Below are 72,089 nucleotides of genomic sequence, written 5' to 3'. Positions count from 1 at the left end.
CATCAAAGTACTTCAGAAGCGTAGTCACAATTGTAACGTTAGCAAGCACAGAGGCCAATAATGAGATAGGTGATGACAATCTATTTTAGTGATGATGGTTAAGGGATTAACATTGGCGAAGACACTGGGAGAACCTAGGAAAGGAGCAGGGATGTACTCTTAGCGATTGCTGAGGTAAAACAAATACCATCAAGTCACTACAGAAGCACAGAGAGCTAGACATTGACATGGGTAATGGGGGAGTGGGATGTTGTGAAGGTGAAGATGCTGGCTGTAGTATCCTGAATGAATTTTAACTTTGGAGAGTAGAGGCCAAATATTAGTGAAATTAAGTCTCAAAATGATAATGAACTGAGGTGCTCGTAGTGATGGGGAAAAGATGGGCGGGGTTCCAGAGGCAGAAGAAAATTGTTGGGTAACAGGGAGGATTGAGGGGTGGATAAAGCCTCACTCAGGGAATCGTGTAGCATACCTTCATTTCAAGCCTTAAGAAACAACGGGAATGGCGAAAGAGTGAAGGCCAGAGGCAGTCAGGTGCTTAAAGTGATGATTTTGATTTTGTCAAAAATGTGAAAAAAAATTCAGGTCATCCAAATCTTAATGTTGAACAGGTAGTTGTGTAGCAAACATTGCAGGACAGATGGAGTTCAGGAGAAGTCATGTACGTGGAAGCTCCATGCTTCCAGATGGTATTACCTGGGGTAGCTTATAAATCATCCAGGAGTGTTCACGATGTAATCAGACAAGATGAACGTAATGAAAGTTGGAAAGTTGGCACAGAAACTATTGAAAATAGAGTGGGTAGAGGCTCTATTACAAGGAGGGCAGAAGGCAGAACTGGAAGCTCGCAGGGAGAAAAGAAAAACAGTGCAGCAGTAGAAACGGTGGACATACTGGAAAAATAGGAACAGGAGGAAGCCATTTGGCCCCTTGATCCTGTTCCATCATTCAATCAGATCATGACTGATCTGAGACCTAACATCCTCCTTTGCCCCACATCCCTTAATACCTCCAGTTAACAAAAATCTATCAGTCTTAGTTTTAAAGTTTCAAACTGAGCTAGTAGAAGGAGAAACAGAGGCATGAGGGGGACACAAGAACAAGACAAAGCCATTCTGGCCGTTGAACCTATTCTGTCATTCAATTAGATCATGGCTGACGTATATTTTAATTCCAACTATCCTTCCTGGTTCTGTCACTCTTCGCACCCTTGTCTGACACAAACTGGGCAGGAGGGTTCCAGGTTTCCACGACCCTGTGTGTGAAGAACTGCTTCCCGAACTCGTCCCTGAACAGCCTAGTTCTAGTTTTAAGGTTAGGCCCCCTTGATCTGCACTCCTCTTCTCCCCTCCCCTCCCTTGACCATAGAACACTACAGCACAGAAAACAGGCCATTTGGCCCTTCTAGTCTGTGCCGAAATATTATTCCGCTAATCCCATTGACCTGCACCCAGTCCATAACCCGCCAGACCTCTCCCATCCATGTATCTATCCAATTTATTCTTAAAACTTAAGAGTGAGCCCGCATTTACCACATCAGATGGCAGCTCGTTCCACACTCTCACCACTCTCTGAGTGAAGAAGTTCCCCCTAATGTTCCCTCTAAACCTTTCCCCTTTCACCCTAAAGCCATGTCCTCTCGTGTTTATAAAATAGTTTCTAAAATAAAAATCCTTTAATCATCTTAAACAGCTCAAGCAGTTTAAATGTTTTCAGTGGAGGTTTGCACGACTGAGCTCAAACAGATTGGCTACAGCCAAGGAACAAAGAAAGTCTTGCATTTCACAACCTCAGGATGTCCCAAAGCACTTAATAGCCAATAAAGCTATTTTTGAAGTATAGTCAATTGTGCAATGTAGAAAATGCAGACACAAATTTGCATACAACAAGCTCCCACAAAGAACAATGTGATAATGAGCAGATAAACTGTTTCTCCGATGTTGATTGAGGGGTAAATATTGGTCAGAACACTGGGGAGAACTCCCCTGCTCTTCTTTGAAATAGTATCGTGAGATGTTTCACGTTCACCTGAGTTGCCAGACTGGGGTTCGGTTTAACATCTCATCTGAAAGACTGCGCCTCTGACAGTGCAGCATCCCCTCAGTACTGCACTGGCAGTGCCAGTCTGGGTTGCTCCGGGACGACAACCCACAACCTTGTCATAGAGTCTTACAGTGCAAAAGGAGGCTATTTGGCCCAATGAGTCCATGCCAGCTCTCCGTGGAGCAATCCTGTCAGTCCCATCCCTCCACTCTATCTCCATAACCCTGCATGTTTATGCCCAAGTGCCCATCTAATTTACTTTTGCAATCATTGATCATCTCCGCTTCACCAGCCTTGTAGGCAGCGAATTCCAGGTCATTACCATTCAGTGTAAATAAATTCTTCCTCACGTTCCTCCCGTATCTTTTGCTCGAAACTGTAAATCAGAGTTGTGACTCAGAAACGAGAGAGCTACCCATTGAACTGTGGCTGACACTAGAAGAATAAAAATAACCGACTGAACTGTTGTACCTGATGTTCATTTTGTGGGTTTGAAAACCCAGGTAAGGATCCAGCACCAGGCTTGTTGCAAGGTCATCATATTCACATAGATCTCTAGCTGTCACACGTATGGATTCCATGGCCTGCAATCACCATACTGTTGTGTACTGCATTTGGAAAGAATACGTCAGAATAAACAACCACAAAGTAAGGATAACATGCCTTATAATTAAAGTTGGAATGAAATCAAAATCTCCAAAGCTGTCACCAGGCCTGGAAACTCAAAAACACTCAGCTCCAAAGCTCTAACAGCTCTTAAAACAAACTAACTCCTCATCACAAACAAACTGCTGTCAACAGTTAATTCCTCAGTTAAGGAGATGGTACTCTTGAGTCATGCAGAAAGCAAGGTCCCAGGTTCACTTCTCATTGTGTGTGGAGTTAATGGATCTCAGCCAAGAAAGCATGTAGGAGCACTACTTAACACACACAACTTAAATGTTCCTGGGTCAAGGGGTGTGGGTCAGTGGTTGCTATGTGACCTGTCCTGCTTATTTATTCTTGCATGGGATGTGGGTGTCGCTGGTAAGGCCAGCACTTGTTGCCCATCCGTAATTGTTCCTGAACTCAATTGCTTGCTCGGCCATTTCAGAGGGCAGTCAAGAGTCATCAACATCTACTGTGGATACAGAGCCACAAGTAGGCCAGACCACACAAGATTTCCTTTGTTAAAGGGGATTAGTGAACCAGGTAGCTTTCAATTCCAGATTTTTTATGAATTGAATTTAAATTCAATGTGAACCCATGTCCCCAGAGCATTAGCCTGGGCCTCTGGATTACTGGTCCAGTGACATTACCCCTACCCCACTGTCTCCCCATTATTAAAGTTGGATAAGATTAGGCTTACTTGTGATGCCCCCAGTGGTCAAACAGCCTGTCAAAATTACTGAAGCTGAGGCAAGAACAATTCACAACAGCCAATTAGGTGACATTTTTACTTCCGAGGCCAATACTTTGAGCACCTCGTAGGTGAGCCAGACACAAGTTTTAACCAACTGAAGCTGATTGGCTGATAAATACCGGTGCGTGCCCACAACCTAAAGGAGCATCACAGCCACTTCTCGTATACATGTCTTGATATTGAGTACTGTCAGATTATTGTCCATGAGGGCAATACAGCAGAGCTGAATCATATCTGTACTTGATGCTACCGGTGACTGGACGGGAGTGCAAACGCTGGATTATTTTTTTCTCCCTCCCCAGTGCAATTATAACATCTGTACCAACTAAATACTAGCTAGGTACAGAGCAGTGATCAAACTGATCTGAACTGTTTCACAGCTCACACCCACCAAGCTCTTAGGGCAAGTTTGTGACTTCCTTCATAACACTGTTTTTCTTCAAAGTTACTTTGTCCATAGAAAGTCAGTGAGGCGACCACAGAAGCACCAAAAAGGGGCTTGGGTTAGGGAGCGGAAAACTGGTCAGACCTCCCACTTTTGAGGCTATCTAACAACAATAATTTGCAATTATATGGCGCCTTTAATGTAGAAAAGCATCTCAAGTGCTGCAGAGTCATGTGGAAAATGGCAGCGAACTAAAGGAACAAAGATTAGGCGGAGTAGCCACAGCTTGGGCCGGGGTATGGGGACGCTGAGGTGGGTGGAGTAGTGACCACCAGCGGTTTGGGGAAGAATACATAGAGACTGTAGTCCAAGGAATGGAGAACTGTGTAGTGGAGGAGGGGATAGAAAAGCTGGAAGACATTACTGAGGAGGATGATTGAAGGACAAGAAACCAGCGTGTAGAGAGGGAGGAGTAACGGGCGTGGGGTTTGCTGCAGGGTCAGGCACAGGCAGCAACATTTGGGACCAGCTACAGTTTATGGTAGGTGGGGGACAGAAGGCTGGCCAGGGAATGATCAAGTCTGGAGATGAGAAAGGTGCAGATGCACTGAATTACAGGAAATTTACTGGCTGGAAACAGGCATTCAGCACAACTGGTCTATATCAATGCTTATGCTCCACATGAGCCTCCTCCTGCTCTACTTCATCTCACTCTATCCACATAATCTTCTATTCATTTGTCTTCCATGTGTATAGCTAGCTTTCCCTCAAGCGCGTATCTATGCTACTCACCTGAACCACTCCCTGTGGTAGCAAGCTCCACATTCCAATCGCAAAACAGAAAGAGTCACCCAGGAACTAGATTTCGGTGACAGTTGAGCAAGATAAATGCGGGTTTGAGGGAGATGGTGTTAGGCTTTTCTGCAGCATTTCCCTTACAACTGATTAGCTCAGTGACATTCATTGCTTTCCTCTTAATCATACAGCCTCTACGGTGAGCAGCTTCTCATCCTTAGCAATTGCCACTTTCATCTCAATTCATCATGCTCTCTCTCGTGTGTTCACTGCCTTCCATCATTCCTTAATATTTCTATATATATATTTTTGCAATGTATCAATCATCTTGGTTACTTCTTTGTATCTCTCACCACTCACATCTCCCTTCTCCATGACAATGCCAGTTTCTTCTATGTCTGCCCCTGGGGCCAGGTTGGGGGGGGGTGGTGGTGCGGGACTCTCCCTCAAATCACTTACAACAGTACTACCAATGACCATCTAGCTAGCCTTTGATCCTCCATCCACTATGATATCTCTGCAGCTACCAAAGTCACACCACCAAATATATCTTCCCTTCACACCCCCCCCCCCCCCCCCAACCCCTCCAAACGCAGACCAGGTGACCGCTTTGCAGAACACCTTCAGTCTGTCCGCAAGCATTACCCAGACCTCCCTGTCGCTGGCCATTTTAACACTCCACCCTGCTCTCATGCCCACATGTCTGTCCTTGGCCTGCTGCATTGTTCCAGTGAAACCCAACGCAAACTGGAGGAACAGCACCTCATCTTCCGACTAGGCACTTTACAGCTCAATACTGAATATTGAGTTCAACAATTTTAGATCTTGAACTCCCTCCTTCATCCCCACCCCCTTTCTGTTTCTTCCCCCTCCTTTTTGTTTTTTCCAATAATTTATATAGATTTTTCTTTTCCTACTTTTTTCCATTATTTTAAATTGTATTTCCACCCATCGTTTATCTATACCTTTTATGCCCTTTTACTCTTATTTCACCCCACCCCCACTAGAGCTATCTGTAACTCTTTCGAGTACAAACACATTTCCATCTGTTTCAGATGAAGTTACATTGTAGAGCTATCTGTACCTTGCTTGTCCTGCTCTCCACCCTTAATTAGCATATTCCTTTAGATAATATCGCCACCTTCAACACCTCTTTGTTCTTTTGTCTGTGACATCTTTTGGTTATCTCCACCTATCACTGGCCCTCTATCCGGCTCTTCTTGTCCGTTCTCCCCGCCCCCCCACCCCCCCCAACCTAATCCAACTTATATTTCACCTCTTTCCAATTTTACTTAGTTCTGTTGAAGGGTCATGAGGACTCGAAACGTCAACTGTGCTCTTCTCCGCTGATGCTGCCAGACCTGATGAGTTTTTCATTCAGAGTATTTCTGTTTCTGTTTTTGTTAAAGCCTCACTTCCACCTATGGTGCACTTGTCCACATTAAACTGTTAATGATCACCCTGGTCATTACTCCTGGTATGGCCCTCAACTCCAAGGAACGCAGACTTGATCATTTTACAGTAGACAACCAGTTCAGCCATTCATCACCAGGTATGGACGGAGCTCCTTACAGTTTCAGGGCCATGTTGAAATGCAAAGAGATCCCTGGTCTCCACTCCACTACAATCTGTCTTCTCAAACTCCCTTCCTTTGCTCTCTCTACCTCCAACAAAGACTGAAGAAAAACTCTCCACCTGCCAGGAGGAGTGAAGCTCCAACAACACGCAAGATGCTCGACACAATCCAGGGCAAAGCAGCCCGCTTGACTGGCGCACCATCCATCATGTTAAACATTCACTGCCAGCGCAGTGGTTGCAGTTTGTAGCAGCAACAAGATGCACTGCAATAGCCTGTCACGGCTTCTTCAACAGCACCTCAGGATAAGGGCAGCAGGCACATAGGAACATCTTCTCAAGTCGCCCTCCCGGTCACACACCATCCTGACATGGAAATATATCACTGGTCCTGTATCATCACTGGGTCAAAATCATGGGAATTAGGGATGGGCAATAAATGCTGGCCTTGCCAGCAACTCCCACATCCAACAAATCAATCGTAAAAATTGCTGCTAAACCCACTAACATGCTTTTCTTTTGTCCAGACTTGATTATTCCAATACTCTCCTGGCCAACCTCCCACTTTATATCCTCCATTAACTTGAGCTCATCCAAAGCTCTGCTGCCTGTATCCTACCATAGAAAAGTCAAGCATTTACAGCACAGGAGGCAGCCACTTGGCCCATCCTACCTGTGCTAGCAGAAAGAATTACCCAGCCGAATCAGACTTTCTATCTCTTCATCCATAGTCCTGAATTTATCGCATTCAAATGCGTCCAAATGCTTTTTAAATACATTGAGGGTTTCTAGCACCCTTTCAGGCAGTAAGTTCCACACCCTCACCATCCTCTGAATGAAAAAAAATTGTATATAACTCCTCTCTAATACTTATTAATTGCATCAACTCCACTTTACCCATCACCCCTGTGCTTACTCGACCCTAAGCTCTAGAATTACTTTCTTAAATCTCTCTCTGGATGTCTCTCTCTCTTCCTTTAAAACCTACATCTTTAACAAAGCTTTTGGTCAGCTGTGCTAATCGTATCATTGCATGGTTCCAGCACAGGAAGCAATTCAGCCCAACATGTCTGTGCCCACTCTGCTGGACTCCCACTCTCCTGCCTCTTCCCCTTAGCCCTGCAAATGTTCTCTTCAGATAATTATCCAATTCTCTCGTGAAAGCCTCGACTGAATTTGCCTCAACCACATTCTCAGGCCATGCATTCAAGATCCTAACCATTCGCTGCATATAAAAGTTTTTCCCCCTGTTGCCGCTTCATTACCTTTAACCGGTGCCCTCTGGTTCTTGACTCTGCCGCCAGTGGAAACAGGTTCTCCCTATCTATTCTGCAAAAGCCACTTATGATTTTGAAATACATGGCTCGGTGTCAAATTTTTGTTCGATAACGCTCCTGCGAAACACCTTGGGATGCTTTTACTATGTTAAACGTGCTATATAAGTGCAAGTTGCTGTTTGTCCTGGCTCATGGGAAATGGCCATTCACCTGGGATATGACCACTCACCTGGGGAGGGAGGACAGGTATCTGGGCGTGGAGGGGGGTTGCCCAGCACGCCTGATATCGCACCCAGCAGTGAACAGTACCCACCTGGGTGAAAACTAGTACAGAGGGAAGAAATATATTAGCAAAGTGAGCTGCTGCAATAACTCAAGAAGGACAATTAGTGTAAAAAGGGCTGAAACTGCTGGACATTTACAATGTATTTGTAAACAAAGAGCAAATAGCTTAGGTTTCCATTTCCAGGTATTGAAATCATTTTTAAATGTCCAAACCATCCCCAAGCCCTAATTTACACTTTGCAATTTTTTGGGCATTTTATTAAAAAAAAAAATTACTGATGCTACAAGCTTACCTTTAAACCAGAGACAATCCCGAGGTGCCTCCGCACGCCACCCAAACCTGATGCCGGGCCGGTCCCGCCTCCTCCGCCCGGTGATTGGTCGGTCTCCGGGTATTACATCACCATGCTGCCTTCTGGTTGCTCGGCGTGCCGCCAGTCAGTCCCCGCTTCCGCCTGCCAGCAGGTTCGGGTGTACCGGAAGTACAGGCCGCCCTGAAGCCTACCTTGCGTTGCTAAGCGACTTTTCTCCCAACCCATTCTTTGTATCTAAAAAAAAAAATATATTTTAGGAAAATAGGTGGAAACGATGAGGCCAAATTCAAGTTCTGATGCAATTGCCAGTCATTCGCATGGCGAATCCTGAGTTTTATTGGAAAATAATTATTTACCTTTATGCCCTGGTTACAATTACCTTTCACTCTTAAATCAGTCTCTGACAGCAGCTTCAGCAGCCAAATGGCGGTCAGGATTGTGATAGGAGCTAGAAGCGTCTAGTTTTATTTGTCCTACCACAGAGAAAACACACTGGGACAAGGCAGAATGGCCGAGAGACAACAGCCACTGTTAATCAATGGACTTTGCATACACCTCACAAACAGTTATGGAATGGCGACAGCATGGAAGGAGGCCGCTCAGCCCGTCATGTCCCTGCCAGCTCTGTAGGAGCTGCTCGGCCAGTCGCGTTCCTTGTAGGCCTGCGACTTCCTTTGTCTCCTAGGATGAAACAGGATCGAGGACACGGTTGGGGGGGTGGGGGCCGTGTTTTTAAAGTAATTAGTAAAAGAAGTTAAAAGTGATGCGAGGAGATATTTTTCTCGCACAGCGGGTGTTAGGGTCTGGAATGCAACGCCTGCGAGCGTGGTGGAGGCAGGTTCAGCGGAAGCCTTCAAAAGGGAATTTATCGGTTATTTGAAAAGAATGTGCAGGGTTACGGGGAGTAGGCAAGGAAATGGAACTCAGTGAGTTGCTCAAATGGAAAACAGGTGCAGACATAATAGGCCCATTAAATGGCATCCCTCTGCGTTGTAACAATTCTATGATTCTGTGATAATTATCCTATTCCCTTTTGAAAGCTACTATTGAAGCTGCCTGCTCCACTCTCTGAGGCAGTTTGGGGAGGCAATGGTGCTGGATTAATAATCTGGAGATCCAGGGTAATGTTCTGGGGACCTTGGTTCAAATTCCACCATGGCGGTGGCAGATGGTGGAATTTGAATTCAATAAGAATCTGGAATTAAAAGTCTAATGATGACCATGAAGCAATTGTCAATTGTCATAAAAACCCATCTGGTTCACTAATGTCCTTTAGGAAAGGAATCTGCCATCCTTACCTGGTCTGGCCTACATGTGACTACAGATGTGACTCTAGACCCACAGCAATGTGGTTGACTCTTAAATGCCCTCTAAACTAGGGATGGGTAATAAATGCTGGCCTGGCCAGTGACGCCCAGATCCCATGAATGAATAAAAAAATATCCTAACCACTCACTGTGCAAAAAAGGAATTCCCTCACGTCATTTTTTGTCAATCAACTTAAATTGGTGTTCTGAGGCTCCTGACCCTTCTGCCAACAGCACCAGTTTCTTTCTATCTACTCTGATTTTTATCTCGTGATTTTGAATACCTCCATTAAATCTCTTAACCTTTGACTCAGCTTTGCCAATGTAATTCAATTCTTGATACATCACAAAACTAAAGGATCTAGGTAAATATTTTTTAATTGGAGTTTCATTTGTAATCTGTGCCATTCCTGCTAATCTTAGATTACCACTCCTAACTATATGGTGGCCAAGTTGTTATCTGAAAATGGCACCAAACAAACTTCCCAACTCCTCAACCCTCACAGTGCTGGACATGCAACAAAAACTACTTGTATTTATATAGCACCTTTAGCACAGTAAAACATCCCAAGGTGCTTCACAGGTGCATTACCAACATCATTTATCATCAAGTCACATGAGGAGATATTAGGATATCTTGACCAAAAGTTCATTTGTTGGTAGATTTTATGGAGCATTTTTAAAAAGAAAAAAAGGAGATGGAAACACAGGTTTTAGGGAGGGCATTTCAGAGATTAGGGCTCAAACAGCTGAAGGCCCGGTTGACAATGGTGGAGCGATAAAAAACAGGGATGTGCAAGAATCCAGAATTGCAGGAGCGCAGAGTTCTTGGAGGATTGCAAATATAGAGGGGTGAGGTCGTGGAGGAATTTGCAGAAGGGTCAACAGCCAGAGGACACCAATACAAGTTGGTTGGCAAAAGACGACATGAGGAAAAACATTTTTTTACTGAGCGGGTGATTTTAAAATTGAGGTCTTGCCATACTGGAAAGTCAATATATGTCAGCGAGCCTTGAGTGATGGGTGAACATGCAAATGTGTCAGTATACCTCAGTGCAATCCCCATGCAATCACAAAGTCCAATAGCTTTACAAAATGTACAGTTAAATAAAAATGAAAGCTGCCGGAAATCTGAAAGAAAACAGGAAATACTGAAAATACACAGGACATCAACCAGCATCTGTAAAAGAAGACAGGCTTTGGCATTTTTCTTGTGTACTTTTTGTTAGACCCGAAACATAAATAGACATTCTAGTAAAGTGGAGTAAAAGAGGGACAGAGGGGAAGGGACAGAATTGACAGATAAGCCGATCACACAGGGAGACGTAGGTTGATGCTTGGAATAGAGAGTCTCTGTCAGGAAACTTGGTAGGAGTGTTTACTCCTTTGGCATCAACCTACTTTGTCTTAGGTTTTTGGATCCTGGCCTCTTTAAGTTATCTGATGTTTCCAAATGAGACCTGACCATTTCAGCTACTCAAAAAGGCATTGTCTGTCTCATGTTTGTATTCAGTATGTTTCCAACTTACCGTCTTCCGTTTTTCTTGTAAGCACATTACCAATCTTCTGACCATATTTCCTCTTTTTGTTTTCCTCCCCACGTTAACCTCCCCTCTTTTCTGATTATTTAACATGGTTCATTTTGTTCAAAAAGAAAAAAGATGAGCCGTAGTTACATAGAGTGCTTTTCACGACAACTGGACATGTCAAAGCACTTTACAGGTAATGAAGCACTTTAGAAGCGTAATCACTGTTGTAATGTAGGAAATGCTACAGCCAATTTGCACACAGCAAGCTCCCACAATCAATAATGTGATAATGGCCAGATAACATGTTTTAGTGACGTTGGTTGAGGGATAAATACTGGCCAGGACACCGGGGATAACTCCCCTGCTCTTCTTCAAAATGTGGGATCTTTTACATCCACCTGACCAGGCAGCCTGAACCTTGATTTAACATCTCATCTGAAAGATGGCATGCCTCCAACAGTGCAGCTCACCCTCAGTACAAAAGAGCTACCAGGGCAGTATCGTAGATACTTGTGCCTCGTTATCTCTGAAGAGACCACGACGACCCCCTGTAGGCTGCAGAGACCAAATTCAAAGGGAACTATACAGAGGCCATCTACAATTCATAAGACAGACCTGGCCAACCGGAGCCGATTCATCTGCAAGGATAAAAGGCCCTGCATCCTCCCTTTATGACTTAATGGTTGAAACATTAACAATTTCAAGGATCCAGAAAAAGGAATATACTCCATTTGTCACTCCATTTGTCAAAGCCAAAGTGGAAAGGCGGGAGCTGGTGGAACCAGTAACATTGCTTTGTGGAGCTGCAAAGCTCAGTTTGTCATTTTTCCATTTACCTAGCAGCAGCATGGAAAAGGGGCCCTGTCCAAGTTTAAATGCCTGGCCCCATCTACATTGGTGTGACTGGAACTCCTGTAACATCGCCTACAAGACTGATTTATCTCTGCGAGTCTATCTCATCGAGGAAGTCAACTTTACCGGTGAAGTGAATTATCCAGCATCAGTTCAGCCTGCCGACCTCTGTGTAGAAATTCGCCATTGGACTTTGATGCTGGACTATGGACTCGCATGAATCAATAATCCTTTTTTCTGGTCTTCTTGCTGTAAATCTTTCTTTCTCTATCCCTCTTTTATTGTATGAATGCACAGGGGACTACGTTTTGACCCTACCTCCCCCCACCCAACCACATTTGAGTGTATGCAAAATAAACTACCCATCTGAGTTTATCCTATCTCGAGTTTGATGTGGGGTTGATAGTAGCAAATTGGACCACACCAAAACTGAGGGTTTGGGAACCATGCCACCGCTTATAAAGGAGGAAGCAAATCAAAACACTTTTCTGTTTATGGATGGGTGGTGAGAGGAGAAATCAGGGCTGTTTAAATTAACTCCCCTCCTGTCCGTAACATAAGCGACATCCACATTCCACGAAGGAGAAAAAAAAACCTCTGTCAAAGAGCTGGCAGAGGCACTATGGGACGAATGGACTTCTTCTATGTTGTAAAGTAAATTGCTCTGAGGTGGTGGAGCAAAATGAGGCTGCCCAGCTACTACACAGCACCTGGTATTTAATTCCACTGACTGCAGTGGAACAAAGGAACCTCCTCACAGATTACTACATTTATTTGATTCAATTCCACAGCATGCTAGGATGACCTCTGCAATACTTACCTAGTACAATAACCGCCAGGTTATACCTTGGACTGGTATCATGGGTACATACAGTAGATTTTGATTCCATTGAGAGAGAAAGAAATATGTGGATCGGATTTTACAATTTAGCACAACAAATCAACGATGAGCACATTTTAAAAAAGATAGGTAGCATTGTAAGCAGTGTAGATGGAAGCATAAAATTACAGAGGAATATTAATAGATTCAGTGAATGGGCAAAAGTGTGGATTTCAGTGCAGGCAACTGCGAGGTCTTGTAATTTGGACCAAAAAGGGATTAGACAGGGCACTTTCTAAAGAGAAATATCCAGAAAGGACAGCAGAGGGAGTGGTGAGTCAACATAAAGATGGGCAAAGTGTGCATAATCTGGTTTACAGTGAGCACTTAGAATAATTGTCACGGCTGGAAAACGTATGTAAATAAGGCTACGTTTAAGAAATATTCTGCGTCCAAGTCTTTTTCTAGAAGAATCCACAATGCATGACAAATAAATGTGATCTGATATGTTTTGGATCAACTTAAACCTCAATTATTTTTACTTTCCTTTGTACTTCAGGTTAATCTCACAAGACTTTGTATCCTTGCCTTGGGGACCCAAGAAGCTTTCAGAATATGCTCACCAGGGAGATGAACGGCAACAATAATAATAAAAACAGAAAACAGCAGGTCAGGCTGCAGCTGGAGAGATGAACGGAGTTAACATTTCAGGTTGCTGACCATCAGGATGTACAGTAACTCCTGTTTACTAATTACTTCTGGCTATTGGAGTGCCTCCTTCGTACTTAATCTGTAGGAGTGGTTGGGTTGTTAGGTCTCAGTCAGAAGATTACACATTCAGTTTCAGAGGCTTGAGCATAAAGTTCAGGCCAACACTCCTCGTGGAGCACTGAGAGGGTGCTGCACTGTCAGAGTGCTGCCTTTTAGATGAGATGTTAAACTGAGGCCCCATCTGCCCTCTCAGGTTTACTTTCTTCATACTTGGGATGTAGGGCTTCGCTGGCAGGGACAGCATTTATTGCCCATCCCTAACTGCCCTGGAGAAGGTGGTGGTGAGCTGTCTTCTTGAACCTCTGCAGCCCCTGCGGTGTAGGTACACCCACAGTGCTGTTAGGGATGATTTTGACCCAGTGGCAGTGAAGGAATGGTGATATAGTTCCAAGTCAAGATAAAGTGTGTGTCTTGGAGGGGAACTCCCAGATGGTGGTGTTCCCATCTAGCTGCTGCCCTTGTCCTTCTAGATGATGGTGGTTGTGGGTTTGGAAGGTGCTCTTGAGGTGGCTTGGTGAGTTTCTGCAGTGCACACAAAGATCCCATGGCACTATTTTAAAGAATGGTAGGCGCGCGTCTTCCCAGGTACATGCCTTGGCCAATATTTACCCTTCAAGCAAAAAGACTAAAACAGGTTATCAACTCATTATCACATTACAATTTGCAAGATGGCTGCTGCATTTCCTACATTGCAACAGTGACTACAATCTCAAAAGTACTTAATTGGCTGTAAAGTTCATCGGGGCATTTACGTTTTGAAGGCACTAACTATGAAGTTGGGGGGCAGTGGGTGGGGGAAAGACGGTGGTGTAGTGGTAACGTAGTGAACTAATAATTCAGTAGGCCTAGGCTAATACCTAGGGCCTATGGATTCAAATGACACCACAGCAGCTGGTGGGGATTCAATTAATAAAATCTGGAATGTAAAGCTAGTTTCAGTAATGAAACTATCATTGATTGTTGTAAAACCCATTTGGTTCACTCATGCCCTTTAGGGGAGGGAATCTGCCATCCTTACCTGTTCTGACCTACACGTGACTCCAGATCCACAGCAATGTGGTTGACTCTTAACTGCCCACTTAGTTCAAGGGCAATTAGGGATGGGCAACAAATGCTGGCCTTGGCAGCAATGTCCACATCCCATTAAAGAATCAAAAAAATCCCCAAATGTTTTATAAATGCTTTCTTGTAGAATTTTTAGTGGAACTCCTTAAATGGGAAATAACACGTCTCAGCTTATGTCATTAGTTTATTATGTTATTATTTTATAGCCGCCTTCTGTAAACACAGTCTTTTGCTCTCTTATAATCTTTCTGACTACAGGAACTAACTGGTCCACAGTATATTTTTCTTGTGAAGTCTCCAACTACTTACTCCCAGCCACTAGGTGTTTGCTGATGATGGGCCCACGGTTTACTGCCCTCTTCAATTCTTTGATATTAGATATTCTGGAACACATTGAAGTCAGTTCTGAATAGTGTGTGTGTGGTGGGGAGAGGTTGGACGGGGTAGTCTGGTTGTAATTTTGCTGGACCAGTAATCCAGAGGCCTTAGGGAGCAGAATCATAGACCCATCATGTCCTTGCCGGCTCTGCAAGGGCAACTCAGTTAGTCGCGCTCCCCCGCCCACCCCAGTTGCCCTGCAATTCTTTTCTCTTCAGATAATTATTCAATTCCCTTTTGAAAGCCACAATTGAATCTGCCTCCACCACATGCTCAGGCAGTGCATTCCAGATCCTAACCACTCGCTGCGTAAAAAAATAGATTTTCCTCATGTCATCTCTTGCCCTTTTGCCAATCACCTTAAATCGGTGCCCTCTGGCTCTCAATCCTCTGCCAATGGGAACAGTTTCTCCCTATCGGTTCGGTCCAGACCTGTCATGATTTTTGAACACATCTACCAAATCTCTCCTCAACCTTCTATGGTGTAAAGGGTTAATGTTAAATATGTAAATATATAGTCTACATAATCAGTGATGTAAGATCACATGACAACAGAGTATGATGAGATATAGCTCTGTGTGAAGCCTCATGCTAAGTCTGTACTGTATATAGTATAATGTTCAATAAAAGGTGATGTTTACCAGGGCCTAACCTCTAGCAGAAACTATCAATCCTGACCAAGGACTGTGGTATAAAGGGTTAACAGATGGGAAATGCCAATGTATGACATAGATGATGATGTAGTACTGACACTAGTCAGTCATGAGTTAGACTCTCTCACAAGAGAGAGGGTGGAATCATGTCTAAGAGCTACATGCCTACTATGTAACCTGCTTAGAAGTAATCCCAATAAACAAGTGTTAAGTAGATACCAGAATATGTCTACAGTCCGTCTAAGAACCAAGTCCCACATATAGAGTTTAAGACAAAAGGGCTTAATCTCAGAACATGGTGGCAGCGGTGGAGACATCAATGTAAAAAGAGACATTGATGTTATCAAAGGAACCACAGAGTGGAGAAACCTTTGAAAGCAGCTCGAGGAATTTTGGCAGTAGAAGGAGTCACATAGGAGAGAGGTAACGATGATCATACCTGGTGAGCAGTCCCTGCTCTTGCTTCGCCTCGAGGGCCCACAGAAAAGCCAACAGCGGGAGTTGTGGAAACGCCATTTTCTCCAGTACCAAGCAGCATCAGGTCTTCATGAGAAAGAGCAAAAGCTTCAAGTTAGTTCCTTTCTTTATGCAGTACGTCCGGTAGCAGATAACGTTCTCCTAAGGCAGGATGTGCTGGAGTTTACTGCAGATTTTGATTCCATTATTAAAGCCTTTGACACCTATTTTAGCCTGAAGCAACATTTAGTAATTGAACGAGCATATTTTAACCAGCGCTCACTATGACCTGGGTAATCGAATGAATTATTCCTAACTGACCTATATCGCCTAGCTAGTTCTTGCATATACGACGGGGGGAGGGGGTTGGCAAGGACAAGCTAACCTGTGATCGCATAGTCGTGGGTGTCCAGGATGAAAAACTCTTCAACTTTCTGCAGACCAAAGGTGATCTTACATTGGATCAAGTTGTCCAGTGTCGACGCAGGCCAAGCTTCGAGCATTTAATCAGGCTATAATTTGTGGCAACTCCAAGGCCTCACATGACTCCATAGAGTGGGGAGGCCCATGGGCAGCGGCGCCACCCATAAGGAATCCCGCCTAACCAAGCGAAAGGGCGGGAAAATCCACGCCGGCAGCCATTTTGAGATGCTTGTGTTGTGCGAAAACCCAGCATAGATGCCCAGACTGCCCAGCAGGGAGCGTGGAAAGCTTCCAGTGTGGCAAAACTCAACATTTTTCAAGTGTTTCTTCAAATCCAGCATTTTAATCAAAGTCGCAGACCAGCAAGTATTTATGAAACACATTCCTTCCAAGAAATGGAAAGTCCACAAAATGATGTCCTGACAGAATTCCTAGGGGAAGTAGATAGTCTTAATCCAGACTACTGGTCAGTTACAGTCCCAGTTCAAGGCACCTCGACTAACTTCAGAAGATTACCCTTTATCCATCAGATATCAGGTTACAAGTTCCAGGCAGCATAGACCTTCCAATCAGAGGCAGGATTATTGCTCCTCTTAGCTACAAGGGGTGACAGATCGTCAATTCTATGTTCTTCACAATCACCGTACATCCCTATTGAGTGGTGATGTCGATATATATCTAGGAATCCTGGAAAAACCAGATGATGCTCATCATTTGAACAACTCACTGCCTTCCCTGAAATAATCTTCAACCTTTTATTTCGGAGCAGTGGAAATTCAGCCCTTAGAAGCTGGGGAAGTTTATACACTCAACAGCAAGCTCCTTTCTTTCACAGAGATATCATCCACTAGACCCAAGGAAGCTGTGAATCCCTCAGCTCTTCATGAAGTAAGGCCAGAGGTGGTGGATACAGAAGGCATTGCAGTAGATGGTGACGATCCCCATGAAGACCTGCTGGACCTGAATTGTCACTTCCTAGAGAGTAATGAGGGGGAATCCCTTGCAGTACTTGAGTGATCCCTTGGAGGTTGAGATCCTAGAAAATGATTCATAGGGCTGAATTTTCCGTTCGTCGGGCGGGCAGAGCTGACCCAATTGCACGCCGCCATTTTGCTCAGGTGGGCCGTTTAAGGCCCGCCCAGCGTGACGTCTGCAGGGAAGCGCTATGCTAAAATCGAGAGTGCGCTCTTTCGCGCACTCATCTCCCTGAGGCTAAGTGCTGCCTCAGGGAGATCGGCTCTATCAACAGTATTAAAAATAGAGAAAAAACATTCCCTTACATGTCCCCTCGTGACAATGTCACATGAGTTGGGACATGTTCATAGTTTCCATAACAACGTTATTAAAATTTAAAAAACCCTACATAAAACCTCATCCCGCCAGTGGATGAGGTTTCTTGTTTTCTCTAGTTGCCGCTGGGGCTCCTGGCCTGCCTGACAACCTTAAAGTCGGACGGGCAGGTTCTTTAATTGCTGAACTGATCCTGTCAATGGCCTCAATTGGCCATTGACAGGTTAGCGGGCCCGCATCTGATTTTGCTGCACCCCTGCCTTCCTGAAAATTTAAATGGGGCGGGGTGATGTCGGGGGTTCCGCCCAACATCATCCCGTGTCACTTTACGCGTCGGCGAGTAGGCCCCGCCCCCACTTGCCAACGGTAAAATCCTGCCCATAGTTCCTGTTTATGGATGCACATTATGAAGTCTCTGTTGTCTTTTTAGAAAAATCAGATGTTGCTTTAAGTGGTTGAGCAGTATTTAGATCTTAGCTCCATTGAATCTACTGATGTATTGCCTAGATTGTCTCCTGTTGCTTATGAGGAGTCTTCCACAGAATCACACTGCTCAAGAGTTGGTACCTTCCCAGGGTGAAAGTCAATTGCCCCCCAATACTTCAGTCTCAGCTGAATGCCTTCTCTTCAGAGTTGGAGGTCAGCACAGAAGCTGTGGTAGAGTTTTCAGCACTTCTGAAGCTGCAGAATCCTGTACAGCAATCTCGTCCCCGAGTTGATTGTCTACATGAAATTATGGAAGATGAGGCAGCCTTGTCTCCATATTGTCAGCAGTTCTCCCCATTCCCCAGGGTAGAGCAACCTCACACAGAGAGAAGTGTGGCTCTCTTACCACTGCCAACAGAAATTAAACGGTCCTCCTGAAAAATTGGGCGATCATCCCTTCTTCTTTCCCTGACAGGGTTACAGGAATTGGGTCATTTTTCCCTTTGCCGTATAAAGTTCATCGAAATCTCACATGTTCAATACCTTTTCAGTCACAGCATTTGATGTTGCAGCTGTGGTAGCCTTCCCAAAATCTGAAGATCTCTCCTCTTCTGAAACTTCTTCCCAGAGTCCTTCGTGGGATCCACAAATCCCTCTGGGAGTCCTGAGTTCTTCTCTTCTCGTCACAGAAGGTCCAAAGGTCCATTCTTCTCAGTCTTCTCTTTTGGATCAGTCTTTTGTTGCAAAGTCTCCGTTGTTCTTGTAGTTCAGTAAGTCTGCTACTGACACTTTGCTTCCCAGTAATGCTGGCAACAATGATGCTAAGGTGCTGTTCTATTCTGCAGATGGTGATGTCCTAGCAAATGCAGAAGGGAACTCTCATGTCCCTAAGACTTCTTCTCTAAGGGCCGAGAAAATTGAGGGAAATTGTAGAGTCTGTAGTTGTAAAGCAAGTTACAGAAATGTAATGTAAATAGGTAAAGACATAGTTTCATGTTGTTAGAAAGTAGGAAAGCATACTTGGGGGCAGATGTAATATAAAGGGTTAACAGGTGGGATACGCTAAGGTATGACATAGATGATGATGCATCACTGGCACTAGTTAGTCATGTGAAACAGGGCCTTGGTTAAACATCTCATCCAAAAAATGGCACCTCTGACTTTTCAGCATTCCCTCAGTACTGCACTGGCAGTGCCAGTGTAGATTATGTGCTCAAGTCTCTGTCGCAGGACTTGAACCCATGACCTTCTAACACAGAGTGAGCCACGCCTGACACTTTACAATACAAAGTGGAAATAGTGATCTCTATATTCAGAAGCTAAAGGAGCTGCCATGCATTTTTGACATTTTTTGTGCTGTGTTGAGATATGTACCACGGAAGATATTCCGTCCTCAATAAGCCAAGGTACAGCGTCGCAGTAGATTAAGGAATTTCATGAAGCCTGTTTAGATTAGACAATTCAATTTTTAACCAAATTATATAGTTATTTATGTGTGTGTAAAAGCAACTAACATTCACCCATCTATGTGTAATAGACATTCAGTGCAGATCTACAACAATAGGATTCTTTTTTACAACATTTACACACTGAAGCCCCCCCAGAACTTTAAGATAAAAGCAAAATACTGTGAATGCTGGAAATCTGGAACAAAAACAGAAATAAACTGGATAAATTCAGCAGGTCTAACAGCATCTGTGGAGAGAATGACAGAGCTAACGTTTCGAGGCCACGCGGACTCTGTCTTTCTCTCCACAGATGCTGTTAGACCTGCTGAGTTTTTCCAGCACTTTCTGTTTTTGTTCCCTCAGAACTTTATTTTAATTTTAGATTTTCAGCATTCACAGCTTTCTCCTTTCAATCTCTTGAGAGTTATTAATGATTCACAGCTAGAATATCTTAGCAAATTCAAAACTTTAATAAAATGTCAAAGGAGCTAAATTAATCCTGGAAATGTGTGAACATTCTGTAACCCCTTGCACCTAGGCTTATCAAACAGTGCCTTAACAGTGAGTGCTTTTTATGTTCAACATGTCCTTGGCATTAACCTCGGTTTGCTTTGGGGCCAAGCAGGATGTTGGTGTTTATTTATCTACAGAAAGAGTGCTCAAAAGCTTCTTTATCACAGGGCCAATCGCAGACTGAAGAGGCTTCTTCCAGTACTATCAGGGCAGCTTGTCCCTTCACAGCCGACTTCCACAGGTATGCAGGAGTTCATTTTCTTTTAAATATTGATTTATCCCCACCTTTTCCACTCACGCCTTTTTCCTTCCACAACGCTTCCCTCTACATTTAAGGTTCAACACCACCAATGCTGACTCGACAAGTTGGCTGCGCTCAACACGCAGACTGGCCTGAGGTTGGGGAAGAGTGAGTCAAACAGTTTTTACCCTCCCCCCACTACCTTTCCATCTCGTAGGAACATAGGAATGGGAGTAGGCCATTCAGCCTGTCAAGCCTGCTCTGCGATTCAGTTAGTTCATGGCTGATCATCTACCCCAATCCCACTTTCCCTCATCTGCTTCAGTGCCACTTTCCTGCACCACCTCCATATCCCTCGATGTCATCAGCCTCCATCTATCAATTTCTGTCCTGAACATGCTCAACGACTGGTCTTCCTCAGCCCTCTGGGCTAGCGAATTCCAAAGATCCACCACCCTCTGAGAGAAGAAACCCCTCCTCATCTCAGCTCTTATTCTGAGGCTATGTCTCCTGGTTCTGGATTCATCAGCCCAGGGGATCTCCAGTTCAAACATCACAATCCAGGATCTCCCTGCCTCTCCAAGCCCAGCCAATTGCAAACAGAACACAGCAGAACAGGCTGGAGGGGGTTAAAACAAAAAGCACTTCTGCCTTGGGGCAGTCACCGGAAGCTCTGCAAGTGACCAACCGGTCAGCCAGCTTCTGCAGCTTCTACAGCCAAGCTAATGGTTCAAATGTGGATCCTTCTCCATAACTGGAAAAAAATAAAAGGAAGATAGGGCAGATAAAGAAGAGAAGGTTATATATAATAGAAGGCCAGAGAGGAGTCATGAGAAAGAAAAAAAATTTTCATTTATATAGCGCCTTTCACAACCACCAAATGTCTCAAAGCGCTTTACAGCCAATGAAGTGCTTTTTGAAATGTTGTCACTATTGTAATGTAGGAAACGTGGCAACCAATGTGTGCACAGCAAGCTCCCACAAACAGCAATGTGATAACCACTAGATAAGCCTGATATCGATTGAGGTGTAAATATTGGCCAGGACACCAGGGTGAACTCCCCCACCTCTTCTTCAAAACAGTGCCATAAATTGAGATTTAATTCTAGTGACAGGGGTCTCCCCCCCTCTTCCCCCCTACTCCCTGCTCCCACCGCAGCCCCCCTCCACCAGTTGGAAAATCAGTGGGAGCCCCCAGTCACTTCTCTGGGAGAGGCCACGCTGCTTAAGTGCTCTCATGCACTTAACAGGTCAGCGCCGAGTCTTCCCCACAATCAAGCATGCCAGTGGGGGTGGTGGTGGGGGGTGTGAGTGAGTTGGTGGGGTGAGATAGAGGCAGACCCTCGAGAGCTGCAGGTCAATTAGGGGCCGGCGGGAAGGGTGGTTTCTTTGGGTAATGCCCCCAGGCCCAGCCCGAGGATAAGCGCCACATCACTGGACACAGCGAATGGTTAGGGATGAGGAGGTGGTTGCCAGAGAGAGCAACGGAGGGGAAAACTCGATAGGGTTTGCCGGGTGGCTATCAGGAGTCACAGGAGAGCCGTGCGAGTTCCGTTTAATCCCTGAGCCACCACTCAATTCCAGTCGGCTCAGGGATAATTGCTGTCAAGCAGCTCATTAATGAGCGCAACTGACATCCTGCTACTGGCGGGCAGGATTCCTGCATTGGGCCCTTTCCAACCCCAACTTAAGTCGGGGCAGTTTGCCCAATGCTGGCAATCTGATGCGGGTACTCTTGCTCGATTGTCCCAGTTTCCCCACCATAACGGGAGGAGGGGTTTAATTGAATTCCGTCTGTTGTACTGTTATAATATTCATAAAGAGTTAGGAACTGATTGTTATGTGCACGTATACCCAGAGCGTCACATGCATTGTCGCGTTGCAGTCAGGTGCTGAGCAACAATATATTAGTCCGCAGCACATGTGGAGATCTGTTCAACACACTTGATGAAAAGCTTCTGTAGTTGTGTCCTAAAATTGTGATTATTTCACACTTCTGGGAACCACAAAACATAACATGGTGGCAGCAGGTGTCTATGACAAGCAATAAAATGCAAATATTTTAAATGGGTTCAATGTTGAATTATATTGAGAAAAATCAACCCAAATTAGTGCCAGTGAGAGAGGAAAAAAAGCTGAGCGAATCATGCAAAAATGAGATGGCCACTGACGCAACAATGAATGCACAGTTCGAGCTCAGGATGAATTGGGAGGATAATGTTGCTTTAGAGGCATTTGAAACTTTTAATCAAAAGTGCAGATTGATATTCAGTAGCTTTCTAAAAGGCACTAGTGAAGAGGAAAGGGTCATCTACATCCATTTGTGAGCAGGAGGGAAAGGGTTGCATTTGTATTAGCTGCGAGATGAGTGAGGACAACAATAAAAAAACAAAGACGTAGAATTTTGAAAAATTCAACACATATCTCCAGCCAAAGTCAAATCATCAGATTCACCAATATGAATGGCTGAGGCAGGATCCAGGTGAGCCTGTTGACATTTCTTAACAAGATTGAAAAGTGCAGCCGGGAAAGGTAAATTCAAGGAAACAGAAGAAAGACTGGTAGATCAGCTCCTTTGGTGCTCTGCACAGATTTTTCTTGTAGATCTACTCTAGTGGATGATGATACTTTCCACTATGAATTTTCTCCCAGGGAGATATATGTACGAACACACGAATTGGGAGCAGGAGTAGGCCACTTGGCCCCTCGAGCCATTCAATAAGATTATGGCTGATTTAACTTGAACCTCAACTTCACATTCCTGCCTACCCCAATAACCTTTCACACCTTTGCTTATCAAGAATCTATCTACCTCTGCCTAAAATATATTTAAGGACTCTGCCTCAATGACCTTTTGAGGAAGAGAATTCCAAAGTCTCACAGTTTTCTGAGAGAAACTATTTTTCCTCATCTCTGTTCTAAATGGGCGGTACCTTATTTTTAAACAGTGACCCCTAGTTCTAGATTCTCCCACAAGAGGAAACATCCTTTCCACATCAACCCTGTCAAGTCCACTTGGAATCTTATGTTTCAATCAAGTTGCTTCTTACTCTTATAAATTCCAGCCGATTCAAGCCTAGACCTTTTCATATTCATTTATAGAATGTGGGCGTCACTGGCTGGGCCAGCATTTATTGCCCATCTCTAATTGCCCTTGAGTAGGTGGTGGTGAGCTGCCTTCTTGAACTGCTGCAGTCCGTGTGCTGTGGGTACACCCACAGTGCTGTTAGGGAGGGAGTTCCAGGATTTTGATCCAGTGACAGTGAAGGAACGGCGATATATTCCCAAGTCAGGATGGTGAGTGTCTTGGAGGAGAACTTACAGGCAGTGGTGTTCCCATGTGTCTGCTGCCCTTGTCCTTCTAGATGGTAGTGGTCCTGGGTTTGGAAGGTGCTGCCTAAGGAACCTGGGTGAGTTCCTGCAGTGCATCTTGTAGATGGTACACACTGCTGCTACTGTGCGTCGGTCGGTGGTGGAGGGAGTGAATGTTTGTGGAAGGGGTGCCAATCAAGCCTGGATAATGCCGAGCTTCTTGAGTGTTGTTGGAGCTGCACTCATCCAGGCAAGCGGGGAGGATTCCATCACACTCCTGAATTGTGCCTTGTGGATGGGGACAGGCTTTGGGGAGTCAGGAGGTGAGTTACTCAACACAGGATTCCTAGCGTCTGACCTGCTCTATCCAGCCTTTCCTCATAAGACAACCCACCCATTCAGATATAAATTTAGTAAACCATCTCTGAACTGCTTCTAACGCATTTACATCTTTCCTTAAATAAGAAGACCAATGCTGTACGCAGTACTCATTAATGCCCTGTATCACTGAATATGTGTGGAATTTGTCACATCCAAGCATGAATAAAAAGGCCTGACTGGAAATGATAAGCTCACAATATCGCAGTTGTTGACACTACCAGAGCACATGGAATCTTGAGTCGACAAATGAAGATGCTGACCACCCAAACGGCTAGCCTTCAGTTAGGTTAAAGTAGAGGCAGTGGGGTTGATGCTGTGAAGCGGCTATGAAAGAATGCACACCAGACGGAGAGAAAGATGAAAAAACAAAAACAGAATTACCTGAAAAAACTCAGCAGGTCTGGCAGCATCGGCGGAGAAGAAAAGAGTTGACGTTTCGAGTCCTCATGACCCTTCAACAGAACTGTGGAAGGGTCATGAGGACTCGAAACGTCAACTCTTTTCTTCTCCGCCGATGCTGCCAGACCTGCTGAGTTTTTCCAGGTAATTCTGTTTTTGTTTTGGATTTCCAGCATCCGCAGTTTTTTGATTTTATCAGAGAGAAAGATGTGCTGGTGCTACAGATGAACACAAGTTCACAAGAGGGAAGGAAATGTCCCACACATGGATCAAACTGCAGGGCTTGTGGAAAGCCCAATCACTGGGAAAAGATGTTTGCAGAACAAAGATAGAAGATGGTAAATGAGTCATCAGGGACAGGGAAACAGGGCGAATGAGAGGGAAAAGAAACCAAAACATCCATATCCTGGAAGGTGACAATGAGTTTGAGAACACAATAGGCACAGGAACGATACAACTGCATGAAATGGCTGAATATGACAGTTCTCAGAGAAAAGAAATTCGCACATCCATTCAAATTAGGAAAAGGGTGACAAATAAATCCACAACCATAATTCTGAAGCTGGAGCGCAGAGTAATATTATCCTGCTCGGACTATACCAGATATTCCCTGAAAATTTGAAAGAAAATGTGCACCCAAGGAAGGAAGATTTGCAACCAAGAAAGGTCATGCTAACGGCATACAGGGAAACTGAGACGCGACAGCTAGGAACAACCCAAATCAGGGGTGAGGCACAAAGGAAAAAATTTTAACTGTATGTTCTGCATCACTGAGACAGATAGTCCTGCTATCCTGGGGTGGAGCAGTTGCAAAGAGCTGCAGCTTATCTGAGGTGAAGGAGGCGACACTAAAGGTATCACACATTGAAAAGGGGTCTCTGATCAAAAGCAAGGAAGATCTGATACAAATGTATCAGTGAGTTTGATGAGATGGTTGGATGCTTTGAATATTGAGTATCACATCACAATTGATCCAGCAAAGAACCCAGTGATCCATCTCCCACGTAAAGTACCAATGGAATGAAAAGGAAAGCCTGAAAGAGCGCATCAAGAGATGGAAGAAAAGAATGTGATCACCAGAGTCACAGAGCCTACAGACTGGGTAAATCCCATTCTGGTGAGAGGTTATTGAGTGCCAATGGTCAGAGTCACACGAGAAATTCTACAGCAGAAAGAAAACTGTCACTCTCAAAGTAGATGCTTCTTCAAAAGGCCTGTGAGTGGCCCTGGTACAAGATGGAAAACTGATAGCATTCACATCCAAAGTCCTAGCATCAGCTGAGACCAGATATGCCAACATAGAAAGAAAGCGTTTTGCGGTCGTGTATGGGTGTGAGAAGTTCCTTACATATCTCTAAGGAGAGAAAGATCATAGCGGAGAGTGATCATCACCCGCTGGAGCAGATCTACAAGAAAAATCTGTGAAGAGCACCAACAAGATTGCAGAGGTTACTTTTGAGGTTTCAGAGTTATGGTTTCACTGCCAGGAAGAGAAATGCAGCTGGCAGATACTTGTCACTATAGTAGAAACATGTATGCCAGGAGCACAGAAACATAAAGGAGAAAGAGGAGGTGATAATTACTGAACTACCACTCAGACCACGTCAAACTGTGAGAGCCAGTTTATTCAAACACAATCAAGAATGGTATCTCATTGTTGTAAACCACTCCTCAATGTTCCTTTTTACCAGATAAGTGAAAGACTTGAGAGCTGCAATAATCATCTCAGTAACAGGAGTTCTCTTTACAGACCCAAGGATTCCTGAAAGAACAATAGGAGGTAATGGAACACAATCACCTCCAAAGAGTTTAAGGAACTCACTGAATACTATGGGTTCAACATAATATTGTCATCATATTACCCTAGGGAACATGGGTTTACATGGGTTTATAGTAAGACACATACAGATGGTCAAGAAAACTCTCACAAAATGCTGAGAGACAAAGGAAGATCCAAACTTTGGCTTAACTAAAAACAAAAAATGGCTGGAAATACTCAGCTGGTCTGGCAGTGTCTGTGGAGAGAGAAACAGAGTTAATGTTCCGAGTCGAATATGACTCTTCTTCAACCCTTGCCTTATTGTCACTCCGATGTACACCTCTCAAGGCTGACATGAAATCATCTCCGGAACTATTGTACGGAAGAAAGTACAAGACCGCTCTGCCAAGCAAGATACTCCCTCCAAGTGACCAGGAGGAAGTTAGACAACAACTGGCTGCAACAAGCATGTCAAGTCCGTGCCTGAGCTGTTGAGATCACGTACAGGGTTCAATCGCGAAAACCTGGAGCCCAAAATCCAGCAAGTGTTGTTGGGTGAAGCGGAGACTCCACGTTCTTATATCGTTGAGGCTGAAACTCGCAAGCAAATGAGGAGGAACAGAGCCCATATTCCACCTAGGCTACACCTGAGCTGGAAAATGAAAAGCACCAGCGACGTCGCTAACCAGCAGAGCAGCATCAGGCGATGGGGGTGGGGGGGGGGGGTGGGGTTGGTGGGGGGTCCGTCCGCCAGCTGGAAAGCCGGCGAGAGCTCCACATTGCCTCCGTTGGGGAAGGCCCACCAGAATGAAGTGGCCCAGCTGGCAGCATGGGGCTTTCTCTGGGATTTGGATTAGAAATCCCACCCCCGACCACTGCCTCCCAATCGGAGGCCGGCAGCTCCCCATTACAGGCAGCGCCGCTGGGAGCAATTCAGGTAGCAGAGGCCTAGGGTCGATGAGGTGCCCAAGCCACAGGTGAGTTAGGTGGGGGTGGGGGTGACCACGAGGTGTGGGGTCGGGAGGTCGCTGGCTGGTGGCGAGGGCCACCGGCCTCCCTTTCCTGATGCCGGGTCCCTCGATCAGGCATTGAGTGCCTTCTGGGCCTTTGAGTGAGGAACCCAATACCTGCCCCCCCACCACCCCCCCCAGCCCTTTGGTTTGCTTCTGGGACTCCCCGTGTGGCGACCCATCTACCCACATTAATTGACCACTTAAGTCCTGCCCTGGACTTAATCGGGCAGAGGCGAGAAGATGCCAGCGTCCTCACCCCTGACCCCCCCCCCCCCCGCCCACATCCAATAAAAATGCCCCCTCCACCTCCAAACTCACCACCAGGGGCTGGGGGGAGGGCATTAAATTCCACCCAACGTTAGCAACATCAGGCACAATTCTTACAACACCAGGAGCAACATCGCCAGTGCCGCGTGCCAACTCACCACCGACAGCGAAGAATGTCACACCCACGAGAAGGAGGTGCTGTCTACATGATACCATGAATAATGACTTTAAGAAAAGTAAGCAAACAATAAGCGTCCACTTTAATTATAAAAGTCGATTGTTAATCTTTATTAATTTAGATATAATATAAAAAAATGTACATGATTGGAACAGTTATATTGATTGAGAGGCTTTTTTTAAAAAAAGGAAGTGGAAGGTTCTACTGTTGTATTATTTGTAAAGAGTTAGGAACTGATTGTTATGAGAATGTATATCCAGAGTCTCACATTTGTTGTTACACCGCAGTCAGGTTTTCAGCAACAGTGTGTCAGTCCATAGCACATGGAGAGATCTGCAAAAACAGACTTGATGAAAAGTTTCTGCATCTGTCTCCAAAAGTGTGATTATTTCAGACTTCTGGGACCCACAAGGAATCGCACCGCGCGCAGGATCTTCCGCATCCACCCGAGCCAGCAGATGGCGCTCCAGTTTAACATCTCCCGCAAAAGGCAACACAGCCAACAGTGCAGCACCCCCTTACCACCGCACTGGGAGTGTCAGCTTTGATTTTTGTACTTAAGTCCTGAAGTGGGACTTGGGAGCCAGAACCTTGAGACTCAAAGGCAAGTGTTACCTAACGAACCACACACTGACATTGGAGGAATGATGGTAATTTGGAGTTGGCTGCTCAACTACAGGAAGCAAACAGACCGCTCAAAATATTGACTTTCTGCATTATTAATTTATACTTCTGTCCCCTTTAGATATTGGGTGTCAGTTAGCTCAGGTGGCTAGAGTGTGATGCAGAATGATGCCAACAGTTAGGGTTCAATCTCCCTACCAGCTGTGGTAGTTTTAAAAAAATTCTTTCAAAGAATGTGAGTGTTGCTGGCAAGGCCAGTATTTATTGCCCATCCCTAATTGTCCCTTGAGAAGGTGGTGAGCTGCCTTCTTGAGCCGCTACAGTCCATGTGGTGTAGGTACACCCACAGTGCTGTTAGGGAGGGAGTTCCAGGGTTTTGACCCAGCGACAGTGAAGGAACGGCAGATATATTTCCAAGTCAGGATGGCGAGTGGCTTGGAGGGGAACTTGCAGGTGGTGGTGCTCCCCATGCGTCTGCTGCTCTTGTCCTTTTAGGCGGTAGAGGCCACGGGTTTGGAAAGTGCTGTCGAAGGAGCGTTGGTGAGTTGCTTCATGGAACCCTGGCTCCTTGGCCCACACCTGCAGAGTGATGCTCCTCCCTTGTGGCAAATGACCTACCTCTTAGATACCTCCCTCCCCTCAGCATCAAATACCATTCATTGACAGACCTGCCTGGACTAAGGGTGGCATCTCTGAATGTGGCAAGTGTTAAAAGACCACAGGGCAGGATTTTGAGTTTGGACTGCGGGCGCAGTCGGCAGGCCCAGGAGAGACTGGGAGACTGGCCGCCACCCGTGATCGGCCCCCGACGGCGATTTCACTCTGACAGAAAGCTCCCGGAAGGCAGAGAGCTGCCTCAGGGAGCTGAAGAAGCCAAAAGCCACAGATGCCGAAGAGAGTGTCCACGGGTCAGGCTCAGTCACCTGAACATGCGGCCGATGTAAATTTTGTCCAAACATTTTAATCTGTTTTTTTTCAATTAATATTGGAAACCTCATCCTGCCCTTGGATGAGGTTTCCTCTAAACGGTGAAGGCCGCTTGGCCGATTTGCCCGCCCGCCAACTGTAACGTTGGATAGGCAACGAAAAGTCACCGTTGATTACTACGTTAATGCTCTAAGCAGGCCTCTTAATTGACGGAGGGGCACAATGCTGACTCAGGCATGCGCGCGCCGACCACAATATCGCGCTAGTGTTTGATGATGTCGGGATGCTTGCCCAAACCCCCCCCCGTCGACCCACTATTTCATGCTCCAGCGGGTCGGTCTGGCAGGCAGGCACCCACACGCCAAGCGAAAAATTCTACCCCAGCGGCGCTCAGTGTCTATTCTGCAGCAATGGTTCCCTACTTCTTCAGCACAGTTTTAGTTTTCATACTGGCAGCTGTCTTCAGTCTGATCATATCACCAATTCCTTTTTTATTAAACCACTCAAGAGGTTTATTCAATCACCCCCCCCGCCAAACTCCCCGCGCCCTTAATTTAAGCCCCCAATTTCTGCTTCATTCTCTCATGATTGTGAACCACACTCTATTCCCTATCATCCACTACATGATTGTACATGTCAAGTAACGCTATGTAACACAATATTCCCAAAGACCACCCACCTCTAGTGCCTCTCGTACTTCAGGCTTGTAAACCACCTACACGGGGAGTACCTGAGGATGTGGCGGAGGCAGATTCAGTTGTGTCTCTCAGAAGGGAATTGGATAATTATCTGAAGAGAAAATATTTGCTGGGCTACGGGTAAGGAGAATGAGACTAGCTAAACTGCTGTTCCAGAGAGCTGGCATGGACTGGACGGGCTGAATGTCCTCCTTTGGCACAGTACTCATCCTCTGATTCTACCTGTTCATGATATTTTTATACATTTGTTGTGGGTTATGAGTTGTGGGCATCACTGGCAAGGCCAACATTTATTGCCTGCCCTTAGTTGCCCTGAGAAGGCAGTAGTGGGTGTTGTCTTTGAACCACTGCATTGCATGTGCTGACGATACTCCCTTAATGGTGTTAGGAAGGGATTTTACCCCCGTGATGATGAACATCAGTTTACAGATACAGAATTTACAGCACATAAACAGGTCATTCAGCCCAACAAGACCATGCTGGTGTTAATGCTCCACCTGAACCTCCTCTTCATAGGAGCAGGAATAGGCCATTCAGCCCATCAAGCCTACTCCACCATTCAACATGTTCATGGCTGATCATCCACCTCAATGCCTTTTTCTCCACATCCCTTACGTCACTGGGTGTTGTTATGGACAGGAGGGGGTTTAATTTAGACAGCCCTGATTTCTCCTCTCACCACCCGCCCGTGTTTTAATGTAAATCAGACTAAAGGATCAAAGTCAAATTGACTACCAATTGGAATACAGTTAACACTTGAGATGTCATTTATCACATGCCTAAAGGATGTTGAGTTAATGTGTCAAAAACAAGGAAGATAATATCACTCATGATATCACTACAGCAGTTTCATTCACAGTCAAAACAGCGCAACACAAACTGCATTCAGTTAAGTATAACTTGTTTTATTGTCATGGACAGGAGGGGGTTGAGTTTAAACAGCCCTGACTTCTTCTCTCACCACCCGTCCATTAACAGAAAGGTGTTTTTGATTCCAATTTCCCCCTTTATAAACAGTGGCATATTTTCCCAACCTCTCAGTTTCGGTGTGATCCAATTTCTGTTAATAACCCCACAGCAAACTCAGTGGGTTAGTTTGTTCGCGCACACTCAAAAGGTGGGAGGCGGTGTTGCTGTGTAGCCCCCTATGCATTCACACAATAAACGAAGGGTAGGGAAAGAAGACTTTACAGGGCAAAGAACACAGAGCAAAGAATTATTGTTTCACGTGAGCCCAGAGTCCAGAATCAGGAGTCCAATGGTGAATTCCTTCACAGAGGTCGGCAGGCTGAACTGATGCGGGATAATTCACTTTTCCAGTAGAGTTGACTTCCACGATGTGATAGACACGCAGAGATGAATTAGTCTTGTCGGCAATGGTATAGAGGTTTAGAAGTTCCAGCAGAAACATTCAAAGCTTTTCTGTGCTGCTGCTCAGTCTGCCATCTTCTATCTAACAAGCAGCCCCAGAAAAGGGGCTCTGTCCACATTTGAACGCCAGGCCCCCATCTACACTGTTTCTACTGGAACTTCTGAACTTCTATAACATCGCCGACAAAACTAATTCACCTCTGCGTGCCTATCACATCGTGGAACCCATCTGCATAATCTTCTATCCCTCACCTCATGTGTTTATCTAGCTTCCCCTTAAATGCATCTATGCTATTCACCGTAACTATTCCGCGGAGCATTAAGTTCCACATTCTCAGCACCCTTTTATATGAGGACACGTGATTTGGAGTGGAACTTGGAGATGATGGTGTTAATACAGCAGTGATAGGAGATTGACACCATAAAATCAATCCTAAAATCGTGGGAGTATAATCTATGGAGAAAGGTAGCATTTTAATTTAAAAAAAAGGATGTTGATATATTTTAATTCATGATTCTAAACTAACCCTGGTGACTTTGATTTTTCCCTTAGGGCAACTTATATGCTCTGTAGGCTTATACCTGAGTATATACGGTAACTCTCTCTGAATGAAATTCAAGGTTTTCTAAATGGAAACTCTCTCTGCACACGTGTCGTGGTAAAGTTCACTCAAGGGATTGGTTCTATTACTTTCAGTTGGAAGGAGGTGAGTGAGCTATATTTTAAATATATATAAATATATATAAACAGCAATTTAAACAGGAAATGAGACTTTAAAAATAAATTCAACGAGCCCTGTTCTGGAAAATGCTAGCTGGCCAAAAGCAATGCTGAACCAAGAGTTGCAGACCCGGGTCTGTGCTATGTAAACCGGCCTCAGCTGAAGTGGATGTAGGATTGCTGCAATATTCCCAGCTCTCCCGCATTAGGCAGAGGGGGAGGAATACTAAAGAAAAAAGAAATTATCAACCGGGATTCCTGGTCCCGATTGACATAAAGGCTGGATCAGTTTTCCCGATGAAGCCCCACACAGTTGAACATGCCAACTTACATATGAATCTTTGATCACTTGAGTGAGGCATTGGAATATTCCTCAGCTATTCAACGCAGAATATTGGTAAGTAAAATAACCAATTTAAAAAGGCAATGCCTTTTTTAAAAATTAGATATATTCATTACTCTTATCACAAACTGTTCTAATATTTTAAGAATATGTGATTTTGTCAACGACTTCATCTCATAACTTGATTTTGGGAGTTAACCCCTTGTGAACTGAATATAAGTTCAAAACCTCAACACCAAAATATAAGCTTGAGTTAATGTTTCGGGTCCGAATGACTCTTCTTCAGAGCCATATGGACTCGAAACTTTAACTCTGTTTCTCTGATGATGCCAGAGCTGCTGAGTTTTTCCAGCACTTTTTGTTTTTATTTCAGATTTCCAGCATCTGCAATATTTTGCTTTCATCAAAGTTTAAATTAACTCCTCCAAAAGTTGTTTTTCTCCTTTCATGGGATGTGGGTGTCACTGGCAAGGCCAGCATTTGTTGCCCATCCCTAATTGCCCTTGAACTGAGTGGTTTGTTATGTCATTTCAGAGCTAACCACATTGCTGTGGGTCTGGAGTCACATGTAGGCCAGAAGACTCCCTTCCCTAAAGGACATTACAATGATTAATGGAGTGGATGTGGGATTGCTGCAATATTCTTAGCTCTCTCCCACATTTATTAACTGAATTTAAATTCCACCAGCCATGGTGGGATTTGAACCCACATTCCCAGAGCATTAGACTGGGGGTCACTGGATCACTAGCCCAAAAACATTATCACTACTCCATCACCTTCCTTGTAGATGAGTAAAGAAAAATGTGGGAGAACCTCATAACCTACAGGATTAACTGGGGCCTCTAGACCTTTTCAGTCACTTGACCTTTCATATGGAATGATAGGGAAGGCAAGGTACAATCTTCTCCCATAGTTACCGTGCAAAGTGCTTGCCAAGAACTTAGTGATAGCAACAGCAAATATCTTAGACTTTCTTTCATTTTTTTTTCTAAAGAAACATGCTGTGTAAGGTTGCTGTTTGTTCTCTTTAAGCATCCCTTGGTCCATGGATGATGGTGGTGCAGTGGTGATGTCACTCGTCTAGCAATCCTGAGGCCCAGACTAATGCCCTGGGGACATGGGTTTAAATCTAACCACGGCAGCTGGTGAAATTTTAAATTCAATTAATGAAAAAATATGGAATTAAAAGCTAGTCTCAGTAGCGGTGACCACGGAATTATCATTGATTGTCGTTAAAAACCTTTCTGGTTCACCCATATCCAAGGGAAGGAAATCTGCCATCCTTAACCTGGTCTGGTCTATATATGACTCTAGACCCACAGCAATGTGGTTGACTCTTAACTGCCCTGTGAAATGGCCTAGCAAACCACTCAGTTCAAGGGCAATTAGGAATGGGCAACAAAGGTTGGCCTTGCTGCCGATGTCCACATCCATGAAAGAATAAATAAAAAATATTTTTGCTTCTCTATAATATTACATCGGTCAATAAATTTGACCACGTAATCTTAGCCTGTGAGCACTGATCTGGTGGTGTGTTCCTCTCTGGTGTTGGACATAAAATGGGAATGATATACTTTGTGGGCATCCCCTGTATTTTGCAGTAAGAGATACGGAACAAAGATATGTCAAAACGGGACACGGTAATTATAAGAGGGGAGAGAAGTTTGATGCAAGTGTTGGTTCATGATGGAATCTCTGCTTGTAGAGATTAAAGTCCAGCCAAGAACAAAAGAGGACTTGTTGGAGAAAGCTTCTGTGTTCCCATAGAGAGAGATTGACTGAGCTTGTGCTAAAGGATAAATATAGAAATTATGGTCAAGTAAATATTTAGTGATTATAAATAGTTAATATCCTGCATATGAACTCCTAAAGGGAACCACATTGACATAGACATCCTCTCGGCTAGTTCCTGGTAGAGTACAGAAGACAAGTAAGCTATGTGGGATTTAGTGGGATAGGGTGGGGAATAAAAAATATAAAAATTATGATAAACTTATACAAACTTTGCTTGAAAGCCACAATTTATGGTGTGTGGCGGTTTAGTGAGCAGGGAATGTACATGCAACATTTTGTCTGAAACGATTTAGTGCAAGAAACAAAGTCTGTGGGATTAAGAGGTCCCTTTGAATTGTCTCTTCCTCCGCTCTCACCTCCTTTCCAGAAGGTTCAGATTCTGTTCAGTACATGATAGTGTCGGACTATTCAACTATGTAGGGCATTGCACGAACGTCCACATCCTCCCTAAATCAAATTGCCCCTTCCAGTGGTGAGGTAGCTGCCCCTTCAACGGAGTCCGACTGATTCAGGCCAGAGGTTAAAATTGCAACCATCTTGGTTTGGTACAGAAGGTGTGGTGGTTACTTACTAAACCATTAGTGCAGCCCTTAAGAATTGGGAACCAACCACAGCATCGGATTACTATTGAATGCCTTGTGGATGTAATATTCGCACAGAATCTCCTTACCCAGTGGCAGTGCAACAAAGGTTCACTAGGCTACTTTGTGGCATGAGGGGAGATTGAGTAGGCTAGACCTATACTACTTGGAGTTTAGAAAAAAACAGATGATTGAATTGAAACATTTGAAATTCTTAAGGAGCTTGACAGGGTAGATGCTGAGGAAAGGTTTTCCCAGGGCGGGGAAACTAGAACCTGGGGTCCCAGCCTGAGAAAAAAAAGGTCTGAGGTGAGGAGAAATTTCTTCGCTCAAAGGGTTGCGAATCTTTGAAATTCTGTACCCCAGAGGGCTGTGGATTCTCTGTCATTGAGTATATTCAAGCCACAGGTCGATAGATTTCTTTGGGGTACTAAGGGTACAAGACATTTTGGTTATTAAGACATTTGGAAAGTGGGAAGTGTGGGAAGTGGAGTTAAGGTAGAAGATCAGCCATGAATGGTGGAGTATCCTTGAAGGACCAAATGGTCTACTCCAACTTGTCGTTCTTCTGTTCTTATGGCTCTACCTGGTGAGATTCACCATTAAACCCAAACACTTGAACAATAGACAAGTATGCAAAGCTACTGAAGGAATTCCTTGGAACAGTCTTTTCATTTAGGGGGCAACACCTTCAGGAGAGAAGAGAAAGAGCGGAAATTGGCAGAGAAAAGGCAAGGGATCAGTGCCCCAAATGACTTGAAAGATAGCACCATGTTTTTATTGTCACTGGAGCTCCCTACCTAACAGCATTGAGGGTGGACCTTCACCAAAGGGACTGCAGTGGTTCAAGAAGATGGCTCATCACTACCTTCTCAAGGGGCAATTAGGGATAGGCAATAAACACTGGCCTAGCCAGTGCCACCCATTACCCTGTGAATGAATAAATAAACTCTCCCTGCCCACCCTGTACCGCTCTATTGAAAGACAATCTGTACAAAGGGAAAATAACAAATGCCATACGATTATGAACATAACCATTTGGACTTGAACCTTGATCAGAGAAAACACTTTCTCAGCACCTACCCTGTTGAACTCCTTAAGAATTTCGTATGTTATCGTTTTTCATGGCTAAAACTGGACAAAAGACAGGATTGTAGTTTGAGTTGTGACATTGATTTTACTGAAGAAAACTCAACAGAATCCTTAACAATCTCAATCTGTCTGCAAAACGCACAACAGTGAATGGACAAATGAACTTAATTTAAACACTGGGTTTGGGTTAAAATCTAGAGGTACCTCTAATACCAGTCAAAAACTCATCTACAAGCAGACACTGGCTATCTTAGTAAAGAGGCCACTGCCTGTGACGATACCTTGTGACAAGGTACACAGATGACTGCTTGAGGAATGTTTTATGGTATAGCATTGGGTAACGTTATGTTTCAGAGTAACCACTGATTTGCAACCTGTTCCAGATCGTGAAGGATGTGGGCATGGTGTCTACTCCCCATCTTGCTGGCAGTCACTGCTGCAGGAGGCTGTTGGGCTGTGTAAGTATGCATTGAGCACTAGTGCATGTCATGTTTATGGACGTCACCATGACAACCTAGTCAGATTACTCTCAGTTCCAGGCAAGGTCATTAATCAGCGAATGAGGTTCCAATTCACCAATCTATCCCCTTCTCAATTCATTCTCCGTATACAGATAAAACAACCATGCAAGCCACTACATTGCTAAAACAGCCCAAGTCATTCTCTACTTCTAGTATGGCCTACATGTGCCTCCAGCCCCACATTTTGAGCTCAAATCTTAATGCATTCCCTGTAACTAGGGATGGGCAATAAATATGCTCTCTCCAATGTTACCCAAGTGCCAAGGACAAATTATATCTGAAGGAACTTTCCTAATTCATTCCTCTTCTACAATAGACCAGATCTCTTCCCATCATCCTCCTTAGTCTAATAACAACAAGTTGCATTTAGATAGAACCTTTAACATAAGAAAACCCTCAAAGGCGTTTCACAGAAACTGGGACATAGAAGGAGATATTAGGATGGGTAGCTAAAAGCTTGGGTAAAGCTATTTGTTTCAACTAGTGTCCTAAAAGGGAGAAGAAGGCAGAGAAGTTTAGGTAGGGAAATCTGGCATTGTAAAACTTACAAAATTCTTAAGGGACCAGACAGAGTAGATTCAGAAAGGATGTTTCCCTTGGCTGGACGGGTCTAGAACCAGGGTACACAATCTCGGAATAAAGGGAAAGCCATTTAGGACTGAGATGAGGAGGAATTTCCTCACTCAGAGGATGGTGAATCTATGGAATTCTCTACCCCACAGGGCTATGGAGACTCAGTCATTGAGCATGTTCAAGACAAGGGATAGGGCGGGAAAATGGTATTGAGGTTGATGATCAGCCATGATCTAGTTGAATGGCAGAGCAGGCTCGAGGGGCTGAATGGCCTACTCCTGCTCCTATGTTGCTACACAGGCTGAAACAGCTGAAGGCATGGCTGCCACTGGTGGGGTAAATGGAGAGGGGAATGTATAAAAAGGGAGATTCAGAAGAACAGAGAGTTCATTGTAGGACTGGATGTCATGGAGATAGAGAAAGACGAGGGCACAAATACAGTACTGCAATGAAAGAATCAGCCTAGTCTGTGTGCTCAATCTCAGAACAAGGTAATCTTCAGATTCCGAGTGAGTGTGCTACCTCTAATGAAAGGCTGAAAATTAAGGCTGTTAGTAGTTTGTTAGTAGCCTACGAGAATTTCAAAGAAAACTTGTTTTATGGCATTATAAAGTTAAAAATAAATGAGTGCTTTGTGACTCAGAAGACGCATGGCCAAGAACAATGAATATTTCTATATTCTATGACAATATCTTGATAGTGGGGGGAGGAAAGTGCTCAAGCTTAAACTGAAATCAACAATTTCCCTTCAGCCTGCTCTTCATTAACCAGCTCATACCCTCTCTATGCCATGCCCTATGGGTGGGGACCTGGTTATCACTTGAAGCCCAGGAAGAGATGAGAAGAAGGATCTGGTAGGATTTGCTACAAGAATGTGGGCAACATGGCCTGAAAAATCTTGGGCCCGGGTAGCCCCGATCTTGGGGCAAGTGCTGATCATAGCCAGATAACAGTAACGATAATGTGATCCACCGCAGTGCACAAGGGGAGCAGAAGGTAACATTCCTGCCCTTTATCACTATCTCGATGGAGTTAAGCTTGGGAAACATACCAACTTCCAATGTCCAGGCTTTTACATAAAGAGTTCCCATTTGGGGAGGTAACTGTGGAATTGCAACTGATCTTTATTCAGGAGAGGAGGGGCGACACGGGAATAAGAGACAGACATAAAGCTAGGCTAAAAGTAGGCACGTCTCAGAGAAATTGGAGGAACTCCATCCACCATATTTGAAGTATTGTGCTCAATTCTAGCCACAAAGCTAGAGAAGGGTTCAGAGAGAACAATGACACTGGTCCCATTGAAATGTTCTTCCTTGTTTTCAAGTCCCTCCATGGTCTCGCCCCTCCCTATCTCTGTAACCTCCTCCAGCTGCACAACCCTCCGAGATCTCTGCGCTCCTCCAATTCTGGCCTCTTGTACGTCCCCGAGTTTATTTGCTCCATTGGCAGCTGTGCCTTCATTCATCTCAGCCCTAAGCTCTGGAATTCCCCCTATAAACCTCTCCACCTCTCTCTCCTCATTTAAAAGCCTCTTTAAAATGTAGATCTTTGACCAAGCTTTTGGTCACCTATCCTATCACATCGCCTTATGTGGTTTAGTGTCCAATTTAGTTTGATAGCCCACCTATGAAGTGCTTTGGGATATTTTACTACATTAAAGATGCTATATAAATGCAAGTTGTTGTTAAGGCTATGAACTATGAGGTAAGCTTTAGCTGTATGAGTCTAATTGGATGCTGACGATTAGGTATGAGGTAGAAATGTTGAAGCGTACAAAATGTTAAACTGTACAGAGAAGATAAGACTCGCATTTATGTAGCGCTTTTCACCTCACATCTCAAAGTGCTTTAAAGCCAATGAAATACTTTTTGAAGTCTAGTCACTGTTGTAATGTAGAAAACACACCAGCAAGTTTGTGCACAGCAAGCTCCCACAAACAGCAATGTTTTAATGACCAGGGGGTGGCATAGTGATTTTGTCACTGGCCAGAGACCCAGGGTTAATGCTCTGGGGACCTGGGTTCAAATCCTACCATGGCAGATGTTAATATCTGGAATTAATTGCCTAATGATAACCATGAAATTGTCATAAAAACCCATCTGGTTCACTAATGTCCTTTAGGGAAGGAACTCTGCTGGCCTACATATGACTCCATACCCAAGGCAATGTGGTTGACTCTTTAAAAAAAAAATGCCCTCTGAACAAGGGCAATAAATGCTGGCCTTGCCAGTGACACCCACACACGTCCACGAACAAATAAAATAAAATAACCTGTTTTGTGATGTTGATTGAGGGATATTTTGCCCAGGACACTGGGGAGAACTCCCCTGCTCTTCTTCATAATAGTGCCAGGGGATCTTATATATCCATTCACACAGGCAGATGAAGCTTTGGTTTAATGTCTCATTCAGAAGACAACACTCTGACAGTGCAGTACTCCCGACAGTGCAGCACTCCCGACAGTGCAGCACTCCCGACAGTGCAGCACTCCTGACAGTGCAGTACTCCCGACAGTGCAGTACTCCCGACAGTGCAGCACTTCGACAGTGCAGTACTCCCGACAGTGCAGTACTCCCGACAGTGCAGCACTCCCGACAATGCAGCACTCCCGACAGTGCAGCACTCCGACAGTGTCAGCCTTGATTTTTGTACTCAAGCCCTGGAGTGGGACATGAATCCAGAACCTCGGGAGGCAAGAGAGCTACCAACTGCGGCAGGGCTGTCTTGGGACAGAATATTACTTTAAAGTAAGATTAGAGATCACACGTTTGAATAAGTGAGAAATAATTTCAGATCAAAATTAAGAATAGATGCCTTTCTCGAAGAACGAGACATGTTTGGCGCAATCCGCTTGGTACAAGGAAGGTGAGGCAAATAGGTTCATTCCACTGAGGGTGGATACTTTACTGAGTGAGCTAGGATGCTGGAGTGATGAGCTGAAATGGGCTGAATGGACTATCTGATTTTTAGTGTGCACATTTGCTGCCATATGTCACAGCACTTTTCTCTAAGTGATTCATTGTGCGAAGAACTTTGAAATGACTAACCCTGATAAAGCATCATATAAAATGTTGAAATTCATGTTGCTTCGGCAGTTTTACAGGATGCCAGATTTAGCTCATTCTGTATCACCCAATGTCAATTGTACCAAAGGATCAAAGTCAAATTGACTACCAGCTGGAATACAGTTAACACTTGAGATGTCATTTATCACATGCCTAAAGGATGTTGAGGTAATGTGTCAAAAACAAGGAAGATAATATCATTCATGATATCGTTACAACAGTTTCACTCACAATCACAACAGCCTAGCACAAACTAGGTTCAGTTAAATATAATTTATATTATTGTTACAGATAGGAGTGGGGGTTCAATTTAAATGGCCCGATTTCTTCTCTCACCACCCGTCCGTAAACAGAAAGTGGCTTTGATTTGGATTTCCTCCTTCAGAAGCAGTGGCGCACTTCCCAACCCCCTCAGTTTTGGTGTGATCCAATTTCTACTAATAACCCCACAGAAAACTTGAGATAGTGTAAGCTCAGAGGGTTAGTTTATTCGCACATGCTCAAAACGTTGGGGGGGGGGGGGGAGGCGTCACTACGTAGCCCCCTATGCGTTCATACAATAAATGGGGGATACGAAAAGAAGGATTTACAGGGCAAAGACCAAAGTAGAAACAGTGTGGATGGGGGTCAGGCATTCAAACTGGGACAGAGCCCTTTTTCTCTGCTGCGGCAGGTAGATGGAAGCTGGCAGATCGACTTGCATTTCAGCAAGATAGTATAACTGGTTCTCCCAGCTGGGTGGGGGGAATGGGGGGGTGGGGGCTGTCATGTCACATGACTCCAACCTCTCCACTTTGGCTTTGGCGAAGGATGTATATTCCTTTGTCTGAGTTCCTGAGATTGTTAATGTTCTAACCATTAAGAATTTGAAAGGAAGGTTGCAGGTCTTTTTGTCCTAGTAGACAACTCGGCTTTGGTTGGCCAGGCCTAGCCTATGAAATATAGATGGCCTTTGTATGATTCCCTTTGAATTTGGTCTCTGCAGTCCACAGGGGTCGTTAGGATCCCTTCAGAGATAGTGAGGCGCAAGCTGCTGCAATACTGTCAAATAACTAATTGTTTGAGGGTCACAGCCAGACATGGCTTCAGCCATTTTAAAAGGTCATTATCCAGTTTTAAAATTTTATATATTAGCCATGAGGGTATATACATATAAATATTATATAAAAATATAATGTGCATTTTAGCCCTGTTACCTTATGGATTCAGAATTAAAATACCTGAGCAAATATTGCAGAGGTTATTTGATTGCAAAGCAAGATTATATGATCATAAGAAATAGGAGCATGAAATAGGCCATTCGGCCCATAGAGTCTGCCCCGCTATTCAGTGAATTCATGGCTAATCTAATTGTGGCCTTAACTTCACTTTCCTGCCTGCCCCCCATAACCCTTATCAATCAAAAATCTATCTAATTCAGCCTTGAATATATTCAATGACTCAGGCCCCACTGCTCTCTGGGGAAGAGAATTCCAAAGATTAACCAGCTCATACCCTATGTATGGCATGCACAATTGGCAGAGACCTGGTTATCACTAGAAGCCCAGCAAGAGATGAGAAGAAGAATCTGGTAGGATTTGCTGCAAGAATATGGGCAACATGGCCTGAAAAATCTTAGGCTCAGGTAGCCCCAATCTTGGGGCAAGTGCTGATCATAGCCAGATAACGGTAATGATACTGTGATCCACTGCAGTGCACAAGGGGAGCAGAAGGTAACATTCCTGCCCTTTATCATTATCTTGATGGAGCTAAGCTTGGGAAACTTGCCAATTTCTAATGTTCAGATCCTCTGAGAGATGAAATTCCTCCTCATCCCCATCTTAAATGGAAGACCCCTTATTTTGAAACTGTGCCCCCTAGTTCTTGATTCCCCCATGAGTGGAAACATCCACTCAGCAATGACCCTGTCAAGCAACACCCCCCCCACCTCAGAATCCTTTACATTTCAATAAGCTCACCCCTCATTCTTCTAAACTCCAATGAGAGTATAGCCCAATCTGCTCAACCTCTTCCCAGAAGACAACCCCTTCATTCCAGGAAATAGCTAAGTGAATCTCTGAACTGCCTCCAATGCAAATATATCCTACCTTAAATAAGGAGAGCAAAGCACAGTATTCTAGGTATGGTCTCACCAATGCCTTGTACAGTTGTAGCAAGACCTTTCTACTTTTATACTCCATCCCCCTTGGAGTAAAGACTAAAATTCCATTTACCTTCCTAATCACTTGCTGCACCTCCATACTAACATTTTGTGGTTCATGTACAAGGACACCCAGGTCCCTCTGTACTGCAGTATCTCTCTCTATTTAAATAATATTCTGATTTTCTAATATTCCTGCCAAAGTGGACAACCTCACACTTTCTCACGTTACACAACACCGACCAAATTTTTGCCCACTCACTTAACCTATTACTGTACCTTTGCAGATTCTTTGTATCCTCCTCACAGCTTGCTTTCCGACCTATCTTTGTATTCTCTAGAAATTTGGCTATAATACAGTCAGTCCCTTCATCCAAGTCATTAGTGTAGATTGTATATAGTTGAAGCCCCAGCACTGATCCTTGTGGCAGTCCACTAGTTACAGTTTACTGAGCTGGAAATGACCCACTTATGCCGAATCTCTTGTTTCCTGTTAGTTGACCAATCCTCTCTCCATGCTAATATATCATCCCCAACACCATGACTTCTTATCTTGTGCAGTAACCTTTAATGTGGCGCCTTATTGAATGCCCACCACATCTCAAAGTCTCCCATGAGGCAGATCCCATTGTGGCTTGAAGCCTCACAATTCTTTTCTCTGACTGCTGAGAACTCGTCTTGCGTTACTGTGTTTCATATACTCTGAGAGCCTGGGCTACTGTTAGATTACTACTGCTCCACTACTCTTGCCTCTGAATCAGAAGCTTGTTGATTCAAGTCCCATTCCAGGACTTGGGCACAGAGATTCTGTGTAAATTAACTGCCCACTTTTCCTCCTTTCAAACATGACTACACTTCAAAAGCACTTTGGGATACCCTGAGGTGGTGACGGGTGCTATATAAATGCAAGTTTTTCTTTTAAAGCAGCATCAGTTTCTTCGTACTTTTTGGGAGGCCTGCATTTCTATTTATTCAGGCATGCCCAAGTATTTTTTTGATGGTAATTTAATAATTGTTAAGTTTGGACTTGTGTTGACTCTGCCAACACATTACACCCGATGCGCGATTATGTCATTGTAAAGTTTAGTAACTCTTTTACAGTTGGCAACTCTGTCAAATATCAGTTTACAGTTTAATGCTATCTTGCCTGGTTCATTTATTGTGTTGCTTTATGTGGTCATGCGTTAACATTAACCAATCCATTTCACATCAAACTTACTTTCTTGTAAATTTCCTACAGGTTTGGAATAGCGATGGTAAATGGCTCTGTGAACATCACAGTGCAATTCCCCTACATCAGGTAATTTAGGAATTGCTGGCAGATGCACTCTGCAAATCTTACAAGATATTACCTAATAGTGTAGAAATGCAAGGTGAGTCAGAGTAGGTGTCAGCGTGACTGCTGTGTTGCTTCCCAATATCCCCACTCGGCACAGCCAGTGGTGTTCCAGTTAATGTTTTCAAGGCCTAGGGATCATCTTCTTTCACCTCTGTCCCACTTTCTCCCCTCCTCGCTTGAAGACACTTAATTTTGCTTCGAAACGATTCCAGAGGCACCTGAATCCTGTACCATCATGGCCAACTAACCAGTCTTAATATGTAAGCTCACACTGAGGGTGTCAACAGTGCTGTGTTTCCCTGTTTGCTGTACATTTTATATATTTGATTTTTCTAAGAGCAATGCAGAGTGACACTAGTGTCTAAGTGTGAAACAGGTTTATTTACAATGCTTTGAAATATCTCTGCAATCACAAAATGTCTGCATTCATGCTTCTCCCAGCTCTAGCTTCTTCTAGCAGCTTCTGTGGTGTCCGTTTACTTTGCTCTGAGTCAACACCCAGACTAAACCAATCAAGTACAGTGAGCATGGATCAGTTACCAGACTTTCATAAGCGAGCACTGAATAATTGAACACCACCAACAGGCTATTATACCGTATGAATGAGCAAATGCCAAAACTTTTGTTATTGATCAAAGTACAAATATCAATGGGAGCTAGTTTATAGTATTGGAGATCAGGAAGGCCCAAGCATAATCTTCAACTGAAGTTTCCTTTCCCCTTAGCCCAGTGACACTGAAGTCAGTTGTTCCTCACAGTTGTCACAATTGTGACAGCAAACTTAGTGTTGACCTTCCTGTTCAGTACAAATCATTCAAGGTATGGAATTCTGCAGCAACTCACCTCCTGACTCCCAAACCCTGTCCACTAGCTACAAGGCACAAGTAAGGAGAATGATGGAATACTCTCTACTTGGCTGGATGAGCGCAGCTCCAGCAACACTCAAAGAAGCTTGATTGACACCCCATCCATCACCTTCAACATTCACACCCTCCACCACCATCGCACAGTAGCAGCAGTGTGTACCATCTATAAGATGCACTGCAACAACTCACCAAGGCTCCTTCGACAGCACCTTCCAAACCTGAAACCTCTCCCACCTAGACAGACAAAGGCAGCAGATGTATGGGAACACCACCACCTGCAATTTCCCCTCCAAGTCACTTACCATCCTAAGTTGAAACTAGACTGCCATTCCTTCACTGTCGCTGGGTCAAAATCTTTGAACTCCCTTCCTTACAGCACTGTGGGTGTAACTACACCACATGGACTGCAGCAGTTCAAGAAGGCAGCTCACCACCACCTTCTCAAGGGCAATTAGGGATGGGCAATAAATGCTGGCCTAGCCAGCGAAGCCCACATCCCATGAAAGAATTAATTCAAAAAAAGTGGCAATGGAGGTTAACAAAGCCAGAAAAAGTGTAAACAAAACACATAGGAACGTAGGACTTGGGAGCAGGAGTAGGCCGTTCAGCCCTTTGAGCCTGCTCCACCATTCAATAAGATCATGGCTGATCTGGTTGTGTTTCAAGCCACTTTGCTGTCTGACTGCCCCATAACCCTCGACCCCCTTGTCTATCAAAAGTCTGTCTAACTTAGCCTTGAATAAATCCATTGACCTGACTTCCACAGCCTCTGGGGAAGAGAATTCTACAGATCAATGACCCTTTGAGAAAAAAAAATTCTTCTCATCTCTGTCTTAAATGGTAGACCTCTTATTCTTAAGCCGTGTCCCCTGCTTCAAGTCTTTACCACAAGTGGAAGCATCCTCCTGATATCTACCCTATCAAATCCCCTCAGGGTCTTATATGTTTCAATAAGGTCAACTCTCATTCTTCTAAGCTCTAATGGGTATAGGCCCAACCTGTTCAACCTTTCTTTATAAGATAAGCTCCTCCTCCCAGGAATGAGTTGAGTGAACCTTCTGTGAACTGCTTCTAATGCATTTATGTCCTTTTTTCAAATAAAGAGACCAAAACTGTACACAGTGCTCCAGATGTGGTCTCACCAAGGCCCTGTACAGCTGCAGTAAAACTCTCCTACTTTTATATTCCGTTCCCCTTGCAATAAATGACAACATTCCATTTGCCGTCCTAATCGCTTGCTGTACCTCCATATTGAATTTTTGTGATTCAAAAAACACTGGGGTTTGTTTCTGGAGAAATAGAATTCAAAATCAAAGAACTTATTTTAAACTTATAGAGAGCCTTGGTTACATCTCACTTTGAGTACTGTGCACATTTCTGGTCTCCATGTTACAAAAAGAATGTAGAACCAGTGGAGAAATTTCAGAAAGGATCTACAGGGAGGATACCTGAGCTGGGAGAGTACAACCATCAGGAAAGCCTGAACAGGTTGGGACTCTTTTGTCTAGAAAATAAACAGCTGGTCTGCTAGAGATCATTAAAATATGAAGGTGATCAATCGGGGACATACGTACAAACATAAGAATTTGGAGCAGGAGTAGGCCACTCGGCCCCTCGAGCCTGCTCTGCCATTCAATAAGATCATGTCTGATTTGACTGTAACCTCAACCCCACATTCCCGCCTACCCCCGATAACCTTTCCCCCACTTGCTTATTAAGAGTCTATCCAGCTCAGCCTTAAGAATATTCAAAGACTCTGCTTCCACTGCCTTTTGAGGAAGAGGGTTCCAAAGACTCACGATCCTCAGAGAAAAAAAATTTCTGCTCATCTCTGTCTTAAATGGGCGACCCTTATTTTTAAACCATGACCCCTGATTCTAGATTCACCTCCCACTGAGGAAACGTCCTCTCCAAATTCACCCTATCAAGACCCCTCAGGATAAAATAACGTATGTACAAGTTGCCAGAATTGGAGGAGTGCAGAACCATTGGCAGCATAGTTAACCGTGCCAAAGGTTGTGGACAAGTCAACAAGAATTGCTTGCGGGGGGGATTAAACGAGCTTGGCAGGGGTTGGACCACCTGAGCATAAATTCAGAAGGAACAGAAGCAAAGTTGGAATTTGAAGACAGCAAATTAGCAAGTGATAAAAACAAAAAAACTGCGGATGCTGGAAATCCAAAACAAAAATAAAAACAGAATTACCTGGAAAAACTCAGCAGGTCTGGCAGCATCGGCGGAGAAGAAAAGAGTTGACGTTTCGAGTCCTCATGACCCTTCTGTCTCATGACTCGAAACGTCAACTCTTTTCTTCTCCGCCGATGCTGCCAGACCTGCTGAGTTTTTCCAGGTAATTCTGTTTTTAAATTAGCAAGTGAGTTTGGAAGGCAGGATAAACAAAGGCTAGAAAATAGACAAAGGAGTTGTTAGTGACCAGTGTTATAGACTTCAATGCAAGGAGCCTGGTGAATAAGACTAGGGTACAGATGAAAGTATGATAGCATAATCTATTATTGAAATACAGCTGCAAGGGCAGGAAAGGCATGCCAGCATTGCCAGTCAGAGGGTTTCCGATAGCAATGTTGCAACATTGGTTAAAGAAACAACCACAACTGCGAGGATGGATAATATGCTGGAAGGATCATCGAATGAGGCTATGTGGGTTGAAGTGAAGATCAGAAAAGGGGAAATTACACTGCTAGGAGTGCACTACAGCCACAAAAACAGAAGGAGATGGAAGAGCAAGTATGTATACCAAGTGCAGAGAAACGGAGAAGCAATAGGCCAGCAGCAGTAGGGGATTTCAACTATCCTAATATTAACCAGAATAAAATCAGTGTAAAAGGTATAGAGGATGCAGAATTCTTAAAATGCATTCAGGAGAACTTTTTTAACCAATACATAATAAGTCCAAGAAGAAGTGGAAATTCTGGACTTAGTTTTAGGCAATGAAACTGGGGAGGTGAAACTGGTATCAGTTAGAGAGCATTTTGGTGGTAGTGGTAATAATTCCGTTAGATAGAGTATAGTCTAGTTATAGAAAGGAATAAAGATAGACCAAGAGTAATTGCTCCAAATCAGGGAAAGAACAATTTTACTGAGCAGAGATGCGACTCGTCAAAAGTGGACTTGAAATAGCTATTTGAAACGTCAGAGCCGTGAGAAGCATTTAAGGAGGATCAGTCTTCACAAAAGGGGTGGACGATGCTGTCATTAGACTGAAAGGTGTTTGTGAAGTATTGGATGGGATAAACATAGTGAGGGGCAAATATTAAGGGGTTTAGCTTCTTTGAAAGTGGATAAGCCACCAGGCCCATATGAAACATATCCCAGGCTGCCAAGGGAGGAAATAGCAGAGGCTGCGACCATCATTTCCCGAACTTCTGGCTCCAGGTACTGCTAATATTATACCATTGTTTAATAAGGGGGGAAGGGATAGCCCTAGTAGGGAAGGGGCAGTTCCCTGAGGAACTGCTGGGAAGAAGGGTCATACAGACTCAAAATGTTAACTCTGTTTCTCTCTCCACCGATGCTGTCCGACCCGCTGAGTGTGTCCAGAGTTTTCTGTTTTTTATTTCGCATTTCCAGCTTCCGCAGTATTTTGCTTTCATCTTAGAGAAGGGACGGCCCGGGTAATTACAGGACATTCGACCCGTGTTGGAGTTGTTGAAAAAAATTCTGAGATGAGACATAGAGAAGTTTCTTCCTGCAGGGGAGTCCAAAATTAACCGCCATAAATAGAAGATAGTCACCAACAAACCCAATAAAGAATTCAGGAGAAACATCTTCACTGAGAATATGGAACTCGCTACCACAGGGAGTAGTTGAGGTGAATAGCACAGATGCGTTTAAGGGAAAGTTGAATAAATACAAGAGGGAGAAAGGAATAGAATGATATGCTGATAGGATTAGATGAAGTAGGCGTGAAGGAGATATGTTTGGAACAACCACTGGCATTGACCTGTCGGGCCAAATGGCCTGTTTCTGTACTGTAAATTCTATGTAATGTAAGTTACTGTGAACTGGTTGAGTGATAAATGTTTCACCTTTGACTTCCTGTTTCTTCCTCAGTGTCTGTGGGGCTGAACCTCCCCAGAGCTGCATTTTTGGCCAAATCATGAACATCGGGGCTTTTCTGGGTGAGTAGGTCTCGGGTGCGATCTTCAATTGGACCTTCTTTGAGAGAAGTATTTCAATCGTACCTCATGAAGACAAGTTATTGCTCCAGGGTTCAGTGAGTAAATCCCCTGCTTGCATAAAGAGCACAGGATAGATCGCTGGTCGGTGCCAGGTTACCCAATGATAAAGAGGGTAGCAGCCTGACTGGGGTTGCCAACTCTACTTGGATGTATCACTGGATGTTTCATCACATGACCTCGTGCCTCCAACTGCCCCGCCCCCTAGGCTACTGCTATTGGTCACTTGGCATGTCTATCATTGCCGCATCCTGCTTCCCTAAACCAATTGGAAATTGAAAGGACGTCATTCCCTGGTGGTGCTTGACTGTCAGTGAAAAAGCCTTTTCTCCCTTTCTCTAATATTTTTTATAACTTATAGACAGAGTTAGTCAAAGAAAATGAAAAACAACACTACTTTTTAAACCCCCTATGATTTGCCTCCAGGGTTTGCTTATAGGGATTAATCTTGGAGACTCCAGGACAATCCTGGAGGGTTGGCAATTCCAGGTTGGGTGCCACAGTTCCCCTCAAGTGGTGGGGGATGGGATGGGATGGGAGGGTGAGGGGGTGGTTCGTCTTCACTAGGGACAGGTGCCATAGCTTAGAAAACTCATGTTGTTGAAAAAACTTCTGAGACGAGACATAGAGAAGTTTCTTCCTGCAGGGGAGTCCAAAATTAACCGCCATAAACAGAAGATAGTCACCAACAAACCCAATAAAGAATTCAGGAGAATCGTCTTCACTGAGAATGTGGAACAAGATAGTCACCACGAAATCCAATAGGGAATTCAGAAGAAGCTTCTTAAGCCAAAGAGTAGTGAGGATGTAGAACTCGCTACCATAGGGAGTGGCTGAAGCAAATAGTATAGATGCATTTAAGGGGAAGCTAGACAAGCATTTTGAGGGAGAAGCGAACAGAGGTTCACGATGATAGATTTGGATGATCAAACTCGAGTGGAGCATTGACGCTAGCATGGACTGGCTGAATGGCCATATATCCTATGTAATCCTATGTAATAATACAGAAAAGAGACACAAATGTTGGAAAGAAATCTGAGGGATTTGTCATAAACAAAGACTATAAAGATCTTACATTTATGTAGCACCTTCCATGACTTCAGGATGTCCCAATGTGCTTTACATCCAATGAAGTACTCTTGAAGTGTTTTCACTGTTGTAATGTAGGCATTGTGGCAGCCATTTTGTACACAGCAAGCCCCCACAAACAGCAATGTGAGAACAGCTGGATCATCTGTCTCATGACCTAAAAGAGGTTACGTTGCAAACAGTCTATGATTCAGAAAGGATGTTTGTCTTTTCTTAAGCTGCTCTTTCTCATTCTTTGCAGTCACTTGGGTTTGTGTCATCCGGTACCAGCAGGTGGTAGACTACGGATACCAGTCCTCCCTGAACATTGTCAGTCTGGTGGCCGGGTGCCTGTGCGCTTTTGGAGGCTCTTTGGTGGGGAATTTTCAGGTAACTCATGGGCCAGGATTTTTCAGTCGGTGTGCTGGGGTTGGGGGTGGGGGGGGGGGCGGCGGTGGCGGGTCCGACACGCCAGAACGTAAAATAACGCGCGGTGACATCAGGCGTGATTCCCAACGTCATTGCGCTGTCTCGCAATGCTTCGTTTGGCGGGCGCGCGCCGGAGTCGGCTGCGCGCCTGCCGATAATTGATAGGCCTATGGTGGCCATTATCGAATTAAATTAATGTCAAGTTAACGCTGCCCGTCCAACCTTCCGGGTGGCGGGGCAGGTGAAATGGCCAAGCGGCCTTTACGTTTTTTTTTAGGAAACCTCGTCCATGAGCGGGGTGGGGTTTCCTAAAGCTCTTATGAATGAAATAAAAAGTTTTCCCGAAAAGTGAAACCACGTCCCATCTTATGTGACACAGTCACATGAGGGCCACGTTTCATTAAATTTTTATTGATTTTATTTATTATTTTCAAAAGCGCTTCAACCTCCCTGAGGCACGGAGCTCCGTCAGGGAGATTGAAGTGCTCTTTCACACAAAAGAGCACTGGCCCTGACTCTCCCTCTTTACCCCGCCTGCACAGGTACCGCTCTCAGGTACCCTGAATTGGCTCGCCCGGGTAAAATGGCAGTGTGGAGCCGATTGGTCGGCTCTGCGACCGTCCCTGCCCATTCCACCGAGCCTGCCCGACGTGGGAACGATTCAGGTCTTTGTATCAGACTCCAGATCAGCATCAGAAGTGGGGAGGTAGATTGCAGTAGGGGAGTAGTTTTGGTTGAAGGGCCCCGAGTCTTGCTGGGTTAGGGTTTCAATGGCAGCCGCCATTTTCTGTGACCAAGCATGAATAATAACTGCACACATCCAAAACAGACAGGCCAGAAAAGCCCATGAACCATCAAGACTGTCCCACACTCATGAGGTCCGGAGCATGAGTGTGGGAAACACCGGAAAAGCCGGCATTTATTGCCCATCCCTAATTGCGTTTGTGAAGGTGATGGTGAACAAATTACTGTCTTTGTTTCAGCAAAATACCCTGAAGTAAGTCCTGTTCTTTCAGCACGAACTTAATAAAAACCAAAAATGCTGTTGCAAAACCTATAAAAGGAAAACTCACTTGACCCCCATCTTCCCATCCTCTCCTGCACATAGGGCAGGTTTTATGCTCCTATATGTGGGACAAGGGAGGGGAAGGTACAAATTACATGCTGCTGGCACAATTGTCACCTTTTTCCTGGTGAGGGTATCGGCAACAGAAGAGCTACCTACCTGCAAGCTGCAGGTAGCCAATTAAGGTAGGTAAATGGCCATTTAAGGCCAACTAACAGAGATCGACACGATCACCATCTTGAGGCACCCTCTCTTTCTCTCACCTGAACTGCAGCCTTTATCTTCTTTTGATCTGGAGGGCCTCCTATTGGTCCTCCGACTTTAAGAGCCTGCCCAGCATTTTAGTTGGATTGTGAGCCCATCCTCTGGCCACTGATGGGTCAATCGGAGGAAAATCACTGCTAGTGATTGTTCCCAAATCAGAGCGGGGTCATGACCCCCATTTGACCCTGAGATCAGGGTCCTGAAGCAAAACCCTGCCCCTTGGCTAATGATCCAGCAGGAGGCCCTGCAGCTCAGAAGGAGCTGCCGCTTGCTGCTTTAGGTGAGAGAGAGAGAGCGAGAGAGAGAGAGAGAGAGGATGCCTCCATCTTGAGAAGCCCTCTCTGCAACTTTTAAAAGTTTTACATTAAAAAAATAGCCACAGCTGCTGGGCCACCATCTTGCAGTCCACCTGCAGGCAGCTGGTCTGGTTCCAGCACCATGGCGGGGAAGGGGGGGTGGGGTGGGTGGGGGGTGTGCGGGGTAGGGGGCTGCAGGATGACTGGAAAATTCCAGTAGCCCTTCCATTGCAGATCCCGCCTTGTGATAATGGCCCAGCATCGAGATGTTGCTGGCAAACCAGTAATGCCATTTATGTCTGTACTCCCCTGGACAACTAGCTCCATAACATAACCCTTATGCTACCACCCCTGATGGGCTCATACGTGCCCTTCCCCTTTCCTTAGACTATTATCTTGGGTCCAGTTTCTTGTTTTCCATCATTTTCTATCCTGGGACTAATCCAGTTGAATCCAGAAAGTGACAGGTGGTCTTTTGTTTAGTATAACTGCATGCTTCTACATAATTAATTGTGAAAGAAAAGAGACATGCTGCTGAAACTTTTCGTCTTGAACTCATCAGGATAGATTTAAGAATGCCAAATTTCAAAAGGAGCAACGAGTTATACTGCATGAGAAAAGGGTGGTGATTCATTGGTAAGTCAGTTCTGGTTGGTCAAGGCATTGCCATGGAGAATGCACCAGGGAGCTATTGTCCCTCAAGCTTTTGTTCAATTCAAAAATGCATACTCCATGGCAATGCTTCAACCAAGCAGAGTCAACTTGTCAACCAATCAGCACCTTTTTCTCAAGGAGTTTAATTTTTGTTCCCTTTGAAATTTGGCATTCTTGCATCTGTCCTGATGAGTGCAAGGTGAAAAGCTTTGATAGCATGTCTCTTTTTTCTTGAGCAATTCTCAAGTTTGGTACTACCAAGAGACTACACAGCCAATTATTGGCTAGTCACACAACGTTAGTTCAAGTAATTCAATGCAGGCGGAGAGGAAACAATAAGAAACACAAATTCAAGCAGAGAAACTAACCTCTCCATTTATTTTCTCAATAGACCATCAACCAGATTCACGTGCACCTAATTGGGGCTTTTCTCACGTTCTTTATTGGGAATCTCTACTTCTGGCTCCAGGTGGCACTCACCTACAAGATACAACCAAGGCATGGAGGGAAGTGGATTGGCCCCGTTCGGATAATCTGCTGCCTTGTCTGCACAGTCTGTCTCATCCTGTGTATCCTTTAGCCAGAAGCCAATATATTGATTAACATTATCAACGCGCACAAAGACTATGTGACTGCATCACGTTCGTTCAAATCCGACCCAGGATAAGAAGGGATGATGAAAAGAATGGTTCCAGGGAGGAACTTCAGTTACATTGATAGCTTGGAGAAGCTGGGGTTGTTTTCCTTGGAGAAGAGAAGGCTGAGAGGAGATTTGATAGAGGTGTTCAAAATCATGAGGGGTTTGTACAGTAGATGGGGAGAAACTGTTGCCACTGGTGGAAGGATTGAGAATGAGAGGGCACAGATTTAAGTTAGTTGGTGAAAGAAGCAGTGGAGATGTGAGGAGAAACTTTTTCACACAGCGAGTGGTTAGGATCTGGAATACGCTGCCTCAGAGTGATGGAGGCAGGTTCCATCAAGTCATTCAAGAGGGAATGTGCAGGGTTACGAGGAATGGCACTGGTTGCATTGCTCATTTAGGGAGCCAGCATGATGACTCATGATGGGCAGAAAGATTTCCTTCTGTGTTGTGCTGTGATTTTGTGAAGATTCCTTTCTCTGAAGAGGTTCAGTGAGCCAGAAAGGGTCTCAGGGACCTGATCAAATTGGCACTCTGAGCTCCCTCGGGAGCTTTAGTGTTGATAGGCCTCGGAGACCAGAAGGCCTCAGGCTCTATTCCTGCTTTTCGGTGGTGCAGCAGGTACTGACCCTTTGATTGTCCTCTGGGCCCTGGGACTAGATGGAGAATCTGGGGTTTGGTGGGGCGGGGTAAAATCCACCTGAATTCTTGCTGACTATGGAATGTCAGCCAGTTGGGATAGATACTGGAGGTGAGCCAGCATCTGGGGAATAGTCACTTCATGACAAGTTAGGAGACTCAATAAGACAGATCAGGAGAGAAAGTCCTTCATCTCATACGTGGTATTCTGGAACTAAAGCACCATCTTTGAACCTGTTTCCTTGACCATTCCACCAGTGGTGTTGCTGCACAATTGGAAGAGGAGAACGGCAGCGGCGATATGTGAATGGATTGCTGGAATGGTTCTCCTCCTCCTCTTTGGACTCTTTGCCGTGGATTTTCGGCACATTAACGGTCAATACTTCCACGTCATGCTGGAAAAGACCAGGATCCAAAACTCAACCACCACATTGGAGTTATAGCAGAAGCCATATCGATCTGCAATGCCAATTCTTTTTTAAGAGAAAAATAACATTTTATAGAGTTTGACTGGTCTCTTTTGCTGCTGTGTGGGCTGGGAAGACTCTGGGATGATTCATCACACGCCCGAGATGTGGCGTGGGATGTTTTATTGCATTAAAGGTGCTACAGGAATGCGGGTTGTTGTAGTGTAAAAATGAGTGCAAAGCATCGGTCGATCCCAGTTATTTGAGGGCCCTCAGAATTAGGGGAAAAAGGAAATCACCATTATGATCAATATCCTTCTGCTTGTTTTTACCCAGCTTGATTAATCTGTTTTCGCTAAATCCAGTAATCTCTGTATGGCATTAAGATAGATGTCACCATGATCCATTGAAGCCAGGAACAAGCTGGATGGGCTGAATGGCCTCCTCCTGTTCCTACGAATCAACTCATGGAATTGTTATGGTGAACTGACTGTGCCTGACCATTTCAGGGTACTGGATTAACAGCAATACAGATACAAAGGCATTTCTATGACACATTTTTATAATCTCAGGATGTGCCAAAGTGCTTTACAACCATTGAAGTACTGTTGGAATGGTAGGAAGTACAGCAACAACAACTTAGATTTATATACCACCTGGAATTTAGTGGAACAGTCCAAGGCACTTCACAGGAGATATTATCAAATAAAATTTGACACCGAGCCACCTAGGGAGATATTGGGGCAACTTACCAAAAGTTTAGACAATGGAGTAGGCTTTAACCTGAGTCTAAAGGAGGAGGGCAAGACAGGAAGAGAGGTTTAGAGAGGGAATTGCAGAGTTTAGGGACTTGGCCATTCGAGGCACGGCCGCCAATGTCGGAAAGATAACAATCGGGAGTGAGCAAAATGCCGGATTTGGAGGAGTGCAGAGATCTGGGAGGGTTGTAGAGCTGGAGGAGATGATGGAGAGTGGGAGAGGCGAGGCTGTTAAAATCAAGCATGAGGGTTTTAAAATTGAAAGAGGTGCCATTGTGGGTAGTGAACATAGGGATGATGGATAAACGACAATCAATTTGTCCACAAGAAGCTCCCACTAACAATGTGATAATGACCAGGTAAGCTGTCTATGTGATGTTGATTAAGGGATCAATATTGAGCAGGTCACTGTGGAGAACTCCCCCTGCCCTTCTTCGAAGCAGTGCTGTGATATCTTTTATGTCCGCCTGTGAAGGCAAACAGGGACTCGTGAGTTAGCATCTCATGTGAAAGATGCCACCTCAGCACTGCAACTGGAATGTCATCTTGTGTAGAGTTACAGACAACAGCACAGGATACCAGATGGGAAGGTTATTGAGCCCACAGCGTCTGAATTTGATGAGAGAGAGAGAGCCACTGCTGGAAAGCTTGATTAATGTCATACTGTCACTGAACTGGGTTCATCGGTCTTCTGCTTGTTAACTCACATCCTTCTTAATGTCAAAGTTCAATGATTCCTTTTATCCAGTTCATTGGAGTTAGCAACACACTCCATTTATTGACATTTAGTAATATGAGCAGATATATAGAGAGCAATGAAGTTAAATGATGTTTGTTAGCAGTGTGACTTCTAATGATGTGAAGACTGGCCGTGTGCCTGTACATGAGCAATCGTCACCCATCACCCCACCCCTTCCACAGGTTAATCCACAATATCAAGCAGTGTGAGGAGGTAGTGGCATAACGTTATTGTCACTGGCCTAGTATTCCAGCAACCCATCATATTGCTCAGGGGACCCTGCATGATTCTGTAATTAAAAAATCTGGAATTAAACATCTAACGATGAAACCATTGCTGATTTTTGTAAAAACACATCTGGTTCCCTAATGTCCTTTAGGGATGGAAATCTGCTGTCCTTACCTGGTCTGGCCTACATGTGACTCTAGACCCAAAGCAATGTGGTTGACTCTTAAAACAAAATGCCCTCTAAATGAGGGCAGGTATGGGGTGGGCAATAAATGCTGGCCTAGCCAGCGATGCCCACATCCCATGAATGAATAAAAAAAGTAGAGGTACTAATATTATACTTAGCAAAGACCACGTTCCCTAGGAGAGGGATATTTGTGTATAATTATATTACATACAAGATTCTAGAACAAAGGCAAGATAAATATGTTTCTAAGGAAAAGTAACTGGAAAAGAGCTTGATCATTGTATTTATTTAATTTATATGCTGTCCAATGGCTTGTAATGAATTCTGATGAAGAACGGAAACTGCATGATTTGTACATTGACAGACTGGAATTTAAATCCAGCCATGGAATCAGAGGCTTGGTCTTATTTGAGCAGAATATGGCCCTTTGTAGAGGAATGCAGTATAGAAGGAGGCCATTTGGCCCATTGGGTCTGCACTAGCTTTTTTGAAGAGGATCTCAGTCCTACTGCCAGGCTCTTTCCCCATAATCTTACATTTTTTTTCCTCTTCAAGTTCGGTCCCACCTTCTGCTGGGAAATGATCATAAGATCATTAGTTCATAGAAATAGGAGCAGGAAGAAGCCATTCAGCCCCTCGAGCCTGCTCCACCATTCAATGAGACCATGGCTGATCTGATTGTGGCCTCAGCTCCATCTTCCTGCCTGTTCTCCCATACCCTTGATTCCTTTTTCAATCAAAAATCTGTCTCACTCAGCCTTAATGTATTCAGCCTCCATTGGTCTCTGAGGAAGAGAATTCCAAAGATTATGGAGCCTCTGAGAGAACAAATTCCTTCTCATCTCCGTCTTAAATTGGAGACCCCCTATCTTTAAACTGTGACCCCTAGTTCTAGATCCCTCCATGAGAGGAAACATGCTCTCAGCATCTACCCTGTCAAGGCCCCTCAGAATCTTATATGTTTCAAGAAAATCACCTCTCATTTTTCTAAACTCCAATGAGTACAGGTCCAACCTGCTTAACCTTTCCCATAAGGTAACCCCTTCATCCCAAGAATCAGCTTGGTGAACCTTCTCTGAATAGCTTCCAATTCAAGTATATCCTTTCTTAAGTAAGGAGTCCCAAACTGTACACAGCTCTCCAGGTGTGGTCTGACCAATGTCCTCTACAGTTGTAGCTAGACTTCCCTAATTTTATACTCCCATCTCCCTTGCAATAATGGCCAACATTCCATTTACCTTCCTAATTAATTGCTGTACCTGCATGTTGACATTTTGTGATTCATGTACAAAGATATCCAGATCCCTCTGAACTGCAGCTTTTTGCAGTCTTAGGATGACCAAACATTTAGTAAGTGGTGCCTGACAGGGAAGGGAGAGCATAGTCTTCGCCTTCAACCAGCTCCAGTAGTAAGGCTGAGACTGGGTTATCACTGCCGTGGGAAATCACTCATGCTTAACCAACCCAGTTGTATTCAGTGACATGTATTTCTTTACCGTGTCTCAGGGAAGAAATTATTATGCCACAAAAGACTTTTTCCAACATTGAGTTCCGATGTCAACATGATCTGTTTCTTTCTGATTTATGTGGTGGAACTGCTTTGCGCAGGGATGAATTACCTGCCTCCTTTGTATCCTGACACTCAAGTCCTCGGAGTCCAGCGACTCAGGTCTTTCTGCACAATTTCAAGTTTAAAAAGACTGTTCTTAGCGCTGTTGTCTCACTGGTGAATAAACACTAATTCTGTTTTGACAAATTGAGGTATCTGCAATGAACAGCAACGTGGACTTAAAGTAATGAGGAGAATTGATTCCAGTTCAGTTTTTTGACCAGCCACATAAACACAATGGCTACAAAAGCAGGCCTGGCTCTGGTTATACTGTGAGTGATTTACCTCCTGACTCTCCAGAGCCCTTCCTCCATCAGCAAGAGTTAAGTCAAGAGTGTGATGGAGTACTCTCCACTTGCCTAGATGAGTGCAGTTCTAACACTCAAGAAGCTCAGCATCACCCAGGCTAAGGCAGCCCCCTTTATCAACACCCCATCCAGTACCTTAAACAAACACACCCTCCACCATCAGACTACTGTGGCTACAGAGTACAAGATGCACAGCAGCAACTTGCCAAAGCTGCTTTGACATCGCTTTCTAGACTTGCAACCTTTCTCATCTAGAAGATGAAGGGCAGCAAATGAATGGGAAAGCCACCACCTCCAAGCCCCCAATCCCATCTCCAAGTCACTCACCATCCTGACTTGGAACCATATCAGTGTTACCTCACTGTTGCCAGGTCAAAATCCTGGAATTCCCTCCCTTACAGCACTGTGGTTGTACCTACACCGCATGGACTGCAGCGGTTCAAGAAGGCGGCTCACCACCACCTTCTCAAGGGCAATAAATGCTGGCCTTGCTAGTGGTGCCCACAGCCCAAGATTAAGTTTTGAAAAAAGGACAGGGGGCGTATCATTAAAATTAGAGTTAGGCTATTTAGGGGTGATGTCAGGAAGCACTTCACAAAAACAGTGGAGGAAATTTGGAACTTCCACTCAAACAGTTGCTGAGGCTGGAGGGTGATCAATGAAAATGTCGAAACTGACATTGATAGGATTGAACTTTGGCAAAACAAAAACAGAATTACCTGGAAAAACTCAGCAGGTCTGGCGGCATCGGTGGAGAAGAAAAGAGTTGACGTTTCGAGTCCTCATGACCCTTCAACAGAACTTTTGTTTACGATTTCCAGGATCCGCATTTTTTTGTTTTTATCTTTTTGAACTTTGGCAAGGTTGTTTAGTGTTATGGAACTAAGATGGATAAACTGAGTTAAGATACAGAGATGCTGTAATCTAATTAAATGGCAAAGCAGATATGAGGGGCTGAATGGCCTCCTCCAGTGCCTATGTCCCTTCCTATGAGACCTGGGTAACACATGAACACATCCCTACATAGTACCCAAAGTCAAATCTTTGAAAAGTCCTAACATAGCTCGCTAGCACAGGAGGACAATTTAGTCATCCTCTGGAATAAGCCTACAAAATAGAGTTGTATTGTAGGGTGGCTGAGTTGTGCTGTTAATGATTGAGTTGATCTGTAGACACTTCTTGAGTTTATTAAGTTTATTTATTGAGTCATTAAGTTTATTTACAATATACCGAGCAGCAACTACACGTGTGCTTTCAACTCCAACTCCACCTTTAGACTGAGTGCTGAGGTGGCCCACATTACTCTCCTATTGGTTACTGCAGATCGTGTGATCTTCCTTAACAAGTATTATTCTTAAAGGTACATTGCACACTAAATAAAATCGTAATTACTACAAGTTGTCAAGCTTCCCGACATATTGCAAGAGAACTCATCACATGACATTTCACCTCCAACTCTTGCCCCCACATTCCCGCCATTGATCACCTGATCTAGCCATCCTTGTGGTGCCCCATTTCCCACACCAATTGGAAAGCAAATAGACTCTCCCAAGGATCTTCCCCAGATCTCCAATCGTTTGTGTAACTAAATGAAAGCATTCAAAGAAAATGCTTTTGTTTTGACCATGATTTATCTCCCAGTTTTGCCAACAGCAATATCCAAGCGATTAACATTTAATTCTTGGAAACCCATGGGGTAATCCTGGAGAGTTGGCACGCCCACCCTTCACTATTTCACAGCATCATTGTCAGTACCTGCAGGACATCTAATTGATGTAATCTGCAATAATAGCATTATTCAAATTGTTCTTTTTTTTAAAATTAAGGGCCATAACTCCGATGGAGTGGCAATTGAGTCGGATTGAGCCTGAAAATCCAACTGATCCTATCTCGCCCGACCTTCCGACTCAGGCGAGATCAGGGCAGTACAGCGCATCCCTGGGCCTAGTGTCAAGGGCTGTAGAGGCGAAGGTAAGTAAACCACGCCCCCTTTTTAACGGCACCAGCTGGCTTAAACCAGGTAAGGTTAAAGGTCCAGCCAAGTTTGAAGGTATTTGCTAAGGGAAGTGTACTAAGGTAAGTGGGTAGGATTTGGGGGGTGTGGTGGCTGGTTGGGTTGGGTCAGGCCTTGGTGGGGGTGGGGTGGGTGGGTGAGTCCCAGGGGGAGGGAGGAAGTCTCATGGAGGGGGGAATCATGTGGATGAGGAGTCCTATCGGGTGTGGGGGTAGTAGTTAGGGGGTGGGAGGAGTCTCCTGGGGTTTGGGTATGAGGGTTATCCCGTTGGGGAGAGTTGGTGTGAGTCTGTACAATAATTATCCAGAAGCTGGAAGTGATTTTAATTCTTCGAGCTTTTTATGGGTAACTGTTGATGTAACACAGTTGGAACCATCTGAAGTTTGTGATTTACATTGCAATATGCAGATGGTTCCCAGTGCAAAGTAATTGCCCGTGGGAAGGTGCCCTGGAGCTCGGAAGTTGCAGCCCTAGAGCGGAAACTTGCGTGAATGGAGCACCCAACTCAGCTCAGAGGTGTTGAACAATATGTTAATTCAGATACTGAACCCTTAGTACTTTGTGTATTTACCCCCAATGGAAACCCAAAGTGAGTTGCAGTTGTGCTGACTACAGAACCAGGAGGAACTCTTTCGGAAAGGACACTGACATCCATTCTGATCCCAGGTCCCAGACAAGAAACATGGAACTAGATTTTACGTGGGCAAGTCAGGCGTGCTGCCCAAGCCCCACCCCCACCCCATCCAGCCCGCAAGCATCAAATACGGCATTGGATCAGCAATATGACGTCGTCATGCCAATCTCCCAAAGTACAGGGGGCAAACACCAAAATCGGCAGCCCCAATCCCCGCCATTTTGAAATGTTTAACTAGCAAGTCATTCAGCTCATGGACAACCCAAATGTCTGCAATTTTTCGTGGCCTGCTGTATTTTTCATGCATGGGACATAAAAAAGATTGAGAATGTTTTACAGCAGCGATGACGAGGTAAGACTGGGGGGAGGGAAAGGGTGGTACCGTGGCAGACTGTGGCAGCAGATTCTGCTGGTGAAGGTGGCACAATCCTCATGTCTCTTTAACTCATTTTTCAAAACCTTTTTGATCCTCAATAGAAAAATAAAGACTGATTCAGAGAGCAGGGGGGTCTTTATAATTCTTCCCGTGACCGACCTCCTATTCTCTCTGCCACGTTACATATGGACATGCAAATTAGGAGCAACAATAGGCCACTCGGCCCCTCGAGCCTGCTCCACCATTCAATAAGATCACGGCTGATCTGATTTTAATCTCAACTCTTGATTTGGAAATATATCGCCGTTCCTTCATTGGGTCGAAGTCCTGGAATTCCCTCCCTAACAGCACTGTGGGTGTACCTACACCACATGGACTGCAGTGGTTCAAGAAGGCAGCTCAACACCACCTTCTCAAGGGCAATTAGGGATGGGTAATAAATGCTGGCCTAGCCAGTGACACCCACATCCCATGAAAAAATAATTCTCGCCTACCCTCGATAACCTTTCACCCCCTTGTTTATCAAAAATATATCTACCTCTGCTTTAGAAATATTTTGATTCTGCTTCCACTGCCTTTTGAGGAAGAGCGTCCCAAAGATCATAACCCTCTGAGAGAAAAAAATTCTCATCTCTGTTCTAAATGGGCAACCCCTTAGTTTTAAACACTGACCCTTAGTACTAGCTTCTCCACAAGAGGAAACAACCTCTCCACATTGACCCTGTCAAGATACCTCAGGATCTTACATGTTTCAATCAAGTCGCCCCTTACTCTTCTAAACTCCAGTGGATACAAGCCTAGTCTGCCCAATCTTTCCTCATAAGGCAACCTGCCCAATCCAGGTATTAGTCTCGTAAACCCTCTCTGAACTGCTTCCAATGCATTTACATCCTTCCTTAAATAAGGAGACCAATGTTGTACATAGTACAGCAGATATGATCTAACCTATGCCCTATGGGACAGCTGATGGTAAGTGCCAAGCTGTTCAAATCCCAGAGGGAAACTTGAAACAACTGACAAAATGGTTTGGGCAATTTGTACTGTATGAGGAGAGGTTCTGAAATCAGGAAACGATGTCCCTGACTACTTGTGATGATTTTATAGTAAACTAAACTTTCATTAAAAGAATAAGGGGAAAGAAACATAATTACATTTAAACACAAAAACGGCTTTACACAGTAAACAGTGCTTTAAAACAGTTCCACAAGATCTTAACTCAGCTACCCACAGAGCTAACCTTTTCCTTTCAGCAACTATCCTTATAGATTCTAAAATCTTTTGCATTGCAGTAATTTTTACCACACAGTGCCTTTCCCTTGGGACCACTCAGTTTTCATTCCGCCTCCCTCACCCCACGAGGAGTGTAAACTCCAGTCCATTTACTCTGTTTCCCTCTCCACAGATGCTGCTGATCTGCTATTTCCAATATTTACGTTGCTTCAGATTTCCAACATCCGCCATATTTTGCTTTTGGCATTAAAAAAGGCTGTTCACATAATTGTATGGGCTGTTAATGTTAGATAATGATGTAGAAAAATTCAACCAAAACTTGTGGTAATATAAATTAAAGCCTGTAGTCAGGAACTCTTTATATATTAGCCAATCTAAATAGACCTCCAACAACCCAATACTGGAGTTTAGACAACCGCGTACAGCAAAGGACATTATGTTATTTCCTGAAGGAACAAAATATGTACTTTTTTGTGATTCTAAGATAGCCAAAGTGAGAATTCAGGAACACATCCAATTCTGTTCACACCACCACTGCTGTCACTTTCAAATCAAAGTTTGTGGTCTGCCACACAATTAGCTAGTGGGACTAGAAGGCTTAGTGTAGGCCATTTAGCCCCTCAACCTTGTCAAGACTGAGATCGATAGATTTCTATGTTTTAAAAACATTGAGCGATACGGGGATAATGCAGGTAAATATTGTTGATGTAGAAGATGAGCCATGATCTCATTGAATGGTGGAGCAGGCTTGAAGAGCTGAATGGCCTACTCCTGTTCCTGTTTATGTTCTTGTTCTGCCATTGAATTAATTCATATCTGTTCTGTATCTTAACTTATGCCCATCCTGGTTCCACAAGGCTTAATATCCCTGCCTAACAAGACACTACCCATTTTAACTTTGAAGTGTTATTGATGCCAGCCTCAGTTTTTTTGAGATGGGTGTTGGAGCAGAGAGAGCTCCAGATTTCCACTGCCCTCTATGTGTAGAATTGTATTCTGGACATCAACCCTGACTGTCCAAGCTCTAAGGATCTGCCCCCTTGTTCAGGACTCAAGGCAATAGGGCAAAATTTTAATCATCTTGAACACCTCAATATAAGATCACCCCTTAATCTTAACTAGAGGGAGTACAATGTATTTGGAAGCAAGAGGAACTGGACTAAAAGCAGTATGGAGTAGTGGTGGGGGTGGGGTAGTGGTCACAGAATTGACCATCCCCGATAATCACAATCTCACCGATAGCTCATCTAATGTCAATGTGAAATTTGTTTGTAATTATAAACGTTGAACCAGTAAACATGGTGTGCAGTTCTGTTGGGTCTGAAGACCCAGAGACACTAATCCAACCACACACACTCAATGATGGGAAAGGTACTCATTCCTTTGCTTTATAAGCCTTGCAGAGTATGATGACACCAATTTTAAATGAGCTTCAATCTGGTTGTATAGATCCAATAGACACTGGCTCAGGCAACATACATTTTAACCCAGCAAAAGTGGAGGATTTGTGATATAGAGATGAACTTCATGTTGATAAACAGGTTTTTGGTGCCAAAAATCATGAATTACTTTTATTGCCTGTTCCAGAATAATCAGATATTGTACTTCGTTCTGTGACCAGAACCCCAGCCCCACCGCTACTCCATACTGCTTTTGCTCCAGTTCCTCTTGCTTCCAAATACATTGTACTCCCTCAAGTTAAGATTAAGGGGTAATCTTATATTGAGGTGTTTAAGACGATTAAAGGATTTGATAGTTTTGCCCTATTTCCTTGAGTCCTGAACAAGGTGGCAGAAACTTAGAGCTTGGACAGTCAGGATTGATGTCCAGAAAACAGTTCTACATATATAGGGCAGTAGAAATTTGGTGCTCTGTGCTCCAACGCCCATCTCAAAAAAACTGAGGCTGACATCAATGACATTTCAAAGTTAAAATGGGTAGTGTCTTGTTAGGCAGGGATATTAAGTCTTGTGGAACCAGGATGGGCATAAGTTAATATACAGATCAGCTATGAATTAATTCAATGACAGAACAAGAACATAAATAGGAGGAGTAGGCCATTCAGCTCTTCAAGCCTGCTCCACCATTCAATGAGATCATGGCTCATCTACATCAACACTATTTACCTGCATTATCCCCGTATCGATCAATGATTTTAATACACAGAAACCTATCGATCTCAGTCTTGACAAGGTTGAGGGGCTAAGTGGCCTACACTGAGCCTTCTAGTCCTGCTAGCTAATTGTGTGACAGACCACAAACCGATATGAAAGTGACGGCAGTAGTGGTGTAAACAGAATTGGGTGTATTCCTGAATTCTCACTTTGTGACTCTAAGATAGCCAAAAAAAGGACACATTTTGTTCCTTTAGCAGGAAATAACATGTCCTTTGCTGCACATGTTTGTCTAAACTCCAGGCTGTGAAGGGCCTATGTGGATTGACTAATTCCCAGATAGAAAACAACTTAAAGTTGTAGATGATATGGCATCAATGATTTATTTTTTTGGGAAACCAGAACTGGAACAGATGGAATCTTAATCTTCCTTTCACCAAAAAATAAATCTCTACTCATTTAAAAGATAATTGGATGATCATAGAGAGCTCAGTGCTAATGAGAATACATTTGAGTCTGAGTCTGTCTGGAAGAAAAGGTGGTGGGAAGTGGGGAGCTTGCTTTAATTGAATTGATTTCCCTCTGGTCTTTGAAGGATACATGGAACATTGGTGTCCAATGAAGATTTGTCACACCCCACACTCCTTCCTCACATTCCCATTGTAGGACTGCATCCCAGCCAATGAGAACTCTTGTTGATGATGTTAGCTCAGGAGGAGACCCTCAAGGAGACATGGACAATTGTTCACCACCCTCCCGATCTGAAAGGGAGCCCAGTGGAAGACACATGGTCTATCCATGTTGGGTCTAGGTAAGCCAGGCAGTACTTCAAGCTGCCATTAGCTCCAAGGTAGAAATTAAAGCAATTGACAATGAAAAGATTTTTTATTTCAATTCATGTGGCACAACAATTCAATGCTACAAGTACTTTCTTCCTGGAGAAAGCCAAATTGACCAGGTCTAGTTGGAAACATCACATACAAGCAAAGTAATCTACACTCAGATACTAGATGCCATGTTAACTGGTCTCCTTTAGTGAGAGCTTGTCAAACAAGTACTCTCCCATCCCATTTTCAGGAGCTCCCAGACGCTTCAGGTTGGTGATATAGTCCCCAAGTTGCTTGATGGTCTTGACCTGCTCATCCAAAAAGTGTCTCTCCAGGAAGTCACACAGCTGGAAGAGAAAGAAACATTGCAACACAGTCAAAATGTGAAGACCAGGTCCTCTGCAGCCAATTCTCCTCATTCCTGCTTCTCATAGGGAGACAGCTTGCAGGAAGTTATTTGCTGCATGTTGTGCTCAAAAAAAGCATCTTTTGGTGAAACAAAGTGCTCCATTAATGGGAAATCTTCAGGTTATGAAGGAGCAACTTAACAGAGACTGGCATTGCATGTCCCAAGCACCTTTGAAGTGAAGCAGACAGATGTGATACCTGAGAGTGTGAGATGTCGATCAACAGATTGGATGTTGGCCTGGACAAAGTGGATAATACCGGTGTTGACACAGACACCAGAGACACTGATCCAGAACATTGACTCAAGGGAGCCCTACCAATAGAGCCACTGCTAAGTTGAAAAGTTCTTATTTTGTCCACTTTTTAGTCAATTGCAGTTTGCAATGTTGCTCACTTCAGATCAGTGAGCATGGATATTCTAGAATGTAGTCATTCAGGACAATGCTGTTGGGTCTAATTGGTTGATCATTTCAAAGGCAATAAAACAGTACAAAGTCTACCAGTGATCAGAATTAGGATGAAGTGAAGCTTACATGAGGGTCAGTTTCAGTGGTGGCGAGTTGGTGTAGATCCAGCAGACTCTGGTTCACATTCTTCTCCAGATCCAGGGCAACTTGCATTGCCTGTAGACTGTTGCCCCACTCATCCCTCTCTGGTTTCTGAAATGGAGAAAGACAGGTCAGTTATTGCAGGGTGCTTTCATCATATCCATTTGTTCTATTGTAGACCGAGCCAGTAGTGAGAGATCAGACAAGTGAAACTAAGTGAAGGAACACCTCTGTCAATCTAATGAATTGAAGCCACATCATTAAAAGTGGCCATTTCCCCAATTCCAACCTTAACATCCTTGAAAAGGATGTATCCTCCACGCTGGCTCTGGAATTTAATCAGCTTCTCTACATGTTCCTGCTTCTCCTCAGACTGATGTTTGAAGAACTGGGAGAAATGGTTGAGGGAGACATCATCCTGGTCAAAGAAAGACACCTGAAAGAACAATTCAAATTCCGTTAACACCACTGACTCCAATTCTAATCCTCACAGTAGAGGAAGTCCTCTTCCAGCTTTCTAACCATACTGACTATTCAACGTGAAGTCACGTTAATTCTGCCCCTTCCTCAGGTATATTTAAACGGTCTATACAACCAACTAGTTTCCAATTGTGAAGATTAGCCAGGTAGGGAACAAACCACCCAGCACTAGTTGAATATTTGAAGGAAATGCAGTTTTGATAAAAATTACCATTTCAGCCCTAATAAATCAGTTTGCACTTAATGGAATTGGATTAACATCTACTCAATTCAACATTAATGAATTATTGAAACAGTAACAACTAACCACTAGAAAAATAGGAATTGATGTTATAGGTAATGAAAATGGGAATTTAAAAAGTCACAGTCTTGCCAAAAAGTTGTTAGACTTCATTGGGACAGTGAGAATTTAATAAATTGCTACCATTTTCTTCCTATAGGGAATGTTAGTTGCATAAAGCATCTTTAACTACAAAATGACATTAGCTCAGCAGTGAGGTTATAGGACCAGTAACTCAGAACATGTTCAAGTCTCAGGCTGTCTAAACATTTTAAATAAGTAAGTAGGAAAACTAGTAATACAGTATCAGAAAAAGTAACCATGAAGCAGTCAAATTATTTAAAACACAACTAGTTCACCAATGAAAGCTGCTGTCTTTACCCAGTCTGGCCTACAAACAACTCTGTTCCCACACTAATATTGATGACTCAACTCCCTTTTGAAATAACCAAAGCCATGCAATTGTGGCAATTAAGGGGGATGGGCAATAAATACCAGTCACATCCTGAGGATATATATTTAAAGATTAACATAGTATAAATGGCCAACAGATGGAATATGCTAATGTATGATGTAGATGATGTACCCCCTGACCCTAGTCAGTCGTGGGTTAGACTTGAGAGAGGGGGATTGGAATCATACCTGGGAGTAACATGCCTACTCCTTACTACATCTGAACAGGTTACAAACATTAACAAGACATGTCTAAGAATCAAATCACACACCTGGAGTCTAAGGTAGGACTCATCTCAGCATACTAGTTGCTTTTGGACATCACTAACATACCACTATTGCAACAATATTACAGCAAAGTTTGGGGTTGAATTGACATTAGTTAGAACAGTAACAAATCTCCAAACACACAATACATCAAGTTGGGTTGAAATGGGGAAAGGGTTTATTTCAGCATTTAAACCTTCAGAGACAAAACTCACCATGGAAAGATAAAGATAGGAGGCAGTGAGCTCCATGTTAATCTGATTGTTGACAGCAACTTCACAATCCGGGTGATAGTTTTGACAAACCTGGTACTCCATTTTGTAAATGTAGGCTTCTTTTCCGTAATTTTCACCAAAACACAAACCCTATCACAAATTTAAGATAAACAGCAACATTACCTAAAACTTCACTTTATACTCCAGGCCCACAGCCTCATTTTATTAAGCAGGAAGTGACAATATCAATGATGGGCAGCCATTCTTGTTAACCAATCAAACATCTGCAAGGTCCAATTGGGTTCCAATCAGCATTGGGTAGGATTTGGGACACAGGAGCCAATCAGAATGTTAAAGGAGGGGCTCCATTGATTGACAATTCAACCATGATGGAATTGCTGATTGATCTTTGACCATCTTAGAGTCATAGAGTCAAAGAGGTCCACAGCACAGAAAAAGGCCCTTCGGCCCATCGAATCTGCGCTGCTCAAATAAGTACCTAACTATTCCAATCCCATTTTCCAGCACTAGGCCCATAGCCTTGTATGTTTAGACATTGCAAATGCACTTCCAACTACTACTTAAGTATTCACAAATGCAAACTCTGAAAGTATCTCTACCTAAAAACTGACAATAAAATATACTCTCAAACCTTATTTTGACATTTGATTGGCGGTATTAATATAAATAAACTAACACAATTAATGGAAAATTTAATATGCTAATTACAGTCAAATGATTAAGAATACAGATCAACATAAGTAAAAACATTGCCATAGTTAAAACACTGCCACAGTAGATGGATCATATCCAGAAAGGCAGTTACTATAGAAAACTCAGTTATTGAATTGGCCTGCCCGGGTAAAATGGTGGTGTGGAGCCGATTGGTCAGCTCTGTGACCGTCCCTTCCCATTCCACCGAGCCTGCCTGACGTGGGAACAATTCAGGTCTTTGTATCAGACTCCAGATCAGCATCAGAAGTGGGGAGGTAGATTGCAGTAGGGGAGTAGTTTTGGTTGAAGGGCCCCGAGTCTTGCTGGGTTAGGGTTTCAATGTCAGCTGCCATTTTCTGTGACCAAGCATGAATAATAACTGCACACATCCAAAACAGACAGGCCAGAAAAGATCATGAACCATCAAGACTGTCCCACACTCATGATGTCCGGAGCATGAGTGTGGGAAACACCGGAAAAGCCGGCATTTATTGCCCATCCCTAATTGCGTTTGCGAAGGTGATGGTGAACAAATTACTGTCTTCGTTTCAGCAAAATACCCTGAAGTAAGTCCTGTTCTTTCAGCACGTACTTAAAAAAACCCAAAAATTCCTTTGCAATATCTTTGAAAGGAAAACTCACTTGACCCCCATCTTCCCATCCTCTCCTGCACATAGGGCAGGTTTTATGCTACTATATGTGGGACAAGGGAGGGGAAGGTACAAATTACATGCTGCTGGCACAATTGTCACCATTTTCCTGGTGAGGGTATCGGCAACAGAAGAGCTACCTACCTGCAAGCTGCAGGTAGCCAATTAAGGTAGGTAAATGGCCATTTAAGGCCAACTAACAGAGATCGACACGATCACCATCTTGAGGCACCCTCTCTTTCTCTTACCTTAACTGTAGCCTTTATCTTCTTTTCATCTGGAGGGCCTCCTATTGGCCCTCAGACTTCAAGAGTCTGCCCAGCATTTTAGTTGGATTGTGAGCCCATCCTCTGGCCACTGATGGGTCAATTCGGAGGAAAATCACTGCTTGTGATTGTTCCCGAATCAGAGCGGGGTCATGACCCCCATTTGACCCTGAGATCAGGATTCCAAAGGAAAACCCTGCCCCTTGGCTAATGATCCAGCAGGAGGCCCTGCAGCTCAGAAGGAGCTGCCGCTTGCTGCTTTAGGTGAGAGAGAGTGAGCGAGAGAGAGAGAGAGAGAGGATGCCTCCATCTTGAGAAGCCCTCTCTGCAACTTTTAAAAGTTTTACATTAAAAAAATTGCCACAGCTGCTGGGCCACCATCTTGCATTCCACCTGCAGGCAGCTGGTCTGGTTCCAGCACCATGGGAGGGGGGGGGTGGGGGAAGGGGGGGGTGGGGGGGGTAGTGTGGCTGTGGGTGTAGGGGGCTGCAGGATGACTGGAAAATTCCAGTAGCCCTTCCATTGCAGATCCCGCCTTGTGATAATGGCCCAGCGTCGAGATGTTGCTGGCAAACCAGTAATGCCATTTATGTCTGTACTCCCCTGGACAACTAGCTCCGTAACATAACCCTTATGCTACCACCCCTGATGGGCTCATACGTGCCCTTCCCCTTTCCTTGGACTTTTATCTTGGGTCCAGTTTCTTGTTTTCCATCATTTTCTATCCTGGGACTAATCCAGTTGAATCCAGAAAGTGACAGGTGGTCTTTTGTTTAGTATAACTGCATGCTTCTACATAATTAATTGTGAAAGAAAAGAGACATGCTGCTGAAGCTTTTCGTCTTGAACTCATCAGGATAGATGTAAGAATGCCAAATTTCAAAAGGAGCAACGAGTTATACTGCATGAGAAAAGGGTGGTGATTCATTGGTAAGTCAGTTCTGGTTGGTCAAGGCATTGCCATGGAGAATGCACCAGGGAGCTATTGTCCTCAAGCTTTTGTTCAATTCAAAAATGCATACTCCACGGCAATGCTTCAACCAAGCAGAGTCAACTTGTCAACCAATCAGCACCTTTTTCTCAAGGAGTTTAATTTTTGTTCCCTTTGAAATTTGGCATTCTTGCATCTGTCCTGATGAGTGCAAGGTGAAAAGCTTTGATAGCATGTCTCTTTTTTTCTTGAGCAATTCTCAAGTTCGGTACTACCGAGAGACTACACAGCCAATTATTGGCTAGTCACACAATGTTACTTCAAGTAATTCAATGCAGGCGGAGAGGAAACAATTAGAAACACAAATTCAAGCAGAGAAACTAACCTCTCCATTTATTTTCTCAATAGACCATCAACCAGATTCACGTGCACCTAATTGGAGCCTTTCTCACGTTCTTTATTGGGAATCTCTACTTCTGGCTCCAGGTGGCACTCACCTACAAGATACAACCAAGGCATGGAGGGAGGTGGATTGGCCCAGTTCGGATAATCTGCTGCCTTGTCTGCACAGTCTGTCTCATCCTGTGTATCCTTTAGCCAGAAGCCAATATATTGATTAACATTATCAACGTGCACAAAGACTGTGTGACTGCATCACGTTCGTTCAAATCCGACCCAGGATAAGAAGGGATGATGAAAAGAATGGTTCCAGGGAGGAACTTCAGTTACATTGATAGCTTGGAGAAGCTGGGGCTGTTTTCCTTGGAGAAGAGAAGGCTGAGAGGAGATTTGATAGAGGTGTTCAAAATCATGAGGGGTTTGTACAGTAGATGGGGAGAAACTGTTGCCACTGGTGGAAGGATTGAGAATGAGAGGGCACAGGTTTAAGTTAGTTGGTGAAAGAAGCAATGGAAACGTGAGGAGAAACTTTTTCACACAGCGAGTGGCTAGGATCTGGAATGCGCTGCCTCAGAATGTGGTGGAGGCAGGTTCCATCAAGTCATTCAAGAGAGAAGTGGACTTTTATCTGAAGAGAAAGAATGTGCAGGGTTATGAGGAATGGCACTAGTTGCATTGCTCATTCGGAGAGCCAGCATCATGACTCATGATGGGAAGAAAGGCCTCCTTCTGTGCTGTGCTGTGATTGTGTGAAGATCCCATTTTCTGAAGAGGTTCAGTGAGCCAGAGAGACATTTCTTCTCAGGGACCTGATCAAATTGGCACTCTGAGCTCCCCCGGGAGCTTTAGCGTTGGTAGGTCTCGGAGACCAGAAGGCCTAAGGCTCTATTCCTGCTTTTCGGTGGTGCAGCAGGTACTGACCCCTTGATTGTCGTCTGGGCCCTGGGACTAGATGGAGAATCCGGGGTCAGGTGGGGCGGGGTGAAATCCACCTGAATTCTTGGTCACTATGGAATGTGGACAATTTGATTGTTATTTATCCATCATCCCTATGTTCGCTAACCCACAATGGCACCTCTTTCAATTTTAAAATCCTCATGCATGTTTTTAACAGCCTCGCCTCTCCATCATCTCCTCCAGCTCTACAACCCTCCCAGATCTCTGCACTCCACCAAATCCGGCATTTTGCCAGTTGGGATAGATACTGGAGGTGAGCCAGCATCTGGGGAATAGTCACTTCATGACAAGTTAGGAGACTCAATAAGACAGATCTGGAGAGAAAGTCCTTCATCTCATACGTGGTATTCTGGAACTAAAGCACCATCTTTGAACCTGTTTCCTTGACCATTCCACCAGTGGTGCTGCTGCACAATTGGAAGAGGAGAACGGCAGCGGCGATATGTGAATGGATTGCTGGAATGGTTCTCCTCCTCCTCTTTGGACTCTGCCGTGGATTTTCGGCACATTAACGGTCAATACTTCCACGTCATGCTGGAAAAGACCAGAATCCAAAACTCAACCACCACATTGGAGTTATAGCAGAAGCCATATCGAACTGCAGTGACAATTCTTTTTTAAGAGAA

At 44.2% G+C, this 72,089-nt stretch overlaps 3 protein-coding genes across 3 annotated transcripts in view; 1 reads left to right on the top strand and 2 right to left on the bottom strand.

Annotated features, from left to right (window-relative positions):
* LOC121271533 (histone-lysine N-methyltransferase KMT5C-like) overlaps positions 1 to 8,124 on the bottom strand; it is a 22,996-nt gene extending 14,872 nt beyond the window's left edge. The window contains exons 1-2 of the mRNA XM_041177515.1: positions 8,056 to 8,124; positions 2,515 to 2,651 (exon numbers count right to left, since the gene is read on the bottom strand). Of these exons, the coding sequence (XP_041033449.1) occupies positions 2,515 to 2,624 (110 nt within the window). The 5' untranslated portion in view covers positions 2,625 to 2,651; positions 8,056 to 8,124. The remainder of the gene's footprint in view (positions 1 to 2,514; positions 2,652 to 8,055) is intronic.
* A 23,892-nt stretch (positions 8,125 to 32,016) lies between these two features.
* Positions 32,017 to 53,907, top strand: LOC121271491 (modulator of macroautophagy TMEM150B-B-like). Its single transcript, XM_041177473.1, has 7 exons — positions 32,017 to 32,295; positions 36,092 to 36,166; positions 43,248 to 43,307; positions 48,284 to 48,351; positions 49,739 to 49,866; positions 52,577 to 52,754; positions 53,723 to 53,907. Exons 2-7 carry the CDS (start codon positions 36,102 to 36,104, stop codon positions 53,905 to 53,907), a joined length of 684 nt encoding a protein of 227 aa, XP_041033407.1. The 5' UTR covers positions 32,017 to 32,295; positions 36,092 to 36,101.
* An 11,179-nt stretch (positions 53,908 to 65,086) lies between these two features.
* Positions 65,087 to 67,648, bottom strand: LOC121271524 (ferritin, middle subunit-like). The gene is made up of 4 exons (XM_041177504.1): positions 67,547 to 67,648; positions 66,141 to 66,287; positions 65,837 to 65,962; positions 65,087 to 65,242 (listed from the first exon to the last, which is right to left on the bottom strand). The coding sequence occupies exons 1-4, from the start codon at positions 67,646 to 67,648 to the stop codon at positions 65,087 to 65,089; spliced, it is 531 nt and encodes a 176-aa protein (XP_041033438.1).
* Positions 67,649 to 72,089: the final 4,441 nt, after the last annotated feature.

This window comes from Carcharodon carcharias, chromosome 31 (assembly GCF_017639515.1).
Source record: "Carcharodon carcharias isolate sCarCar2 chromosome 31, sCarCar2.pri, whole genome shotgun sequence".
Classification (NCBI taxonomy): domain Eukaryota; kingdom Metazoa; phylum Chordata; class Chondrichthyes; order Lamniformes; family Lamnidae; genus Carcharodon; species Carcharodon carcharias.
Note: the sequence above shows the minus strand (reverse complement) of the source record. Positions and strands in the feature narration are given on the sequence as shown.

Coding starts and splice junctions, on each gene's coding strand:
- LOC121271491 (XM_041177473.1), top strand. CDS start 36,102: ATGTGGGCATGGTGTCTACTCCCCATCTTGCTGGCAGTCACTGCTGCA. Junction 43,308..48,283: donor GTGCAATTCCCCTACATCAG/GTAATTTAGGAA, acceptor TTTCTTCCTCAG/TGTCTGTGGGGCTGAACCTC. Junction 52,755..53,722: donor CACAGTCTGTCTCATCCTGT/GTATCCTTTAGC, acceptor CCATTCCACCAG/TGGTGTTGCTGCACAATTGG.
- LOC121271524 (XM_041177504.1), bottom strand. CDS start 67,648: ATGGAGTACCAGGTTTGTCAAAACTATCACCCGGATTGTGAAGTTGCT. Junction 66,288..67,546: donor CCTATCTTTATCTTTCCATG/GTGAGTTTTGTC, acceptor TTGTTCTTTCAG/GTGTCTTTCTTTGACCAGGA. Junction 65,243..65,836: donor CCACTGAAACTGACCCTCAT/GTAAGCTTCACT, acceptor TTTCTCTTCCAG/CTGTGTGACTTCCTGGAGAG.